Genomic DNA, 72089 nt, shown 5'->3' on the forward strand with positions numbered 1-72089 from the left:
CATCTTGCTTGACTTGAGTGCCGCATTTGACACCGTCTCCCATTCCATCTTGTTGGCCACCTTGAAGGATGTTGGTGTTGGTGGTTCCGCCCTGGCCTGGATTGCTAATTTTCTTTCTGATCGCATGTTCCAAGTTTTTTCGTCCACTTCTGTTTCATCTGTACTCCCCTCCACTCACGGTGTTCCCCAAGGGTCTATTCTCAGCCCCCTTTTCTTTAACCCGTATGTGAGACCTCTTGCTTTTTTAGCGGAACAGGCTGGTCTCACAATTTATTCCTATGCTGATGACACTCAAGTCATCTACTCACTTTCCACCAATAAAAACCTTCCCTCCTCCTCTCTTCAATCTGGGCTAAAACAAATATCCGATTGGATGCTGAAGCACAAATTAAAATTAAACGGAGACAAAACAGAACTGCTCCTGTTTGGCTCAGACACCTCGCTCTGGGGCCCACAACATTGGCCACCGGAGATGGGCCCTGTACCTACTCCCACCATGTCTGCTCGTAATCTTGGGGTTCTCCTCGATAACCAACTATCTTTCAAACAACACGTGGTGAAAGTCTCTGCCACCTGTACCACCATCATCAGGTGGCTGAGGAAAATCACGTGGATGCTACCTGCTGACACCCTGAGGACTGTAGTCCAGGCTCTTGTCACCTCACGCCTGGACTATGGGAACATTCTTCTCCTGGGTGCCTGCAAGGAGGTAACCAGGAAGTACCAGGTGGTACAGAATATGGCAGTTCGCCTTATCTGTCGCCTGCCTGCCAGATCCTCGGTTACACAGCACATGCGTAATTTGCACTGGTTGTGCATCGAGAGCAGAATTAAATTCAAAGCACTTTGCTACATGCACAAGATTATGACTGGAAGAGCCCCTCATTATCTTTCTACTTTGGTTCAGCAATACATTCCCCCCCGCACACTTAGGTCTTCCACTCAGAACAAGTTCAGGACTCGGCGCGTCAACAGAGCCAAAATGGGAGGACGGTCGTTTTCCCTGCTGGCACCCTCCTTATGGAACTCCCTACCTCAATCTTTGCGCTCTGAATTGTGTTTGTTGACATTCCGTAAAGGAATCAAAACTTGGCTTTTTAACACCTAGTCTCCTGGTCTGACATTCCTCTCACTCTTTCACCGTTCAGTTTGCTTTAGCGCCGGGAAACCTCCGGGTAGCTGCGCGCTTAACAAATGTAATTATAATTATAATAATAATAAAGGACATACAACAGAATGGGGAGTAAGAGGAGAAGTTAAGGTGTGACTCAAATGATCCAACTAATGGACAATGTGCATCCTAAGCTATTGGGGCCTCTGTGTTCCTCTGTGATGGCCTGAAAATACCTCTTTGTTATTGATTCTCAGTCTATTGAGCAATACTATCTTCTACCAGTAAGATAAGATGTCTAACACTCACCTACAGATTGTGGCATGCTTCATCATTTTGTTTGGTCCTCTCCTTAGAAGCAAATGTTCCTACCAATAGAATGCTGATTGTTACTGTTGTATGTACTGCCAATGAAGTCCATTTCTCCAATACAACATACACAGACTGCAGCAGGTAAACAGATCTATAAAACTCGAAAAAAAACATTTAGCAAAGTTTGACACAAATTAAATGAAAAATATGGGTAACTTCAAGAAATGACATATTGCAGTATCTTGCATGAAAAATAAACAGACGATCATTCCTCACATTATAATGTCATTCAACTCATAATTCTAAACTCTTCTTGAAAGAGGCCTATAATTTTCTCAATAAAATTCCAAATATTGAAAATTCTGATGTTGAGATACATGTAATCCTTGATGAGCAACAGCATGCATACCACATAAATATAGCAAAGAGAAAGAGAAGAGCTACTTGACTAAATAACCAGGAATTAGACAGCTTCACAAATTGATGTTGGATAAGAACGCATCCATGACAAATTATTTGTTTGAGTTCCATCTGGAAAATACAACCAAAGTTAAGCAGCTTAGATATGGTTATGATGACACACTATATTTTATAGTCAAACTCAATATTACGTGTTTACTAAACAATGTTCAACAAGGTTCCCTTGGCTCACCTCTGTAATGAAACAACACACAATCATAAAAGACTGACTACCTTTTGTTGAAGATACTCATCGACATTTTTTACAGTCGGAGAGGAAAAAAATCAATAAGCCAACTGCAAAAAAGTGAAGATAACTCACAGATTAACTCATGGATATAAAACAGGTTCATCAAAGTATTTATGGCAAAATCAACAAACATTGTCAAAGCCTATAATATAGTTTTAGTTTAGTACAAAAACATTTCAAGAGGCTCCTGCATGCACCTATTGTGGTCACATGGGCCGTTTATCAATGATTTTTAAATAACATTTTACAAAAATATTCAAATATGGCGTCCTCTGCATGCCAATGCGTGCATAAGCACAGGCCAAAGTTTTTGAATTGTTTTGTAATACAGTTTTACAAAAACATTCAAAGATGGCCACCCTTGTATGTCAATGCACATTAATGGGCAGCCAGTTTGGAATGGGTTGAATGCCTATTCAAAGTTAGCCACACATTCATGTACATACTTGCACATGTGGGCATAAAGGTGGCCATTTCAGAATGTGTTTAAAAATGAGTAGCCACAATAAAAGCATGCCTCGGATCGATCCATGCAATCGGTGAAGAGGTGTCCGGGCAGCCGCTGGGCCCTCGGCAAGCATAAAATAACTAAAATAGAGAATAAAAATAAAAAACCTCAAACAATGGCCCACAATTCCTTGACTCTGAACGGGGCTACTTTCTCCTGGTGACAACATTGTATCTTTCATGTTGTCAAAGTATCTCTGCCTTTATAGTCGACAGACAGAAATCTTCCTCTTAGAACCTGTACAATAGTCTCTCACCTGTTGTACCTGGAGTGTGTACAGTCGATGCTCTTGGCACTTTACTAGAGTTTGCACTTTAAGTTAAGGAATTAATGGGTTATTAGTGATTCCTGCCTTCCATCTATCTGTCTGTCATCATTAGCGGTAACCAATGCATCTCATGGAAAGGGGAAACCACTCGGTCACCCCGAACGTATGGATGGGTGCCCCGATCCCCCGGGAAACCGTTGCGGGCGGGGGGCGGTATGCCCATAGCGGCGTGGTCGGAGCACGCCCCCGCCGCCTAAGAGGGGTGTCCTAAACACCCGCCCGGAAGTCCGTGTACCTATGGGTGGGATGGGGGCGCGGCCCGCCTTCCCGCTGCTGGATAAAAGGTGCGGGAATCCCGGAAAGCGTCCTCTTGTTCCTGCGCTCTGAAGGCTGCACCACTCGTCGCTCGTGAGCCCTCAAGGGAACAAGCTGCAGTTTTTTGAACGTGTAATCGTTGTTTTTTCTGTTTCAGTCATCAAGGCGTAGCTGGAATCCAAGTCACTTCTCGAGCACAGGCTGAGCTAACGTTGAACGTGGACATGCCGGGTAAGAAGACTGGAAAGAGCTCCGAGATGGAACGTATGCTGCGCTCCGAGATGGAACGTATGCTGCGCACATTGGTGAACCAAGTGTCGGCGATGGACAGGAAGTTCGGTAAAGTAGACCAGCTGGGTCATGGCTTAGCGGCCCTTAGGAAACAAGTTGAGGCCCAAGCAGGGCCCTCGGGGCGACCTAAGAGGATCGTAGGGCCTGCTTTGCCAAACATTACCCCAGGGGGGATAAGGGGAAAAAGAAGAAGGGGAGAGCGGGTCCTAGCGAGGCCCCAGTCCCGATGGAGGTCCCACCGGTCTCAGTAGCACCAGCGTCTAGCCAGGTACCCACACCGGATGGGGGATTACCAATCCCTGTGGTTATCACACGGCTGGATGGCAACCAAATGCCTCCCGAATTAGCGCTTCAGTTGGCTTCTGTGTTACCCTGGTTGAAGAAGGGAGCGGGGGGATCCGCGGCTGTAGAAGACCAGGCCGAGGAAGCTAGACTGATTATTGAGCAGTTAAGGCAGACAAGGGGTGCTGGGGCGGCGAACGTGCCTTCTATTTCTCCACAGGTGGCGAAGGTGGTCACAGGCGAAAACCAGAATAAGTCGGCGGACACGGCTGGAAGTGCGGCGGAAGCTGGTAAGAGATCACTCCCAATGATGATTTAGGGCGCGGTTCCCTCAAGGCGGGAAAGCTTGGCGCAACATATTCCCATGGTTACTAAGGAGATGGTGTGGGCCAAAAAGTATATTAACATGTTTTCATTGTTAACTGATCATCAAGAGTTAGAATATGCCAAGACTCAGAAGGATTTATGGCATCCCAGTGTATGGCGGGCAAAAAATGGCGGAATTCAGGATAGAGGAGTCGATAATGAACTGGATCAGGGCCTTTTCTATTTTGGTAGCGATTATCGCTGAACGTACACCAGAAGTGTTGAGTGACCTGGCTTGTTACCAGAGCAGGATCACGAGCTTCCATGAGAAGTATGGAGGAGAAGAATGGAAAGGGTATGACATGGCGTTTAGAAAAGCAAAAGAGTTTAATGAAACACTGACTTGGGATTGTTTAGATACGGTATCTTAGCATGCGCAGCTCTTGCCGGGATCAGCGGGTGGTTCAGGGTCGAGCACAAACGGCTCCAGGGCCTTTCCACAGAAACAGTTGCAGCCCTTTCGGCTGAGCTACGGGGGGAGTCTCAGCCTAGATCGGGCGGGAACGGAAGTGTTGGGGTTTCAATAAGGGGACGTGTAGCAGTCCGCAAGGAATGTGTAAGTTCAGGCATGCGTGCTCCAGTTGTGGTAACACCTCACACCCTGAAACTAGCTGCCAATCCAGAGCCAATGGTGCCGGAGGTAAAGGGGGGACCAAGCAGGATTGATACGGTGCCCCGGAAGTCTACACCTTCGCCCATAGATATCCTGGCTTTGACCCCATGGCTGAACAGATTCCCTGATCAAGCATCTGCTGGGATCCTGCGAGATGGCTTCTCACATGGCTTCAGGATCCCGGCGGGTGATTTTCGGGGGGCCCCCTCATGTAAGAACCAACTGTCCGTTCAGTACAACCCGGCGGTTGCTGCCAAAAAGATCGCCAAGGAGGTTAGTTTGGGGCGGGTTGCAGGACCTTTTGGTGACCCACCAAAGGCTGATTTTGTATGTTTCCCATTAGGGGTGGTGCCTAAAAGGGACCCGGGGGAGTACAGGCTCATCCATAATTTGTCGGCACCGAAGGGAGCTTCCATCAATGAGGCGATCGATCCTGACATTTGCAGTGTAAAGTATGCATCTTTCGATGACGCAGTGGTAATGTTGAATCGCTTAGGCCCCGGTGCATTGTTAGCAAAGTCGGATATTGAATCTGCATTCAGGTTGCTTCCGGTGCATCCCCAAGATCAGCGCTTGCTGGGTTTTACGTTTCAGGGGAAATACTACATGGATATGTGCATGCCAATGGGTTGTTCAATTTTGTGTGCCTATTTTGAAATGTTTAGCTCGTTTCTGGAGTGGGTGTTCTCAAAGGCCACAGGGCACCAACATGTGATGCATTATCTTGATGATTTCCTCTTTTCGGCCCAGCGGGCACTCGGGACTGTGCACGGGCATTGCAGGACTTCTGCGCGCTCATGCGGGGTTTCGGGGTACCATTGGCGCCAGGTAAGACAGTGGGGCCGACTACCTCCCTGGAGTTTTGGGGCATAGAACTAGACTCCGTGGAGGGTTGCTTCCGCTTGCCGGCGGAGAAGATCGCCAAATTCAGGGCGGCCTTGTTGCAGTGTCTCCGGAACGATAAAGTGACATTGCACCAATTACAGCAGACAGTGGGTCAGCTTAACTTTGCATTAAGGGTGATACCGATGGCTCGCCCTTTCTCACGATCCATTGCCCAGTCCATGGTAGGCCTCAAAGAAGGGCACCATCGCACGAGACTGTCGGCAGAGGTTCGCCAGGACATTCTCATCTGGCTGGCATTCCTGGCGGACTTCAATGGCCGAGTGGTCTGGAGCAAACCCCCGGCCTCTTCGGCGGAACTGGGCTTATGGACCGACTCGGCGGGCAGCGTGGGGTTTGGCGCGATCCTCGGAAACCAGCGGTCGGCCCAGAGATGGCCAGCATGGTGGGAAACAAGCGGTTTGACGAATAACATTGGCTTTCTAGAGCTCTTCCCCATCTGGGTGGCTCTGTCGGCATGGCTGGAGGAATTCAGAGACGGCTCGGTGGTATTTTGGTCCGATATCATGACTGTGGTTGAGTGCATTAATCAGCAGGCAGCACGCTGCAAATTGATATTGCGATTGTTGAAAGAAACTGTGTTGAAATGCTTGAGATTAAACGTACAATTCAGGGCAAAACATGTGCTGGGTGTACTAAATAATGCAGCTGATGCGCTCTCTCGTTTCAAAATGCAGGCTTTCAGTGATTGTTTACCATCAGCGGAGCTAGTGGCAGCGCCATTTCCCGAAGCACTATGGCAAATCGGCGCCCCGGACTTCAAAACCTTGTGGCAGCCAGTTTAGCGCCCAGGACAAGGAAACCTTATGAAGGGGCGTTCCGCTCGTACTGCGCCTTTTTGGGCCCGGCAGGGGAGCATACATGGGGTCAGGAGGAGTCCTTTGTCCGATTTTTAGTGGCACTTCATGAGGAAGGCTGGTCGGCGGCGACTGCAAGTCGGTATAAGGCCGCCATATCATTTATGGCTCAGCTCCATAGGATCAGGGACCCGACAGACACCTTTCTAGTCAGGAAGGCTCTGCGCGGCTGGTGGCGCTTAGAAGGGTGCAGAAAGGATAACAGGCACCCAATAGGGTTTGACAAATTGACCTCCTTGCTGGCTAAACTAGATGAGACATGCTCCTCACCTAGCGAGGTTATACTATTACGGGCAGCGTTCGCATTGGCGTTCTATGGGGCCCTGCGGGTGAGCGAGCTAGTGGCTGCCAACAAAAGAGATACGGAAGGAGGTCTGCGCAGGGATCACATACAAGTAAGGGGGGATTCTTTGCTGATCTCGATAGCCAGGTCAATGTCGGACCAGGAGGCCCAGGGGAATAGCGTTGTGTTGCAGCGCGCTCCAGGTAGTCCCGATTGTCCAGTAAGGCATGTTGAAGCCTACCTAAAACAAAGGTTGACAACGTGGGGGGAGGGCTTGGCTGCGACATACAGACGGCACCCTGTTGACAAGGTTTCAGTTTCGGAGGGTGCTGGCAATCACGATTGCAGCTGCGGGCTTGAACCCAAGTGATTTTGGGACCCATTCATTCAGGATAGGGGGCTGCTACAGAAGCTACGGCTCAAGGTCTACAGGCAGATAAGGTTAATCAGTCCGCTGGTCTTCGAACTGTTTCAAGAGGTACGTGTGACTGCACATGTTGTAAGTTACTGATGAAGTGCACTCACGCTTGTTGTTTTTTGTTTGGATTACAGTTTCACGAGCCTGTGACGCAGGGCGGAAATTGGGACTGGCCCAGCATCAGCTAACCACCACTTCACGAATAAGGAATGGAAGAAGATGTGTGGTCTGGGTCGTGGGCCACTCATACGTGAGGGTGCCGGGGACATATTCAAGACAGGTGATGCGATCCACACATCTAAGGAATATGGGCTCAGGGTGTCCTTCTACGGGAAGGGCGACCTGTGTATTGACCGACTGCAAAGTTTTGTGGAAGAATTACTAGGGCGGCACAGGTCACCGCCATCTGTAGTCATAGTGCACATTGGGGGCAATGACTTGGTAAGACTGGGCAGACGAGCTTCAGTTGAGCACATACTTTCTGCAGTTAGCTGGTTAGCAAAAAGGTTCCCGGGATGTACAATAGCCCGGTCTCACATGATTCCGAGGAGGGTATGGCGGGGTGGTTTGTCCACAACAGCGTTGAACCATTCGGTAAAGAGGGTCAACAATAAAATGGAGAAATTGTTTCGCTCTGCTCATCTTCAAAGCATATCTCATGGGTGCATCTGGGGTGATCACTGTTATGCGGATGATGGGGTACACCTGTCCAGGGTGAGGAGACATGATAGCTGGGCTAGTGGGGTTGAGGAGACATGACCTTTAGGAGGTGTGGGGGGACCAGATAGTCGGTCAACTATCTGGTCTGTGGCGGTAAGGTCATGATCGGTGAGCAGTGATTTCAAGGTCCCTAGGGGGGGCACCACCCATTATGGATGGGAGCGCCCGGGGGGAGGCGGCCATTGGCCCCTCCCACCACCCATTACAGATGGGTCGCCCAGGGGGAGACAGCCATAGGCCCTCCCAGGGGGAGACGGCTATGTGCCCCTCCCCAGAATTTCCCGGGGGCCGGATAGCCACTCTGGCGGAAGAGAGTGCGGGGAAAGGGAGGGGAGTCCACGCTGTCCTTCTTACAGATACCCCGCACGGGAACTCGGACGACCTTAAGATGGCGTCGAGTGAAAGGGGGTCTCCACGACAAGGGAAGTTACAGTTGGCTATGAGGGTAAAGTCCTCTGCGCATGCGCCACTCACACGTGAGGGCGGGAATTTGGTGATAGGGATCTGACACCGGTTAAGACCTTGCCGTTGGCCCCTAACGTTAGGATGTACAAATTCGTATATAATGCATTTGTCATGATGTTAGACTCGGTTAGGAAATCTTTGTATTAGAGATTTGTTAAGGTTAGCCTGAATACCTGTCTTCATCAAATGTAATGGAAGTTGAATTTGTACATGATACATGAAACGTTTTTAATTTAAATTTTGTGTCATATTTTCATAAATACGGCCGGGGGCGTCGTGAGGCCCCCTGCCTTCCAAAAGATCAAACTGTGTCTGTCTCCTCCCATTGGGATTGGTGGTGGAAGGGGTGGCGGGCATCCCGGCCCATATTATTATCTTTTACATTTTTCTATTATTATTATTATTATATTTCTTATATAGCGCCAGAATCGACCCCCGAAGGGGTATCTCCGCGCTTGCCTTGGGAACCCGTCCTGGTTTTTCCCTGTAAGATAGCCCCTACAGGGCATCCCCAAGGTGAAAGCCAGGAATCCCGCCGCAGGGGGGCCGTTGTGGAGATTAAGCAAGCTTAATGCCCAGAGTTGCAGAGTGTGAACCCATGATTAGGTCAGGCACCGATGCGAGAATTATCGAGTCCGTGGACATTTGAGCTCAACACCCTGCCGCGTCGGGAATTGAACCCTGGTCCCGGGTCTGACCTCTGCTTCAGGGTCTGCCTGCTCTAACCAGTGAGCCACACTTCTCCACAAGCAAGGCTTGCTTGAGGGATGCCGCCCAAACATCACTCGTTCAAACAGGAAAGAAATGCGGTCCCTGCGATGCTAATAAAACATGAAAATGAAACCATTTCCTTAAAACGGGAAGAATAAACACAACTTCTGAAGTATCTTTTTGTGTGCGCTCAAAGCTTCTTACTGCACGGCATGTGAAGGGTGGCTGGGCGGGCAAGATTTACCTACCTCTGATTCTTCTAACCTTGCACCCGACCCTAAGGAGTGTGTGAAACCCCATCTTTTCACTCTTGGTGTGGTGGAGGACGCTATCCCAAAGCCCAGTCAGAAGATACCAACCTCAAGATACTCACCGTCCTTCTTCTTAATAGTAATTACACAGAGAAAAACTAGGGAAGGACTTATAACTAATATATACTGTGAATAAAGGAGCAAACATTGATAAGCATATCAAGCCTCCTAGCTTATATTTCCGCCTATCCCTCCAACACAGTACAATTTATGAATATTTAATGTCCCAAAGGGAGTTGAGGGACTGAGCTGCCATCTTTTCTTAGAAAATCTCCTGGCAAAGCTTCTAAATATCACATTTTTAGAGCGGTTTGAAATTGACAAAGCTCATAGAATTGCCCTCTCTTCGGAAACCTTATCAGGCTAACTCACGAAAAATCATATTTAAGGTTTTGAGACATCATCATCTCCTTCTCATTAGGAAGGCTGCACAAGAGATCCCAACTCTCTTGATAGAGGGAAATCAAGTCTTTATCCATCTGGACTATGCCAAAGAGATAGTCCAAATACAACGCCAATTTGCGGATTTGCGTCCTCGTCTGCTGGAAGCTGGATATAAGTATGGCCTCTTCGGCCCTTCTATTATGCATATTTGGAAGAATGATGTTTCTAAGTCCTTCCCTTCACCTTCAGATGTGATATGATTTTTGGACACCATGATCCTATTCTCAAGGACTCTCAACCTTCTGGCTCTACTGTCTAATGTCTATTCCGCTTTATAGTTGATGTCATTTTGTTTTTATAGCAGGTGCATCCAGGGTGGTTACTCTTGCTTTGTACCTCCATCTCCACTGTTCTATTTGATATGAGGTCTTGGTGGTTGACCTCTTTATATGTTGTATGTCATGTTTTTTTATATAGGCTACTTTCCTTTCCTTTTATAACAGATTTAATGTCACTTCATAATTTGTTAGGGCTCCACCACACAAGTTGGTTGTTATTTCTTTAAAAGTTAAAGGTTTGAGGCATTTTACATTCCATGTCGCCCACAACACCCATTTGCATCTATTGACTTACCATCATGGATTAGATAGTAGGAATGTTGATGCTCAAGTTAAAGTTGATAAATGTATCCTAAACTTTGTTAATATATATGCCCCTACATTAGATGATCCTTCTTTTTGGACATACGTTAATGCTAAAACAATACATTTAGATAACCAGTCCCTTGTTATGGGTGGTGATTTTAATCTCATTTGAAATACTTTGTTGAACCGTTCCTCTACATTTAAAGTTCGGCCTAACAAATCCTTTTCTCTTCTGAAATCAGTTTCTCTACTACTAGGCTAGTTGATTTCTGGAGATTAGTACATCCTACACACCAAGAATTATTTTTTTATTTTAATGCACCCTTTTTTTTTTCTCTTGGATTGGCTACCTATTGGCCTCAAGTAATTTATGAATAATAAATCTGTTATACAGCCTATTGCAATCTCTGATCATGCTTTAATCTTCTTTTCCTCATCTCTCTCAGATGTGTGCTATTCTAGTAAGAGGTGGAGAATGAATTCGGACATAGTGCTTAATCCCAAAAACTTGCCTCGGCCAACAATGAGTATTTTTTACGTAATGATTCTCATGATACCTCTAAACATATCCATTGGGATGCATTTAAAGCATATATTCAAGGAAACAGAATTTCCATTATGGCTCAGGACAATAAAACATTTTATACTTATCTCTCAAAAATTAGTAGAGCACATAGCAAGTCTTGAAAGTCTTTTCATTTCATCGCAAGATCCACAATATGAATGCCAACTTCAGAAGTATATATGTGAATATAATTGTATGCTTAGTAAAAGAGCAGGGTTAATTTTTTCAAAATAAAAATCAAACTTTCAATTTATCTCAAACAAATCTGGCCAACTTTTAGCTAATTATTTACGTATTAGCCTGATAAAATTCAAGTACCTGCCATCAAAACAAATAATGGTACTTTGCTCACTGATGTGGAGGAGATATCAATAAAGTTTTTATTCTTTTATACCTCTTTATATCTTAAGTCTCCCATTTTTCAAAGCAAGGTCATAATTGACTCCCTTACCTCACATTTCTGATACTGATAGACGTGCATCAGAAAACCAAATGGCCATTCAGGAAGTAATCACTTCTATCAAAGCATTAAACTCCAATAAATCACCTGGTCCGGATGGCATCCCGCCTGAATTTTACAAAGGTTTCCAGGACCAATTGTCTCCTATTCTGCTATCCTTATTTACAGAATTACAGCACATTTCTATGATAGGTGGCTCTTTTAATGAAGCCACTATCCTTGTCCTCCCTAAACCAACTAAATACACTACTTCTGTTTCAAATTATCTTCCAATATCTCTAATTAATCAGGATTGTTAAATATATGCCCAACCTTTAGCAACTAGGTCATCACCCCATCTTTCCTGAATACATTTTTTTGAAATTTAAACTTTATTGTTTAGTTAAATAAAACCATAACAATTTGATGAATGTCACACACAAATATAAAATTTACAAGTTTATCGCTAAAAAATATTACAATGTTAAAAAATTCAAAGCATTAATTGTTCATATTGTTTTTTATACGTTTCTCAAATGCCTGCAAGAACTTCACCAGCTTGCAGTGTATTCTTGGAGCAGTAGTATTCAGGCTTCCAATAAGGGCTGATCTACATGTTCATAGTTTCATGGACCGATAACTTTCCTTTAGGTGTGACCGTTCCTTGGATAGCATCTTACAGTGACAAATTATGTGTATTAGGTCCTCTTTAGGGCTACCACACAGTCGACAAGAAACGTCGTCATCTTTCCTGAATAATCTAACCTGACCAGACTGGCTCTATGAATGGTAGATTGTCAGCTCATATTAATCATCTATTATGCGATGTTCTTTTTTTTGCTAAGGACTTTTTGCTAAGCACTTTATTTATCCAGCATTCAATAAAGTAAATTGGTCATTTTTATTTAACGCGATGGAAGTTTTTCGTTCTGGCTCCACATTTCTCAACTGGTTAAAACACTATATTCAGCACCTTCTGCTTCTATTTATATTAATGGTGCTTGCTCTACTCCATTCCCTTTATATAGAGGTACATGCCAAGGTTGCCCACTCTCCGCTTTGTTGTTTCTTATTGACGCTGAACCCCTCTAGTGCTCTCTACGCTTTAGTAATCAATATGCAGGTGTTGTTTTCAAAAATACTATTATAAATGTTTCTCTATATGTCAATGATGTTTTGATATATGGTAATGAGCCTCTGATTTCTTTACCTATTATTCTCAATATTATTCATCAGTAAGCTGCAGTTTCTTGTTACTCTTTGAACATCAATACAACAGAGTTTTCCCCCTAAATGTTCTCTGTAAATCCACAATGTTGACAAATACCAACATATTATGGTTCCCTAAGATACTAAAATATTTGTGCATAACACTTGCTGATTCTATTAAAAGTTCAATTGAAATCAATTGTTCCACAATATTGGCCAACACCAAAGAGAAACTTGATAAATGGTCCACATTTCATTTAAATTGGTGGGGGCCTATTGTGACACGTAAAATGACTATTACTCCACAAATGATTTATTTGTTGTCCGTGCTGCACTTATCTTTTCCTTCTACTTTCTTTGCAAATCTTTACAAATTTACTAAGTTTATTTGGAACAGCTAGCTTGATCTAGCTTGCACACCTTAGTCTTAAAAGGTTACAAATCCCCAAGTGTGAGGGAAGGGTTTGCCTTCCTGATTTTGAGAGATACAATGTATCGTTTCTGGCGGCACAATCTTCATTATTGTTCCACAATATTTCTCCTTCCAACTCACCCAAATGGCTTACCTTAGAAAAAATATACTAGCGCCATATCCACTACCTGCATTCCTTACCATGGCTAATTGTACATTTGGCAAAGGTTCATCCAATATTGCCACCTTGAAGCTTGCCCTTTTATATCTTGATCAAAAATGGTCTATCACTGTTATGTCTGCTAAAAATGTTTATCTTTGGTTTAACCCCAAACTCCAATTTCATAAACATATTTCCTTCTGGCCTTCATGGATTACTGCTGGTATTTATTATATTGCTGCTATATGTCAAGAAAAAATGTTTTATTCATTTGATGAACTTAAAGCCAAATATAATTAGCCTTTTTCTGAATTTCCTAAATATGCATTACTTTGTAACACTATTCTTAATACGTATCCCGAATTGTTACCTGCTGCTCAGTCATCTAGTATGGAGTTTTGTATCAGCATGTTTAGCCACTTGGAAAGGGTCGATTATATCTTCCTTCTTTAAAGGAAGGGACATATCTCTTCCAGCAAATTATTGTTTTATAACTTTAATGGATGAGGCACCTAAATACTTTGCCAGAATTGTGCTTGATGAGGTAACATAATGGTCCTCTAGTAATACTATCATACCATATAATCAGGCCGGATTTGTAAAGTAATAGCATGATTACGAACATCTTAGCAATCACTTTACTTATGGATGCTGTCCATGCTTCCAAAACACCACTATACTTCTGTAAATGTTGATTTTGAAGCAGCTTTTGACTGCGTGGACTGAGGGATGTTATGGCGGAAGTTAGAGAACTGGAATATACTGCAATACCATTTAAATATGTTGATAATGTTGCATAGCGATACATGGGCTCAAATCAAGATAGGAGCAGGCACGCATCTCTCTCGAAAAATACAAACTACTCGAGGCTTAAAACAAGGCTGCGTTCTGGCACCAATTTTATTCAAACTCTCTCTGGTGGATTTGTTGGAACCACTACAATCATGTAATCCTCAGGCTCCTAAACGAGGCGGAAAAACAATTTCAAGTTTTTTATATGCCTATGACGTGGTACTGATTAGCCGCACTCGGGTGAGACTTCAATGACTACTTGACACAATGATTATTTACGCACAGCCAATGACCTATCAATCAACTTGTGCAAAACAAAAACCATGAGTTATAACATCAAGAGCGCCCGAACACAGATTTGTTTTTTGGGCAAAACGTGGCTGGAAAGCATGGATGAAAACAAGTATCTTGGTGTAACTATTGATAACAAAGGGAGCTTTTTAACACAGAAGGCAACAATACAGAATAAAGACTTGGTCCTGGCCATAGCATTTAAAAATGTGAAGAAAAAGCTAGCTGGTCTCTCTTTGAAGTCACTCCTGGAAGTTTAAAAGCAAAGCTTCTTCCAACAATCTCATATGGAAGTGAAGCATTTGGAAAGGGGCGACCACTCGGTTACCCCGAACGTATGGATGGGTGCCCCGATCCCCCGGGAAACCGTTGCAGGCGGGAGGCGGGTCCCGGCCGGTATGCCCATAGCGGCGTGGTCGGAGCACACCACCGCCGCCTAAAAGGTTTGTCCTAAACACCCGCCTGGAAGTCCGTGTACCTATGGGCGGGATGGGGGCACGGCCCCGCCTTCCCGCTGCTGGGTAAAAGGCGCGGGAATCCAGGGAAGCGTCCTCCTGTTCCTGCGCTCTGAAGGCTGCACCACTCGTCGCTCGTGAGCCCTCAAGGGAACAAGCTGCAGTTTTTTGAACGTGTAATCTTGTTTTTTCTGTTTTAGTCGTCAAGGCGTAGCTGGGGTTCGAGTCACAGCTGGATAACAGGCAGAGGTAAAAGCCGTCCGCAGACATGCTTGGCATGAAGAGTGGAAAGAGCTCAGAGATGGAACGAATGCTGCGCACATTGGTGAACCAAGTATCGGCGATGGACAGAAAATTCGGTAAAGTAGACCAGCTGGGTCGTGGGTTAGCGGCCCTCCGGAAACAAGTAGAGGCCCAAGCGGGCCCCTCAGGGCGATCTAAGAGGATCGTGGGGACTGCTTTACGAAACATTACCCCAGGGGGGGATAAGGGGAAAAAGAGGAAGGGGAAAACGGTTCCTAGCGAGGCCCCAGTCCCGATGGAGGTCCCACTGGTCCCAGTAGCTCCAGCATCCAGCCTGGTACCCACACCGGATGGGGGATTGCCAATCCCTGTGGTTATCACATCGCTGGACGACAACCAAATGTCTCCCGAACTAGCGCTTCAGTTGGCGGCTGTGTTACCCTGGTTGAAGAAGGGAGCGGGGGGATCCGCGGCTGTGGAAGACCCGGCCGAAGAAGCTAGGCTGATTATAGAGCAGCTAAGGCAGACAAGGGGTGCTGGGACAGCGAACGTGCCTTCTATTTCTCCACAGGTGGCGAAGGTGGTCGTTGTCGAAAACCAGAATAAGTCGACGGACACGGCTGGAGGTGCGGCGGAAGCCGGTAAGAGATCACTCCCAATGATGGGGGAGGGCGCGGTACCCTCAAGGCGGGAAAACTTGGCTCAACATATTCCCATAGCCACTAAGGAACTGGTGTGGGCTAATAAATATATAAACATTTTTTCATTGTTGACTGATGATCATGAGTTAGAATATGCCAAGACTCAGAAGGATTTATGGCACCCCAGTGTATGGCGGACAAAAATGGCAGAATTCAGGGTCGAGGAGTCCATGATGAATTGGATCAGGGCATTTTCTATTTTTGTAGCGATTATCGCTGAACGAACACCGGAACTGTTGAGTGACCTGGCTTGCTACCAAAGCAGGATCACAAGCTTCCATGAGAAGTATGGAGGAGAAGAATGGAAAGGGTATGACATGGCTTTTAGAAAAGCGAAAGAGTTTAATGAAACACTGACTTGGGATTGTTTGGATACTGTATTGTGGCATGCGCAGCTCTTGCCGGGATCAGCGAGTGGTTCAGGGTCAAGCACAAACGGCTCCAGGGCCTTTACACAAAAACAGCCTCAGCCCTTTTGACCAAACTACGGGGGGGACTCTCAGCCCAGGTCGGGCGGGAACGGAAATAAGCGAGGAGTGTGTTGGGGGGTTTCAATAGGGGGACGTGTAGCAGGCCGCAAGGAACGTGTAGGTTCAGGCATGCGTGCTCTAGTTGTGGTAACAACTCACACCCCGAAACTAGCTGCCGATCCAGAGCCAATAGTGCCGGAGGTGAAGGGGGTACAAAGCAGGATTGATAGGGCGCTGCGGAAGTCAACACCATCGCCCGTAGATATCCTGGCTTTGACCCTGTGGCTCAACAAATACCCTGATCATGCGTCCGCCGGGATCCTGCGAGATGGTTTCTCATATGTCTTCAGGATCCCGGCGTGTGATTTTTGGGGGGCCCCTCATGTAAGAACCAACTGTCAGTTCAGCGCAACCCGGCGGTTGCCGCCAAAAAGATCGCCAAGGAGGTTGGCTTGGGGCGGGTTGCAGGACCTTTTGGTGACCCACCAACGTCCGATTTTGTGTGTTCCCCTTTAGGGGTAGTGCCTAAAAAGGACCCGGGGGAGTACAGGCTCATCCATAATTTGTCGGCACCAAAGGGAGCTTCCGTTAATGAGGCGATTGATCCTGACATTTGCAGTGTAAAGTATGCATCTTTCGATGATGCAGTTGTAATGTTGAATCGCTTAGGCCCTGGTGCATTGTTAGCAAAATCGGATATTGAATCTGCATTTATGTTGCTTCCGGTGCATCCCCAAGATCAGCACTTGCTGGGTTTTACGTTTCAGGGGAGATACTACATGGATATGTGCATGCCAATGGGTTGTTCAATTTCGTGTGCCTATTTTGAAATGTTTAGCTCGTTTCTGGAGTGGGTGTTCTCGAAGGCCACAGGGCACCAACATGTGATGCATTATCTTGATGACTTCTTACTCTCGGCCCAGCGGGCTCTCTGTGCATGGGCATTGCAGGATTTCTGCGTGCTCATGAGGGGTTTCGGGGTACCGTTGGCGCCAGGTAAGACGGTGGGGCCGACTACCTCACTGGAGTTTCTGGGCATCGAACTAGACTCCGTGGAGTGTTGCTTCCGCTTGCCGGAGGAGAAGATCGCCAAATTCAGGGCTTCCCTGTTGCAGTGTCTTCGGAACGAGAAAGTGACACTGCACCAATTACAGCAAACAGTGGGTCAGCTTAACTTTGCATTAAGGGTGATACCGATGGCTCACCCTTTCTCACGATCCATTGCCCAGGCCATGGTGAGCCTCAAGGAAGGGCACCATCGCACAAGACTGTCGGCAGAGGTTCGCCAGGACATGCTCATTTGGCTGGCATTCCTGGCGGACTTCAACGGGCGAGTAGTCTGGAGCAAAGCCCCGGCCTCGTCGGCGGAAATAGGCTTATGGACCGGCTCGGCGGGCAGCGTGGGGTTTGGCGCGATCCTCGGAAACCGTTGGTCGGCCCAAAAATGGCCAGCATGGTGGGAAACAAGCGGTTTGACGAGTAACATTGGCTTTCTAGGGCTCTTCCCCATCTGGGTGGCTCTGTCGGCATGGCCGGAGGAATTCAGAGACCGCTCGTGGTATTTTGGTCCGATAACATGACTGTGGTTGAGTGCATTAATCAGCAGGCAGCACGCTGCAAATGGATATTGCGATTGTTGAAGGAAATTGTGTTGAAATGCTTGAGATTAAACGTACAATTCAGGGCTAAACATGTGCCGGGTGTACTGAATAATGCAGCTGATGCGCTCTCTCATTTCAAAATGCAGGCTTTCAGGGATTGTTTACCTTCAGCGGAGCTAGTGGCAGCACCATTTCCCAAAGCACTATGGCAAATCGGAGACCCGGACTACAAAACCTCGTGGCAGCCAGTTTAGCGCCCAGGACGAGGAAAGCTTATGAAGGGGCGTTCCGCTCGTACTGCGCCTTTTTGGGCCTGGCATGGGAGCATAGATGGGGGCAGGAGGGGTCCTATACCCAAATTTTAGTGGCACTTCATGAGGAAGGCCGGTTGGCGGCAACCGCAAGTCGGTATAAGGCCGCCATATCATTTATGGCTCAGCTCCATGGGATCAGGGACCCGACGGACTCCTTTCTAGTCAGGAAGGCGCTGCGCAGCTGGCGGCGTTTAAAAGGGTGCAAAAAGGATAACAGGCTCCCAATAGGATTTGACAAGTTGACCTCCTTGCTGGCTAAACTGGAGGAGACATGCTTCTCACCTAGCGAGGTTGTACTATTCCGGGCAGCGTTGGCGTTGGCGTTCTATGGGGCCCTGCGGGTGAGCGAACTAGTGGCTGCCAACAAAAGAGATCCTGCGCAGGGATCACATGCAAGTAAGGAGGGACTCTCTGCTGATCACGATAGCCAGGTCAAAGACGGACCAGGAGGCCCAGGGGAATAGCATTGTGTTGCAGCGCGCTCCAGGTAGTCCCTGTTGTCCAGTGAGGCATGTTGAGGCCTACCTAAAACAAAGGTTGACAACATGGGGGGGCCTTGCTGCGACATACGGACGGCGCCCCGTTGACAAAGTTTCAGTTTCAGAGGGTGCTGGCAATCACGATTGCAGCGGCGGGCTTGAACCCGAGTGATTACGAGACCCATTCATTCAGGATAGGGGCCGCTACAGAAGCTACGGCTCAAGGTCTGCAGGCAGACAATGTTAAACAGTTAGGCCGCTGGTCTTCGAATTGTTTCAAGAGGTACGTGCGACTCCACATGTTGTAAGTTACTGAAGAAGTGCACTCACGCTTATTGTCTTTTGTTTGGATTACAGTTTCACGAGCCTGTGACGCAGGGCGGAAATTGGGACCGGCCCAGTGTCAGCTAACCACCACTTCAGGAACAAGGAATGGAAGACGTGTGGACTGGGTCGTGGGCCACTCATACGTGAGGCGTGCCGGGGACATATTCAAGGCAGGTGATACGATCCACACATCTGAGGAATATGGGTTCAGGGTGTCCTTCCATGGGAAGGGCGGCCTGTGTATTGACCGACTGCAAAGTTTTGTGGAAGAATTACTAGGGCGGCACAGGTCACCGCCATCTGTAGTCATAGTGCACATTGGGGGCAATGACTTGGTAAGACTGGGCAGACGAGCTTTAGTTGAGCACATACTTTCTGCAGTTAGTTGGTTAGCAAAGACGCTCCCGGGATGTACAATAGCTTGGTCTTACATGATCCCGAGGAGGGTATGGCGGGGTGGGTTGTCCACAACAGCGTTGAACCATTCGGTAAAGAGGGTCAACAATAAGATGGAGAAACTTTTCGCTCTGCTCATCTTGAAAGCATATCTCATGGGTTCATCTGGGGCGATCACTGTTATTCAGATGTTGGGGTACACCTGTCCAGGGTGGGGAATGACTTGTTGATAGGAGACTTGATAGCTTGGCTAGTGGGATTGAGGAGACATGACCAATAGGAGGTTTGGGGGGGCCAGATAGTCGGTCAACTATCTGGACTGTGGCGGTAAGGTCATGATCGGGGGGTGCCACCCATTATGGATGGGAGCGCCAGGGGGGAGGCGGCCATAGGCCCCTCCAGGGGCAGACTGCTATATGCCCCTCCCCAGAATTTCCCGGGGGCTGGATATCCGCTCCGGCGGAAGAGAGTGCGGGGAAAGGGGGGAGTCCACGCTGTCCTTCTTACGGATACCCCGCACGGGAACTCGGACGACCTTAGGATGGCGTCGAGTGAAAGGGGGCCCCCACAACAAGGGAAGTTACAGTTGGCTACAAGGGTAAAGTCCTCTGCGTATGCGCCACTCACACGTGAGGGCTGGAATTTGGTGATAGGGATCTGACACCAGTTAAGACCTTGCCGTTGGCCCCTAACGTTAGGATGTACAAATTCGTATGCAATGCATTTGTCATGATGTTAGACTCGGTTAGGAAATCTTTGTATTAGAGATTTGTTAAGGTTAGCCTGAATACCTGTCTTCATCGAATGTAATGGAAGTTGAATTTGTACATGATACATGAAACGTTTTTAATTTAAAGTTTTAAATTTTGTTTCATATTTTAATAAATACGGCCGGGGGGGGGGCCTGTGTCTGTCTCCTCCCATTGGGATTGGTGGTGGAAGGGGTGGCGGGGATCCCGGCCCATAAAGAGGGCAGGATGCCACCACCCTAGACACTGCAGTTACTTGTGCTTATAGAATGATATTCTTGCTACAAGTTCTATCACTCCTGCACTGATAAGATTAGAATTTGGGTTGCTAAAGGAGTCATTATCTAGACTCGTGCATGCATAATATGCTGGAACAAGATTAGGTAAATTGAACTAACTCACTGAATCATATGTTATGGGACTAGCTACAGCACCGCAATACATCACCGGTAAGAGTTTACCTGCAAGAGTGTCTCGTCCTTACAGGCCTCAAACAACTGTGGGAAACTCTAACCAATCTACTTACCTTTAAGCGCGTCATCAAGAAGTCACTTAAAATTCAATCTGTCATGGAGGATAAAGCTACACTAGCAAAAAGGACACATGGGTGGATGACATTAAATAACTATACGCCTATTGCCTTTCAAGATTACTTTGCCATTAGTTACAAAGCTTTTATCAAGCAGCAGTTTCTAAAATACCAGTTGGGGTTATTACCAGTTAAAGATCATATGGCACCCTGGCTAAGTGGAAATCTCCCTGCTACCTGCCGACACTGTGAGACAAATAAGGAAAATCTGTTGCACTTAGTCTGTCCCTGCAACACTGTACAGACAGAAAGGAAACAACTATTAACGAGGCATTTAGCCAAAAGGGGAATTCGAACAAGAAGGGAGACTATTGTAGCCTGTTTTGATCGAGGGCATCCTCAGCTAAACTGCCGCTTTCTCACATTTTTGCTAAAGGTGGAGCAAAGGTTACTCAAAATGTAATTTGTTCTGCGCTGCCGACATAAACTGCAACTTAAATGGTTACATCATTCATAAGGAACAACCAAGCAACACTGGGACAAACCTGTTTTATTCTTGAACTAAATCTCCTCAATGAAAATCCCTTTTTCTTATTTCTCAACAATCTTAAATTCAAATGTAAAGATTCTAATCTTAGAATTACCAATTTTTTACACATAATGTACTTGTGTATATCTATCATTTATAACTTTTATTGCAACAGTTTCAAGTAACTTAGCAATTATTTAAATCAACTAAACTAAACACATGGGACATATAGCCTCTAAAGTATACACTCATACTTCCCCTTTTAAGATTCTCACTCAACAATAGTCGTCATACATAAATATACTGCTCTCAACTGTATCATAGAAGAAATCCTCATTTCTACGTACTCGTAAAGACTTTTCTACTTTTAGGCCCAACATGTGATCTAGATTAGATTCATGTATTACAGCATGTATTTCAATATGAAATATATACTATGGTATTTATTCTCTGTTATACTTTCACTGTAGCTCTTTTTGTTTTTTTCTTTTCTTTGTAATGAATCTTATAGATGTAATTTGATGTTCTATATTTACTCTGTACCTGACATGCTATTTATTTCCTTACAGTACGGCGTTATTTGTTTGTACTGTGTTTATTGTATGAAATACTTATATTTAATAAAAAAATGTTGGCCTTAAAAAGAAATGCATGAATAAAACCCTTGGGAGTTGTGTGTTTATAGGGGAATAAGGTAGGAAGTATTATAATTATATAAAATGTATTGATTATTTTTAGTAGTTATTAATATATTTTTATTTGAATGTTGTGTTTTTAGATCCATAGCGGGTTTTGGGTTTACAGGGGAATAGGATGGGAAGTAATTTAATTATATTGAATATTTTTTTATTTATTAATATTTGTTTAATTGAGATGTTATAGTGTTAAATGTGTAAAGTAATTTATTATTAGTTAATTAATAATTGTTAATTAATTTTAAGTAGGTAATTGGTAATTAATTATGGTAATTGTGTAATTAATTTTTGGTGTGTGTTGTGGTGTTTATAGGTGTAAAGGGTGGTAAGTAATCTGTGTTTAATTAATTATTATATAGTTGTTAATTAATGTTAATTATTTGATATTTATTTTGTGTAATTGTCTATTATTTTCTGTGTTGTTTTTACCTTCAAAGGGATAAACAGTAGGTAGTAAATCATTTTTTAATATTTAATTATTAGTTGTTAACAGTATTAGTTTAAAATAAAATATTTAATTGTGTTTTATAATTTTATAGTCTAATTTAGGTGTGTGTTGTGGATATTATAGTGTTAAAGCATGTGTACTCAATTAATGTTTAATATTTTTTTCATTAATAAGATTTTTTTAATTGATTATACATTATGGTAATTATAGAAACACATTTAATTTAAAATGCTGAAGGGCTTTGTTATTGGTTATTTGAATAATATTTTTGTTTGTTAATATTTGCTACTTTTAAATAATTATTGTTTATACATGTATTTATTAATTTATTTTATATGTTATTTATAAAACGATATCTTTTAAATCTTTATTTTTTACTTCGATATTTTTTATTTTATATTTTTGTACTTGTTTAAGTATAGGAAGTCAATATTTTTGCAAAATACATTTTTTCTTCTATTTTTTGACATTTATATTTTTTAAATCAATATTTTGTCAGTGAACTACTGGGTGGAGAACATGCACAGGCTCCCATTCTATGTCTGAGCGCCGAACCACGGTGCTCAGAACCATCACAACGCTGCATTGTAGAGTTGTGATTGGCTATGGGGAGCCTGGGTCTGCTTCCTGGTTCCACAGAAGCCAGGAGGAGGATAGAGGAGAGGAGGCGGCCGGCCGTCTGGCAGGTGTTTTTGTAAACTTTTCAACCCTCCTTCCACACTCCCCGCACCACTGCTGCTTTACAGAACCAGCCACTCCTTTTCAAATGTGCTATAATCTACATCATAATCAATCCTACCCTGAACCCAAATTCAGGGTAGGATAACTGCTGCTACTTTCATTTCAATCAAGCCCCTTTGCGTCACTTACAAAAAGGTACAATATGGGGTTGAGTCACAAGTGCAAATTCAGTTTTGAAACATATGACCGACATTGCCATACTTACTTACACCTGCCAGAAATTCAAAAGGGATTCCTGACAGACATAAGCTAATTTATGGGTAGATACATCTCTGCCATGAGTGTGGCAACGTTATGCACCTGTGGATCTCATTCAAGAAAGGGCATATTGGGGATCCCGGAGTGGTTGACCTTGGACGTTTGGGAACACCTTCAAACAACGTGTCCCAGCATGTAAAGAAAAACAAATATACTCAGATTACTAAATAATTGACAAACACAAATTATGAACTGTTGCACATATGTACCATAGTCTGGATGATCGATCAGAGGAAGCATGGCTAAGCATCTGAGCATTTTTTATAAAAAAAACATCAACACTGTTAGGAATATTACTGGAGAATGCCTGGGGGAAGGATATCAGTGAATTTCCTCCTGAAATATGAGGGGACAGGATTCTGAATAGCCCAGTGATGGAGCTACAGGTCTTTAACTATTTCGCTATTAAAGATAGATATTATTACCTGAGTGTCATCAGCATTTGAGACCAGATCAAGGCCAAAAGATTTTACAAGAGCAGCTAAAGGTGAGATGAAAAGTGACAGACTAAGGAAAGATTCCTGATGGACACCCCAAGATAGAGATGAGGGATTGGAATAGAACGGGGACATGAAAAATGATTGTAAATTGCCTGCAAGAAAGGATCTTATCTACCTGAAGGTATTTTTGCAGACTTCCATCTGAAAAAGTCGCTGAATCAAGATAGTACAAGATACTGAATCAACTGCTTCCGAAAGGTCTAATAACTTGAGGGCAACTGGGTTTCCTTTGCAGAGTACCATATGAAAATCGTATCCAACAGAACAAGAGCAATGGCTACTGTGATGCAGGTGGAAAGCAGACAGAAAAATCAAGCATGTGGTTATTTTCAAGGTTTTCAGAGAGTTGATGTTGATGTGTTTCTATAGGATATCGACAGGAGCCAGAAGAAGGGGAATGGGGTGGAAGTTGTTCCCGTACAAATGGGTCAGCCCTGGAGTTTTTGAAAAGTGGTATCACAAGGATTTGTTTCCAGAAATCCGGAACCACTGAAAAGGTGATAGAAATGCTGCAGAGATCCACAAGAACAGGCTCTAAGTTTTCAGAGACCAAAGCCATGATGTGGGGAGGGCGTGGGTGTGAGGGAGAACCAGACATCATGGAAAGAAGAGAACATCACATTTGGACTATGGAAAGTTCAGCAGAGGAAGTGAGAGATTTCCCTGAGGGCTCAAGCATTTCAAGAGTGGAAAGTAGTGTAATGGGAGGGGTTTGGGATCTAAAAAGAGTGGTGAAATCTAGAGATGTTGCTACAGAAGAAATCGGAGATTGGAGCAGACTTCTTGCAAAAGAATGACATTGACAGGCTGAGGGATGTAGAAGACTTTTAACAATTTGAAAAATCTCCTGAGAGGAGGTACCTGAAGTTGCAATCTTTTGTTTGTAAAAATCTGCATGTGACTTCTGGAGAAGTTGTTGTAAATTCTGAATGGTGACTTTATATGCAGCTTTAGCCTCTGTCCCGTAGGAGCAACGCTTCAGTTTTTTGCACTTCTTTATGGGAACAATAGAGTCCAGACAGATGAATAACTTCAACACTGGAGGATTTATACGGTGCTATAATATACAGGACATTAGAGAGGCACTTATTAAAGGGGTTTCAGAGGGTGTTATATCTGGGGTGTACATCAAGAGTGGAATTCTTAGTCACCATCATTTTGTTTTGATCAGGGTTATGGAAAGGCACAGCAAAGTGATCCGTCCATATTAATTGAAACAGGGGGGTACATGTCTAGAAGTGTGATTTGAGAAATTGTGATTCAGAAGACGGGCTGCTTCATGAGTGGGTAAGAGAGAGAATAAGGCCAGACTGAAAGCATTAGCAGATTTAAAGAAGGTGGCAGCATCTGCATTTCATACACCGCTGAAGTCTATGTTCATGTTCAAGTCTCCTAAGATTACAAAGCGGGAAGATTTTAAGATAAGAGGTGCTACCAAATTGATGAGCTTTGTGGTGAAATTACCTTTTGGACTCAAGGAGAATAAATTAAAGCCCCTGAAAATGAAGTAGTAATTGATGCTTTGGCAATAAGTAGCAGAACCTCACACCTCCAAATATAAGATAAAATGCATGATTTGAAGGGCTAAGATTTACCATTCTAACTCCAGTTTAAGCAACATTGAGGGTAGTGTATACATGTGTGGTGGGCAAATATGCAATTATAAGGCCAAGATCCCAAAACTTTGGAGAATATGTAAGTTGGAGGTGGCAATTATATTTTTATAACTTCAAATCTTTACACATCAAGGAAAGTGCATTTCTGGAGAATTTTTGAAATCATAATAATTTGGGTTAAAATGAATTTTTTGAACTACATTCCACCCAAAAATAATAAAAAATACATAAAAATGGTTTTTGTGGTATGTAAGTTATCTTATTCTAAATCTATCTCTACAAAGATTGTATAAAAAGAAAAATATTTGGATAATGAAATACAATAGGAAAATGCAAAACATGTTTTTCCTCAACCGTTTTGGGGTTCAAATATCATATGCCTATGACTAGGCCTAGGCGAATTTTTAATTCTGCCAGTGGAATCAGAGGAATTTGTTAATTCTGTGTTACTCTTGCAATGTGAAATTACTCATAAATGCTGCCGCTCAACCGACAGAATTAACATGCAGTGGTAGGTTTCTAAACCGGGCCGGATGAAGGAGCATTCCCTCTGTGTTTAAAGCCACTGCAGATTAAAGTTTAATCTGCAGTGTTTTATTAAACCACTGACTGCCCTGCAATGCATACCCCTCTTCGCCCTTACATTCTCTGCAATAATCACTGATGAGGGGTATGCACTGCTATAAGTTCTGAACAGGGCTGGAAGAGGGAGCAATCTCTCTATGTTTAAAAACCACTGCAGATTAAAGTTTAATCTATACTGATTTTTAAACTTTAATCTGCTGTGGTTTTTAATCATAAGGGGACTGCTCCTTCTTTCGGCCCTGTTTAGCAACCACTATTCAGCATTGCATACACCTCAGCACCCTTGAATGAATGAAGTGATGAGGTTTGTTGAAGTCGCACCCAATTGCTATTGTGCTTTTGACAGAGGGCGCTGTGGAGCTGCGGTGCACACGAGCTGTGGAGCACACGAGTTGTGGCGAAGAGGACAACAAGGAGACGCCGACTCCAGCCGCTACCTTTTGCCCACTGCCGGGCATCCCAGGCATCCCAGGCGCGGCTGCATTGTTTTGTGCCCCCCCGGAAGCGGCTGGTGCGCGACGACTCCCGTGACTGGCGAGCAGGCTGCGGCTGGAGCCGCGTGTCAGCGGCGGCTGGCGCTTGGGGTGCGGCAGTAACTGCGGCTGGATCCGCGAGCCCTAGCAGGACGCAGCAGGGCGCGGCAACTACCTCAATTGTCGTTCCGGGTACGGCCGGAGCCGCCAGCACCTGCCAGACGCGGTAATAGCCGCAAGGGGTTTTTGTGTGTTTTTGTGTGTGTGGCCAGGCCAGAGCCAGAGCCGCTGTTCAAGACTGAGCCCGAGCTGAGACCCCCTGACAGCCACGGCGATAGGCTGTGCACACTGCAGAAACGCCAGCGGGAGCAGCCCGAGAGCGGCCCGAGAGAGGCAGGAGAGAGCTGCTCAGGGGGTCGTGGGAGCAATCCCGGAGCCATCTTGGAGGGACTGCGAGAGGGACGGCGAGAACGGAAGCGGGACCCGTTCTGTGGGTTCTGTGGGTGTGGGTTACCCCGTGAGCCGCCCCCCCCCCCATACCTGAAATATCTGGAAAAAAACTGACTAACTGACTAACAAAGAGACTGCTTGCACTCAGCCAGACAGCGGTGGTGGAGTCACTAACTGTGCCTTGGGAACAAGTGAGCAGGCGCCAGCAGGGCCAGTAAGGTAAGAGGCGGAGGCGGAGGGGGAGTTGAAAGCAAGCGCGGCAGCCATTAGAGGCGGCCGCAAAGTAAGAGCCGGGGGTGGACACAGAGAGGCTGGTTGACTAGGTCCTCCCAGCCTGAGTGCCTCCCGTGTGCTCCGCTTGCTACCCTGCACACCTCACTCGCAGTCTGCAGTCATTTCTGCCATTTGCCTCCTGCCATCCTCCACCACCCCACCATTCCTGTTACAAGTGGCAAAACCAAACACTACAACTCATTATAAACTTTTTACAAAGCAAACTGAGTTAATACAAAAGCCAAACAGTAAACAGTGACAAACGCTACAAAGAAGGGGAATATTCAACATCAACGCTTCCAGCTTACCGCGTCACCTCATCACTGACCACAAGTCAAACGGCACCGTCCACCTAGAATCAGCATGAGGTCGGGGAAACCACGGGCGCGGATGCCACAGCTGTGACATTACAGGGGAAGACAAAGAAGGTTAAGGGGAGCCCCACACGTATGACCAGCGAGGTGGTAGAAGAGGAGGAGGTAGTCGAAGGGTCAGCCGTGGGTAGGAGTAGGATTTCCACAAAGTTATCCCCGGAGGACCAAGGCTCTAGGACAACAGCCCCTGCCACTGTTTCCACAGACCTCGTAAACTCCGCAATAACCCCCCTAGGCATGTCGCACCAATCTGACAATCCTGGTCCATTAAGCTTGGATGAGGGAGCCAATAAGATCAACCAGGACAGCACAACCAGCAGCCCCACAACGAAGAATGAGGGAAATCATTCGAGAGACGTAACACCACTTTCGGTACATAGTGAACAAGCCCTGCATTTAAAAGCAAGTAAAAGGGCATTGATCACAGACTTTCTCAAAGTTTGCCAAAGACTTTCCACCGGGAGCGTGAGTCGAAATACATCCCCACCTCACGACTCCGGCCCCAAATGCAACAGTACACAATATAACGCTTATATGGAGGGAGCAAACAAGGAAGTCCCACAGTCCGTATCACCACCAAACCGGCCAAGGTGTTACAGTGAATCCTGCAAAGCCCAAACGGTAAAGTCAAGAAGGAACTCCGGGTGCAAGGGGCCTGGCCCCCTCTGGTCAAATGTTTTAAAGACCCAACAAATAGATAAGGACTCAGAGCAAGCTAAGGGGGAACCACCCTCTCAGCCTCTACAACCGACCCATTCACTACCTGCGCGCGCCCTAGTACACTGGGCCACGGACGCAACTGACGACTCGGTTTTCCTAGAGCAGAGTCTGCAGAGTGCACATTTAATTCAGAACACGTCTCCAACAATAATTGAGGAATCCCTTCTGCAGCCTCAGGCGCTACCCCGTGTTGAAAAACAGTGCCCAAATCCACAGGCAAACTCTCACAGTCCAACGTCTAGTCAGCTTATACCGGGTTTGGAAATAAAGTGCCGCGCTGCCCCAACCGGACGAGATACTGATGACACCGATGCCATTAAATATTGCTTGACACCGAAGCCACAGGAACTAAATCTAATAGCAACTGATTCTGTAACACTCAAACGAAGCACACAAGAGTTATCAACTCAAAACAATCAAGGCCCCGGGAAGGAAGAGAGTAGTGACAAAAACCCAGGGAGCGACCAACTGCGGGAGCATCTAACGCATTCAGACCCCTTTGCATATTCGCCTGTATCACCCATTCCCATTCATTTTCAGGGGGACTCGTCAGAGAACAGTCAAAAGGTTTCCATCTGGCCGCAATTATTAAAGACAATGGAAACCATAGGAGCGGCCATGTCCTATCACGCGGACAAGATGGATACTCAAGTCGATTTGCTCCACCTCCTAGCGTTTCACGTCCAGGGAATTGAAGCAAACCTACAAGACTCAAACACTATGATTACCAAGGTCCAATTAAATAAGGATCACACATTCTATACTTGTCACTGCTCCAATATAATAGACAAGTTGGCCACATTACCCAACCTGATGACCCAGATACTGGGGGCCGTCAAGGACTCGCCAAAAGACTCTCCCACGGAAACAACCTCAACAGCAAGGGAACCAACCGATAATCAGCACTCCATAGAGGGCACCGGCAGGGTGACAAGGCAGACCAAAGCCAGCAGGGGCGAAGAGCGCCCGGAATTTCTAGACCATCTACACTCTCCCCCAGCAAAGGAAAACCGGTCGCCAGCAAGACCAGATGAGCATAACCCGATTAATCGTACAGAGGCGGCCGAGTTAATTCAGGGGCAAATTTCCAACGTCGTGCCAATCGCCAACCAGACCAAACAGGCTCCAATGCTTACAAAGAGAGAACGAAAGCGACTAAGGAAAGCCAGAAATGCGAAAGCACACAACCGATGGGTTCCACAAACTTTCTCGGAAAAATCCACCAACAATCCCGAGATTAAGGAAACCAAACAGCATCCCGAGAGCGTTCCACTTCAAACTAGAACAACGTCAGAGCAAGGGTCTACACCGACGGTCCACCCAACGACCAAGGCGCCCTTGACTTCAGAAGTAGTAAAATGTGAAACAACGACAAAGACGAACGCATTAAAAGTGTTCAGCATCTTTAAACCCGCGAGTCAAAAACCAGACCGTAAAGTACCACTTCAAGAGCCGGGAAAAAATATAAACATTGACCAAAAGACGGATTCAAGCGACAATAACTCACCTAGTCAAGCCCCAGACTTTAAATGTCAAGTTAACTCAGATGATGTCGCAACGATAAAGGGAATTAACCCTCGAGATACAAAGGGTGGAGACTCTCACGTACCATCAGCCCCAGTCCCTAACAGAAAAGATTTTGCTAACAGCGCACTGATGGTAAACTCACATACACTAGTGCCAGGCAGGAAGGGTCCATCGCTTTATTGAAGAGAATAGACGACCTAAAATCCAAAAACGGCCCACGACAAGTAATAAAATCGAGTTTAACCCACAATACAGTTCAAGAGGGTCTTATGATATCCTGAACAGAGGGGCCATTTTAAGACTTCTAGAAGAACTACCAGGTCTGCGACATTTAAAATCGAGCGACCTCGAATCAATTGAGTTTAAACCGAACCCTCTTCAAGCAGGCTCCGACTCAACAATCACAACGTGGACCAACCATTTCGCCACAGATCTAATCCTGTCTCATAGGGAGGCTTTCGCCGCATGGGGCATTGAACTAAAAATAGCGGAGCCAGCGCGATATCCCAGCCCACTGCGGAAACAAAACCCAAAAATATGCCTTCTAAAAAACGCCAAAGGGCCAGATTTAAGAAATAGTACTGAAGTGGAAGTGCAGGGATTAAGGCAAATTACAATCACTTTTGCACACCAAGAGGCAGACATGCCCGAAAGGCCCCAACACACTATTCGGGCACAATCACATAGGAATGTAGTTTGAACAGACAGCAGCCCAATGACGGGTAAAAAGCAAGGCTGCAAGATTTGCTCATGGAACATCAATGGTTTAAATGCGAAGCTGGAGGAAGATGACTTTATTGAGTTTATAACCCAATTTAAAATTCTACTGTTTCAAGAAACATGGCAGACCAAAAACTCCCCTATAGTGGGGTACAAAGAATTCCTCGTTCCAGCTCAAAAGTATGGACGCTCCGGCAGGGCCAAAGGGGGCCTATCCATTTTTACATCAACAGATTTCACCTGGTCACCAACTTGCATCGACTTAGACTCCACATGAATGCAATGCATTAAAGTGGAAATTACCCCTAACCTGGGACTTCTGATCGTGAATATCTATGTGCACCCCCGTGGAAAACATAAAGGGAAAAGGATAAAACAACTAGTCTCTACAATCAAGTCACTGAAATCAATCTACCCAAGTGAAAACATGATAATAACGGGAGATTTTAATCTGAACCTAATTGGTGGACAGGAGGGACCCCTCCCCATTAATATCGAACCACGGCAGGGCAATCAATGCAGACAAAGTGCATTAGGCAGGAAATGTGCTTCAGAACTAGAAGCTCTACATCTGTTCACTTTAAATGGGAGAGGCCATTTGCACAGACCAGCCGCTCTAACGAGGGTCTCCAAGAACTCGGGCTCCACCTTAGATTATACCCTGGCTGACCCTGACTTATTCCACCAAATTAGTGACTTCCAGATTCAGGAACGCGGAGAAAGCGATCATTTCCCACAGACCCTCATCCTGACCACCCAACCTACAAAATCGGAGAAAGGCAGCACCCTTGTCCTTGAACACAAAAATCTTTAACCTAAAACGGCTAAACTGGAACGAAGGGAACCTCTCTACTCTAATGGAGTCATGTCACGTATTGTACCAACCAGCTGAAACATCAAGAGACATAGTTAAAACTTGGGAAAATTTCGTAATGGAGATCAATAAGAAACATCAATTCAACAATAGAGGACCCAAACCCATAAGGAAAAGAGGCGGGGAATGGTACACACCGAAACTGCGCCAATTAAAAAGGCAAATAAATGCATTCCTTAGGGCCGAACGTAAAAAAGCCTCTCAGTTATCACAAACCATGCTGAACAAAATTGAATCTCTAAAAAAAGAACTAAAAAGAGAGATCAATCTGGCCAAGCGATTGCATAGGGAAAAACTAGCATGCTCCATACTCCACGCAAGTAAATTGAATAACTCAAAAGATTTTTGGACAAAAATAAACTTTATGCTAAACGGCAAACATCGCCAGTTTAACTCGGACATGACGGACCAGCTTTGGAGTAGTCACATTGACTTATTATACAATTCCACTGACAATAACAACGAGCGTCCAGAGGAGCTCCCCCGGCTTAGCCCGAGCACAAAGCTGGCTCCAAAAAGCAGTGGGAACTTACCGATATCTAAGAACACAGGAGACATGGAATTGTTCTCTTTAAAGCAGGTCTCGAACACCATAAAATCATTGAGAACAGATGGAGCACCTGGACCAAACGGGCTTCCCAATGCCTTATTCAGTAAAGTTTTACAAAAAGGTGAGCAACCCAATATACCCTTGCGGGCTTGGGCAAGGTTTGTAAGAGAAAAGATGGCCAGCAAGGGGTTTTATTTATCTAAGTTATTTACAGCACTGTTAGGACTAAACAAGATTAAGTCTTGTTTAGTCCTAACAGTGCTGTAAATAACTTAGATAAATAAAACCCCTTGCTGGCCATCTTTTCTCTTACAAACCTTATTCAGTAAAGATCCAACATTTTGGGCCAGCCAACTAACACCCTTATTTGGTCACAGTCTAAAAACCGGGAATATTCCCGAATCATGGAGAGGCAGTATTCTTCATCCAATCCACAAATCCGGGTCCTGCTCAGACCCTAACAATTATAGGCTAATAGCCTTAATAGGGTAAACAGTCATAATATCGATTTCAAAATATAGAATGGACATAATATCGAAGTAAAAATATAGAATGGACAAAATATCGAATGGACACAATATAGTGGTTAAAAATATCGAATTTAGGGTAAGTAATATCGATTTTCAAAATATAGAAGTCAAAATATCGAAGTATACAATATAGGCATTAAATATATCGATTTTTTAATAATATCAATTTTTTAAAAGTGTTTTGTATGTTGATATATATGTGAAAAGTGTATATTAATTTTTGTAATGTATGTTTAATGTATTTGAGTAATTAATTTTATGTTATTTAATTTTTGCGTAATTTAATTCTGTAGCGGGTTGTGGGTTTATAGGGGAATAGGGTGGGAAGTAATTTAATTATATTAAATTAAATATTAATTTTTAGCAATTATTATTAATTTTTAATTAAATTTTGCTTTTTAGTTCTGTAGCGGGTTGTGGGTTTATAGGGGAATAGGGTGGGAAGTAATTTAATTGTAATTAATTAAATATTTTTATTTATTATTTGGTATTCATTTTGAATGTATTGTTATTTTTTAATTGGTAATTAATTTTTATTCATTGCCAATTAATTTGTATTAATTGATTAATTGTTAATTATGTTAATTTTCTAAATTTATTTTCTGTAGCGGGTTGTGGGTTTATAGGGGAATAGGGTGGGAAGTAATTTAATTGTAATTAAGTAAATAATTTTTTTCATTCATTGTTATTGATTTTAAATTTATTGTTAATTAATCTTTAATTGGTAATTATTTTTCTAATAATTGGCAATTAATTTTTATTAATTGGTAATTATTTTGTATTAATTAAATATTTGATAATTATGATAATTGTATTAATGAATTTTCTGTAGTGGGATGTGGGTTTATAGGGGAATAGGGTGGGAAGTAATGTAATTGTAATTAATGACATGTTAAAAATAATGTTTGTGTATTGATAATTAATTTACTGTTAATTTTTAATTGGTATTAATTTGTATTATTAATTAGTTTTTGTTATTGAAAATTAATTAGTTGTTAAATAATTATGAATAGGTTATTAATTTTTAATAACTAATATGTAGTTGTATTTCTAATTAATTATTACATAATATTAAATTGGTTATTAATTTCAATTAATGTTTAATTGGGATATTTAATTTATTGAATGAATGAATGAATGAATAAGATATTTAATAAAGCGCACGATGGCCGAAGCGGCTTCCTGGCGCTGGGGGCCTGATCAGAACTCAACAGAGGGGACCCAGGGAGGCTTAAGAGGGGAATGCCTGAGAGAAGAGAAAGGTTTTAAGAGCTTTGCGGAAGTGAGTGTAGATGGGAATGGAGCGGATGGAAAGGGGAAGGCTGTTCCAGAACTGGGGGGCCAGGACAGAGAATCGAGTGCCCCCTGTTCTGGATTTACGGAAGCGAGGGATATGAAGAAGAGAAAGAGAAGAGGAGCGAAGAGTGCGGGCAGGGACATGAGAAGAAACAAGACAGGTGATGAACAGGGGCGCAGAGCGGGAATGAGCCCAAAAAGCTAGACAAGCCAGTTTGAAAAAGGATCTGAAGCGAACAGGGAGCCGGTGAAGTGATTTGAGAACCGGGGTGATGTGCGAAAATTTAGGGAAGGAAAGGATGAGACGAGCAGCTTGATTTTGGATGGCCTGTAGACGGCGGGATTCGTAAGCAGGGATGCCCACATACAGGCTGTTCCCATAGTCAAGGCGGGAGATGACAAGGGCCATGACTATGGATTTAAGTGCATCGGTGGAAAAGAAGCGTGAAATTTTCCGAATTAGACGGAGAGAAAGGAAACAAGAAGACACCACGGAGCTGATCTGACTGTGCATTGATAGGTCATGACTGACCTTAATCCCAAGAGTGCGGACAGAAAAAGCAGGCACCGGGGGGGGACCAAAAGAGAGGGGCCAGTGTGCCGGGGACCAAGGATTGGAGGGACCGCCAGTGAGAACAAGTTCCGTCTTATCTGGATTGAGCTTCAGATGGTTGGCGCTCATCCAGTCAGAAATGAAAATTAAAGTAGAACAGAACTTGGAAAGGGAATCAGGAGTAGAAGAAAGATCAAAGACGAGCTGGAGGTCATCTGCGTAGTTGTACACAGAGACCCCCAGCTCAAGAAGAGAGGTGATGAGAGGATGAATATAGAGATTGAAAAGAAGAGGGGAAAGAGAAGAGCCTTGGGGAACGCCACAAGTGACTGAGCGGGGTGGAGCAGAAAAGCCGGGGAGATGAACTGCCTGGGACCTGTCCCGAAGGAAGGACGCCAGCCAGGAAAAGGCCGCACCCCGAATGCCCGCTGCGCTGACACGGTCGAGAAGGATGGAATGATCAATATTTTTAAAAATATTTTAAATTATTACTTTCCCTACTGTTAAACTCACTGGAGTGGGAATAGTAATTTTCACCCTCCCGCTATCCAACGCTTTCCCTACTGTTGCACTCTCTGGAGTGGGAATAGTACTTTTTACCCCTACGCTATCCAACGCTTTCCCTACTGTTGCACTCTCTGGAGTGGGAATAGTAATTTTTACCCCTACGCTGTCCAAAGCTTTCCCTACTGTTGCACTATCTGGAGTGGGAATAGTAATTTTCACACTCCCGCTATCCAACGCTTTCCCTACTGCTGCACTCTCTGGAGTGGGAATAGTATTTGTTTACCCCTACGCTATCCAACGCTTTCCTACTGTTGCACTCTCTGGAGTGGGAATAGTAATTTTTACCCCTACGCTATCCAATGCTTTCCCTACTGTTGTACTCTCTGAAGTGGAAATAGTAATTTTTACCCTTCGAATATCCAACGCTTTCCCTACTGTTGCACTCTCTGGAGTGAGAATAGTAATTTTTACCCCTATGCTATCCAACGCTTTCCCTACTGTTGCACGCTCTGGAGTTGGAATAGTAATTTTTACCCTCCCGCTATCCAACGCTTTCCCTACTGTTGCACTCTCTGGAGTGGGTATAGTAATTTTTACCCTTATGCTATCCAACGCTTTCCCTACTGTTGCACTCACTGGAGTGGGAATAGTATTTTTTACCCCTACGCTATCCAACGCTTTCCCTACTGTTGCACTCTCTGGAGTGGGAATATTCATTTTTACCCCTACGCTATCCAACGCTTTCCCTACTGTTGCACTCACTGGAGTGGGAATAGTATTTTTTACCCCTACGCTATCCAACGCTTTCCCTACTGTTGCACTTTCTGGAGTGGGAATAGTATTTTTTTACCCCTACGCTATCCAACGCTTTCCCTACTGTTGCACTCACTGGAGTGGGAATAGTATTTTTTACCCTCCCGCTATCTAACGCTTTCCCTACTGTTGCACTCTCTGGAGTGGGAATAGTAATTTTTACCCTTACGCTATCCAACGCTTTCCCTACTGTTGCACTCTCTTGAGTGGGAATAGTAATTTTTACCCCTACGCTATCCAACGCTTTCCCTACTGTTGCACTCTCTGGAGTGGGAATAGTATTTTTTACCCCTACGCTATCCAACGCTTTCCCTACTGTTGCACTCACTGGAGTGGGAATAGTAATTTTTTACCCCTACGCTATCCAACACTTTCCCTACTGTTGCACTCACTGGAGTGGTAATATTAAATGTTACCCTCCTGCTATCCTACGGTAAAATATTGTACATTTTTTATTAATAACTTAAATTAATTATATCTTAATTTTAAGGTTATTTGAGTATTTTTAAGTATGTTTTAGTTAATTATATTTAATATTTCATTAATTTTGAATTACTTTTAAGACATTTAAAAAAACTCGATATTTTGACTGACTATATTTTTTACAGACTATATTTTGGATTCGATATTTTTGTACTTACCTGTTTGTAGATAGGAATTCGATATTTTGGCATTCTATATTTTGGTGACTATATTTTGGTAAGTCTATATTTTGTCATTCTATATTATGTCAGTGATCCCCTTAATAGACGTGGAGGCCAAGATCTATGCCTCCAATCTGTTGGTAGAACTGGATTCTTGGGTGAGCAGTACAGGGATAATTTCCCGGACACAAACAGGCTTTCGGCGAGGACTGGGCACCTTGACCAACTTATCTGCCTTAACCCTCCTTGTTAACAAAGCAATTCACAATTCCACCCCGCTGTACACTTGCTTCTTGGACCTAAAAGCGGCTTTTGACAAAGTGCCCAGATCCATTTTTTGGGCCAAAATGAAAGCGTGGGGCGTGCCGCCAAAGTTGCTGGGAGCAATCATCGAGCTTTATTCAGACACTTGGGTCCAAGTTAAAAAAGGAGATGGTCGACGCCTGACAAGGAAATTCCACACAACCAATGGCTTAAAACAAGGCTGTGTACTGGCCCCCAGCCTCTTTAATATCTACACTACAGATCTAGAAAGCGACCTACGTACCACTCAGGGCGATCCTCCAAAATTGGCTAATTCACCTATAATATCTCTTCAATATGCTCCTGTCAAAAACCCCCATCGGCTTACAACGCTTGATCTCCAAACTGTCGCAGTACCTCGCGAACGCACAGCTGACTATAAACCTAAAAAAAAAAACACTCTATGCTTCTGCGGCTCTAGAAAGAAAAAACAAAATTTTGTCTGGAAGATAAATTCTACTTCTTTAACCCAGGTAGACAAATATAAATACCTAGGAATCTTATTGGACCATCGACAAAAGTTTAAACAGCACCTGGAACAGGGGAAATCCAAAGCCAAGCAGCTTCAATTTGCTTTTAAAACTGTTCAAAAGCAACTAAACGGACATTCCACCGGCCACATTCTTAAGATCGTAGCCGCTAAATTTCTGCCATCACTAACATACGGCTCAGAATTACTGGCAACCCGGGACTCCACAGCGTTAAACCTCGCCCAATCCAGGCTGTTTAAAAACCTTTTCCTAATTCCGCGCCATATCTCTCAAGCTCAAATTCGCTTGGAGTTTGGTCTCACCAACCAGCTCCCGGCAAGACAAGGAGCACTCGCCAAATACTATTGGCGCATGAGGGACGCAGCAGACGAATCCCTGGCCCACCTTTGCTGGTCAGAAGTTGAAAAACAAGCCGGTCTACCAAACTCAACATATAAGACCTTAAGGCAAGCTCTTGAGGCACTAAAACTGGAAGAATCCTGGCATTTGCCCATGACTTACTCCGCTTTCAAGCTGATAACCAAGAAAGCAGTCAAACAAGCATCATTACTCATGGACAAAGCAGCAGTGGCTGGCAAAAACCATGCCTGGATCGTTTTGCCATCATATACCAACTTAAAACCTCAGGAATACTTGAAAGAATGCTTCAGGGACCATCACAAAAGGAAACTTAGTCTCTTAAGGCTGGGCTGCTTCTCTTCCAAAGAGCTTACTCCTAAATGGCTACGGTCGTGGGCAACTCCCGAGTGCCGTCTCTGTGGCAACGGTGCGGAATCCTTGCTGCACCTTATATGCATATGCCCGGCACTTCAGAATCTTAGAAAAATACTTCTTCGACCACTTCTAAGAGAAGCTCAGGTGAGAACTTGCAGAGCGGCGGTGATAAGATGCCTAAGTGGATCTTGGATAGAACTTTCATGCAAAACAATAACATTTTTGAACTTCGCCGCCATAAAGCTGGAAAACAGGGCGGCAACCAAAGAGGTCTCTGGACAATAGGCCAGGCCTCGGCCGGCTACGGACTCTTCTCTCCCTTCTCTTCCTTTTCTTCCTTTCCAAACGGAGGTCTTTTTGCACCATGAGTTAAAAACAACGCGCCCCCCGTTTGAACTACTGCTATTTTCCCACACCTCTACTTCTCTGACTTTATCATGAGTTAAAAACATTGTGTTCCCCGATAAATTCGCATATTTTATGATACCAGTTTTTAACAACATTTAAAGCTGAATTTGTGTTGTTTTTTTTATGATGTATACGCTGTTTGCATGGTGGTAAGCCCACCCTTTTATGATTTTTAAAATCAAATAAAGTATCATTATCTCAGCACCCTTACATATTCTGCAGTAATCACTGCAGTGTATGTAAGGCTACCCAGGGGTATGTACTGTAGTGCATTTGGTATTTAGCTGAGCTATTTCTAATTGCAAAATACATCCTTGCATCCATTTTTGTGCATTTAGCTGTAAGAAAATACGACAAATGCCCACTTCACCCTGTTGCAGAACTCACCAGAATCTTGCAGAATTTTAATAGAATACAGTGGAATTCCATGGAGTCAAAAGCCTCCAATTTCACCCACCAGTTATTGAGTGCACACCTGAACCAGGTGGGTATCCGGGATCTATAAAAGAGGGGACTCAGCTCTCAGAGTCTGAGGTCTAAGTAAAGAGCAATGTCTTCAGCTTTTTGCTGAATTCAAGGACTGAGGAGGCAGCCCTTATGTGTAGGGGTAGGTCATTCCAGGCCTTGAGGTTGAGGTAACAGAAGGCGTGGCCGTTAGCTCTGGGTCTGGCAATAGAGGAGATGTGAGGGGGCAGGAGGCTGAGTGAACATAGGTTCCTGGTAAGTGTATGGAAAGTGATGTGGTTGTTGAAGTAAGAGGGACCTAGATTGTACATGACTTTGTACATGTGAGCGAGGAGTTTGAAGAGTGCACTTTTGTAGACATGGAGCCAATGGAGCTTTTGAGGTGTGAGGCTGCTGCGTTTTGTATGACCTAAAGGCTTTTGGTCAGTTGGACAGTGAAGCTGACAGAGTGAGTTGCTGTATTGTAGTTTGCTGGTGATAAGGTCCTGGGTGATGGTTCTGCGTGTGTTGATTAGGAGCTATTTGAAGTTTTTTAAAAAGAATCTTTAGGGTGTAGAAACAGCATGAGGCAACTGTGTTGACTTGGCTGGCTATTGTCCACCCAGGTTCTTAGCTGGATTGGCCAGGCAGGGTGTTGGGCCAAGATCTGCTGGTCACCAAGTAGAGTTCCATAGGGTAGTATTCGTGCCAAGAAGTACCACTTCTGTCTTGTCTATGTTGAGTGTAAGAAAGTCAGTCTTCACCCAGCTGGCGACTTCATACATGCATGAGGAGAAGTTGGTCTTGGTGTTGGATGTTTAGACAGTGAGGGAAAGGACGAGCTGGGTGTCATCAGCATAAGAGATGATGTTGAGTCTGTGGGATCAGATGATGTAGGTGAGCAATGCCATGTAGTTATGGAACAGGGTTGGTCTGAGAGGTGATGATTGGGGTATTCCGGAGGTAAGGTTGTCAGTTTCTGAGCCGTAGGGGGCAAGGCTAATCAGTTGGGTGCATCTGGTCATAAAGGAGCAGATCCAGTGGAGAGCATGTCTTTATATGCCTGCTTTGTAAAGGGGTTGAATGAGGATGGGGAGGGAGACGTGTTGGAGGTAGCAGATAGCTCTAGTAGGATGTGAGCTGTGGTGTCTCCTCTTTCCATGATAAGTTGGATTTTGTCTGTGGTGGCAATGAGGGTGGCTTTTGTACTGTGTTTGGGCCTGAATCCAGATTGGGTGGGGGCAAGGATATGATTGTTGTTCAGGTGGGCAGCCAGTCATTTGTTGTTCCATGCATACAGTTCTGTGGTTGTGCTGATGGAGTTGTTGAGTAGCGGGGTAAGGTGCAGATGGGCGTCTAGTCCTTTGATAAAGATAGAGAGTGGGCAGGTATCTGACGGAGCTCTTCAGTGAATGGATCCCATAGTCTCTGTAGTTTCTGGCATGATGATGATGGACCAGGAGGAGGTCATGATGGTGTCCAGAAGGTTTGCCTTGCCAGACAGGAGGGCTTCAATGGTGGTCCAGCTGGAGGTCAAAATTGGTATGGATGTTGCTGATCTTGAAGCTGACTGTGGCTGATGGTGTGGAGCTGGTGGCTGGTGAGGTGAAATCCTTTACAATGGCAAAGGTTTATTTTGTGTATTTGTGCTGTTTTCTATGCATTCTGTAGGTACTAACTACTTAGTAGATCTGATTTGCTGGTGGTAGAATCTGAGGGTTGACTTGTAAGTTCTTTTATTGGTTTTGTCATATGTCTGTCTCCGTATGTGTTCTCATGTCTTGCAGTGGAGTGTTCTGAGTCTGGTTGGCGGAGTTGGAACTCTGTGATCTATGTTTCTTTTAGGATCCTGTTCCAATTTCTTCTGTGGATTTTAGAAGGTGCCGCTCCATACCAGTGGGAGATGAGCAGGCCAAAATGGATGAGTGCCTGGTTGATACAGGCGAGGGAGTTAGCTTGTCCACCATGATGTCACTGAATTTGATGGCAATGGGGTCAAGAATTTGTCCAGCGGCATGGGTGAAAACGTTCACTTGAGTGTGTCCAACAAGGGTCAGGTCCCCAAGGAGGTTGTTGTCATGGTCAGTGAGGCCCTCCAAATGGTAATTGTGGTCGCCGAGGAGGATGAAGGAGCTGGATTGAGCACCATGGGGTTGATGAAGTCTGAGATGGAGTTGATGAGGTCAGATTGTGGGCTGGGCGGTCAGTAGATGAAAGCACCTTCCAGCATGGAGTTGTTGGAGATGTGCAGTTTAAAAGATGCCCCAGAGAGCCACTGGTGCATGCAAAAGTAGCAGAGCAATGGTTGTTTTCTTTGAAGATGATAGCTAGTTCTCCTCCGAGTCAGTATGTTCTCCCCTGTATTATGTTCTTGTAATTGGAAGGGATCACCGTGAGGATGTTGAGGGCCAACGTCAGGCTGAAACAGGCTTCTGTCAGGAAGAGGAGGTCTGGTGAGAGGACATGCAGGCGGTCCCACACTTCAATAGCTTGTCTGACAAGTGAGGATGAGAAAGGTCATGGTGAGCTGAAAGCTGTTTGGAGGGGTGATGTGGTTGTGTGTGTCGGGTGGTGTGTGTGAGGTGGAGGCAGGCAGGAGGTGTAGGTGGGGTAGCAAGCAGGAGAAGTAGCAGAAGGTACAGGAAAATGCACCTGTGATGGCTGAGCAAGCCTGGCTGTAGTGCTGGGCAGAGCGTCTGAAAGTCAGGGCTTGAAGCACTGCAGCAGGGTAGCATCAGAGAGTATTGTGGGTGAAGTACTAGGGGCCCTGGTGGTGGGCACAGGTGAGTTGCAGGCAAGAACAGATGGGCTTGCCTTTGGTGCACTTACAGCATGCCCGCTGCACATCTGAACATTTCATATCCAGTCTCTTGTGGGATTATTGGGTTGCCCCATTGTATTGTGCTCCAAACTGTGGCAACCATTAAGTAGGGGGACAGTGGGTGGGGGGGGGGGCAAGCAGTGGAAACAGTGGGAAAAGGTGAGGGCATGGCAGAGGGGAAAAGGGCAGAAAGACCATAGAAGAGGGAACAGGGAGCAAAAGCAGGAAAAAGGGAGGAGGCAAAAAGTGAAGGTAAAAGTGGCATTAAGCAGAGAGAGAAAAGAGGAGGAACAGCAGAGAAAGTGATCAGGAGTGATTTGAAAAAGGGGGAAGGAAGCAAAAGAAAGCTGTTATAAAAATATAACAGAGCTGAAAAAAGAGGAGTACCAGACAAAGGTGAATAGACGTAGAGAGGGGAGAGAAGCAGAAGGTCAAGGCTTGGAGCCTCAGGACAGTTTCTGAGGTGGTTCTGCAAGGGCCAGACCTGCTTGGAACACAGCAAAGAAAGAATGCTGGAGTAAGCAAAAAAACAGGCAAATAGGTAGAAAGAAGACTAGCCGAGCACGAGTGGCAGTGCAAGGATCAAGACGACAATGACAAAAAGGCAAAAGAGCTAAGATAAAAAGGAAAGAGAGTTGAAATTAAAGGAGTATCAGAGTGAGGTGAGAAACAGAGCAGGATCTTCAAGGGCAAGACTTGGTCGAAGGTTCGGGCACAGAGGGACCGGCAGAGGTACATATTTAAACAAAACTGAAAAACTTGGATATTTCATAAATTACTAAAAATAACCCAAAAACAATTGATTAATATAATACATAAAACATATTATAAAGAACTGCACTGTTATAATTTGAAAAAATAAATCACTAAAATGGAACCAACAACAAAATGTGAACTAACCCAATATTTACACAATATCCACCCATACCCCAAACAAACTGCATATCCCGTAATAAAAAAATAAGATAGAAATATACACCCTAAAATGCACAAACACTTTAATGGAATTGGGGGTGGAGTCAACTGCCATGCCCTAAGGACACAAGCAATGGAGCTCCCTGCCACCTGCGTCCTCCCCAGCCCTGTGCAGGGGCTGATGCTTCCCTACTGCCAAGGTGGAGGGGGGGGGACTCTCCACTGCATGAAGACATTCTGCCACGGGTAACTATGAGATCAGTGAACTACTTGCTTTGATGTCACCCTATGGGTCACATCAAAGCAAGTGTGATGTGACCCATCACACTCATGTGACCCATAGGGTCACACTCCCTATGGTAGTCACACATGAGATTCGACCTCAAGTCCTTTCCTGCTTACATAGGGCGATTATGGGCCCGAGGGCTGATACCGCCTAGTGCTTGGGAGTCTGAATGGTAGGGATTTAGCCCTCTTAAATATTCACGCACCAAATGTGGATTATTCCTCCATTTCTCACTGGCTTTGCGCACCTGCTCTCTCTCATGGTCCCTTATCGGAGAGTGATGGGGGTGATTTTGTTGAGGATTTAGGCTTTAATAGCTCGTATCTGCTCCTACGTGGTACTCCCGTGGGTAGGCTGACGGCAGCGGCCCATTTGAGATCAGACCAATGGGACTAGAATAGATTGGTAGCGGTTTCGCCATCCAGAATTGCTTATAAACTTCTACCGCTCTGGATTACATGACCTTGTGGTTGGTCTGGACTAGTTCTATCCATGTAAAACACTCTAGGGTTTAGTGGACCAGATCGGGAGGCTGCTCCTTCTTCTTCTGCGCAGCCACAGCCTGGAACGACCTTCCGCTCCACCTAAGACAGACAACATAGCTCCCCATCTTCGCAAGAAACCTAAAAACATGGCTCTTCGACAGACCTCCTCCTTGATGGACCGGAAACTGGACCCCCCCTCACACCCCAGCGCCTTGAAACACTTAACACTTACAGGTGAGTAGTCACGCTTAACAAACACTTGATTGATTGATTGATTAATTGAGTGGTTACAGGGCTGGCTGTAGTACTGGTTGCGCTCAGTGAGACAATCATTTTTGGCACACCCACACCCCATGACCGCCTTCTCAAATTCTATCACTACCACAGGGCAACATTGCCCCTCATCTCTCCAATAATAAGTTATTACTAAACACAGCGCCCCCCTGGGGTCAGCGCCCCATTCACAGGTTAGCGCCTAGTGCAGCCGCACCAGTCGCAATGCCCTAAAGCCGGCCCTGAGTGGTTATGTTGGAATACTTAGCATGAACATACTTGGATCACGCTCCTGTGCTGGTGTTGTGACCGGGTTTTGGTTCTATTTCTGAGTGATGGTGACTTTAAGCTTGCTACTATCCTAGATCCCTATTCTAAGCTTGTTTAGGTCCTTTTTAGGCTTCCTTTTCAGACCTAGAAGCATAAACTAGAGGATAGCCGCTTTATATGATGATAGATCCCTTATTTCTGACTATAATCCATCTATTGCCTATTGGCTTTGACATAATTATGTGTCCTTTCATCATTCTACCTATAGTAGAGGGGGGATCCTGTAGTTCTGACTTTATATTACCTATTGGTAGGGTTTGTGTATAGAGCTAAGTGTCTATGTCATCCTTTTCGGGCCTACAAGGCCCAGAACCAGAGAGACTCCATTTTGCTTTCTGCCTCTGCTGACTGAGGAGCTTTCAGGGTAAAGGTGATGTTTTAGTTATGAGATGTTGTTCGCTCTTTGCAAACTAGAGAGAACCGGCTGGAGCTGAATCTTATCAAGAAGTGTCCCTGGGGCTCAAGTCTCTAGACGAAACAAGCAGCTGATCACTGTGAGAGCGTCTGGAGCAGGGAGCCTGGTACATGGATTTGGTGGGAGGAGGCTACTGGCTGGAACTTTCCACTAGAGGAGAGCATTGAATATTAGCAAAGTGCAGAAGAGGCGGAGAGTTCAGTTGGTTTTTGGAACAGTTCAGTTCAGTCGGTTTTTGGAATGGTAGAGTTCAGATGGTTGCTGGAGCTGGAGAGAGCAGTCAGATGAATCTTGGAATGAAGTTGGAACTGTCAGCTGGAGCTGCCAGTTTATCAGAATGTATTGAAGCAGTTGCCAGTCAGATGGAAAAGTTGGAGCTGCCAGTTGGAGCTATTGACTTTTCAACAAAACAAGGGAACCCAATAGGTACCTAGGGACCATGGGCAATCGATTATTAAGGAGAACAACGGTCCTTAGGATTAAAAGTTTAAACAATTCAATGGAATATAGACTCCAATCAGTACTATATCAGAAAGTTTTTCAGTACCCAGCCGGGCCTGAATCTTTTTAATCAAAATGTAAACATAAATAAGAAAGACCACCAGAAGGGTCTGATTCAGAAACTGATAGGGTACAAGCCTGTACCTATCCAGAGCACACTCGAACAAGGTTCGGGGGTGAGAAAGGTAGGAAAGGAAAAAGGCTAAAGAATATAAGGCAAAGAGAACGTGGGAACCAACTGTCCCTTGCATCATTAACATAATTGTAAAGCAAGTTCAGACAGACAATTACTGTAACAATATTGACACAATAGAAAAGATTACAGAATTGTAAAAAATGTCGACGACGTTTCGATCCCTGGAACCTAGTAAACTGGGATCATCATCAGGACTTTATAATAGATTGCCTGTTTGTACTTTTTGAAAAAGCCTGTTCACAGTGGGGAAAAATTAGAAATTGGCAAGAAAAGAAAAAGATTCTTGTTTAAATACAGCACTTGTGTCAGGTAATACACACAGGGTTTCACATGTAAATCTTCCGTAGCATACCAGAGTGCTCGACGATAGATTATACATCCAATCTCATTAAGATCACATTTATGGTGTTTCAATTTCATCTTCACTCCATGCTTTCCAAGAGAGTGCACGCGGGTTTAAGAAAAACGAAATGATCGAATACACTAGGTGACTGTCGACAATATCGTGACTGTGGCTAGAGTGTCGATGTCGAGTCGGGAGCAGGTGTTACTGCTTTGTGTGCATGCAGATCGTGAAAATCAAAAGGGGTTGAGAAGATCAAGGCGGCAGGACTATCTAAGTGCCTATTGTGATTTGAGCAGTGTTATAGTGAGCAGCGACAAACCTTTTAGAGCAATATGCAATGTGCTCCAGTGAGTCGAGAAAAGGTTGGGATCGGTGGTTTGAGGACTGGTTCCTAAAATGGAGAAGGTCAGTTACAAGTGAACCGGGTTACATGCAAGGCAAGCAGTGTATAACCGGGACGCATAGTTACCTCGAAATTCCTATTTGGTGGACATGTTACTGTCAACCGCTTGTGATAATTCTTCACAATAGAGGATGTGCATTAAAATTCAGTCCACACGTTGGTGGGCACTCGAATTAGTTCAAGGTCTGGAAAAAACGGGAGTCTGATTAAAATAGAACAATAACTACCTGTGGAGGAAGGCGGAGGGAAGCCTTTTGGCCCTTACCTTTGGTAAACAGACGCTGCTGCCTTGCTCGCAATTCGAGCAGAGATCAGTCGGCGTGCTCAATGGCACTGTTCCGACTATGCGAGAATCCGGAAGTGATTACAGCCCGTCATGGTGCATTTAAGTGAACAGGGAAGAGGGTAAGGGGAGTGAGGATAAGTGTTACTATAGCGGCCATCTTAGAGAGGTGTCTATTACGCGAACCGTCAGGCGAAACCGGTGGTTCAGTGCTTGAATTCATACATTTTTGCAATTGTTTTAAAATTCATCGGAAAAATATACAATCAATCAACAATGCGCTCAATTGGGAATTGTTTTGACCAATCTTGTAAACCGCGTTTAAGCATTATTTGAAACAATCTTTGAAACAATCCTCGGTTGCCAATGTTGAGAATTATTTTGAATAGTCTTTTGAGTCTGTTTTTGAACATTCTTTAGAACAACCTTAAGAGGAGTTAAAGCAGTTTTTGAACATTCTTTATAAAAACCTTAAGAGGAGTTAAAGCAGTCCAGCCCAGTCTTCCGTACGATTCAGGCCATTCTGTATTGTGTCCAAAAGTATTATGCATTTCAGTTCCTCTTTATTGAGAAGTTGGGTCATGCTTCCTCCTCTAGGCGGAAGCTTTAATGCCTTCAGGACGGTCCAGCGTAACTCATCTTCCTTGTGCTTGGCATTGATGAAATGTTCCACAAGTGGGGCATTGGGAGTTTGACAGCGAATACGGCTCTTGTGCTGGCAGATCCTTGTTTTCACCTTCTGCGATGTTTGACCTACATACATTTTGTTACACGGACATTGAACCATATATATAACATTACAAGTGTTACAGTTTGAGAGGGAAGAACTAGTAAAAGTAATGTTGTTAAATACTCTTGTCTTTCCTTCAATGGTCATATCACACACACTACAGTTACCGCATTTCACATGTCCAACAATGGGGGACAGACCCCATATGGCTTCAAGCGTGGAAGATTGAGTGGGACTTGGCAGTGCTGCTCGGACTAAATGGTCCTTCAAATTTTTGCTTTTTTTAAAAGCAAATAAGGGACGTTCAATTTCCAGTGCACCTGCATTAATGATAGGCCAGTGGCGGAGTACCATTTTCCTCATTTTATTAGACACTGGAGAAAAAGTCGTCACACAAGCAAGTCTTTCTTGTGGTGTCTTTGGGGTAGGTGTAAGCAAGGTTTCCCTGGGTCTGTACCATGCTCTCTTGAGTGCATTTTTGACAATTCTCCTGGGGTAGCCCCTATTTTTAAGTTTGTCTGCTAGAATGGCACTTTCTTTGAAGTAGTCCTGCCTACAGGAGCAGTTTCTCCTGATTCGCAAGAACTGGGAGAATGGGAGTGAATCACGCAGAGCTCTCGGATGATTACTAGAGTAATCTAACAATGGGTTCTGCTCTGTAGTTTTTCTGAACAAACGAGTCAGAAGGACTCCTTCCTGGTGAAAGATGGTAAGATCCAGGAAGTCAATAGAGGATTTATTGGATGTCAGGGTAAAATGAAGGCCACAACAATTATTATCCATCCAGTGTAGGAAGTGGCGTAGATCATTGACTTCACATCTCCAAATCATGAAGATATCATCAATGTATCTATGCTACATACTGATTCCTGAGTAGAAGGGGTTGGATGGAGATAATACCACCTCATTTTCAATCTCATTCATAAACAATATAGCCAAATTTGGAGCAAAAATTGCGCCCATACTCGTGCCCTTTATCTGCTGATAGAAGAGGCCAATAAATGTAAAAAAGTTCTTTGTCAAGCAGATTTCAAGAAGTTGTAAAATAAAAGAGGTCGGTATTGCATGTGGGCGTGGGCGTGTGTCCAAGGTTTTCTGAATAACCCTAAGAGCTGCCACCTGAGGAATATTCGTATAAAGGGACTCCACGTCCATAGTACAGAGAGTGTCTGTTACTGGATCAAAAGGGAAATTTTCAATCAATGAAATCATAGACATGGAGTCTCTCACGTAGCAAGGGGTGAAGGGGACGAATTCCTTTATGAAAAAATCAATAAAGGCTCCCAATGGCTCGAGGATTGATCCACAAGCTGAAACAATAGGGCGGCCAGGTGGTGAAGTTAAACTCTTATGGATTTTTGGGAGAGTGTATATCACTGGTGTCCTGGGGCTTTTGATGTTTAAGTAATTGAATTCTTTCTTGGATAAAAAACCTTCTACTACCGCATCTGTGGTGATTTTCTTTATCAGTTCCTGAATTTCTTTGGTTGGATTGGACGCTAACCTTTGGTAATGTTCCCTATTGTCTAGCTGTCTCTGCATTTCCATGGTGTAGGAATCAAGATCTTGGAGAATGATCCCACCGCCCTTATCAGCACTTTTAATGATCAAAGAGTTGTTCATTTTTAGTGTGGTAATGGCCTGTTTCTCTTTCAATGTAATATTGTAAGGAGTGAAACTGCGTTTGTTTTGCAGGATGGAAAGGTCTTTTAATACCAACTTTTCAAAAGCAATTACCTCTGGGGGAATCATTCAAGATGAGGGCAAAAAGGTAGAAGGTGGGCGAAAGGGAGTTAAAGTTTTACTCTCTTGGCTGGGATGTAGTTGAAAAAATGCCTTAAGCCGAACTCGTCTAAAAAACCTCATTAGTTCCGTTTGCAATTCCAAATAATTGGGTGGGATTGTGGGCACAAAAGTGAGTCCTTTTTTGAGAAGGGAGACTTCATCGACCCCTAAAGAGTGGTTAGAGATGTTAAAAATTGGGATGGTTTCTATGTATGCGGAAGGAGAGTCTACCACTGATAGTAATTGTTCCTCGTCCGCCGCTCCCCTGGTGGGTTGACCCATCTCTGGGTTTTCTTGAACTTTCCTCTCTGGGGTGTACCTTGTTGGCCTCTCTGTAAAAAAGCGTTTGTACCTGTGTTCTGATGTGCACCACCCCGTCTAGATGTGCTACTACCTTCACCTGCGTCTGAATTATCGGACGATTCAGCTGAGGTATCTGAGAAGCCTACTAAATTCCGGCGTCTATTATATCTGCCTCAGGGTCTATACTGTTGGGAGTTGGAGTATACCCGATTTGTATAGAAATCCTTTTGCAAGTAAGGGTATGTTACCTCTATATTGTATGATTTTATATCTTTTTTGATTTTATTAGATTTTTTATTTTGTTCTATTCTCTGATACTCCGCGATGGTTTTATCCACCTGTTCAAGAAGTTTCTTGCTATCTTCAGTTATGCCAGAATCTTGAATTTGTTTTAGGATATCTGAGATCTCAACCTCGAGGGATTTTAATGTCTCAACAGCAGTATCGATACCTAGTGCCAGCCAATGGCGTGAACAAGTTGTTCCTATATAGCTGAAACTAGATGTGTATTTGGGATTATCTGTAAATATCCCTGGTATGTTGCAGACTTGTAACCCTAAGGGAATTACCTCGGCTTTTAAGTAGTCCGTTAGCATCAATATCATCAGCTGCAAACGGACCTGTTTCTTTTTGGGTTTTTCTAGTTGTTCGGGAATTGTGGTATTCTCCTGACTAGGGACTTCTGAGTTGTCTGATAGGAGAGATGGACCAGAGCAAAGTTGTTTTAAATATTCGTCTGTGTAGAGTGGAGCATGGGCTGACATAGTGCGGTACTTTGGGAAAGGGAAAGGGATTAAGAGAAATCAAGAATAACAAGATTTTGAAAGGGGGATCAGAATAATTGAGAATTGTAAAGGGGATTGGGGTACTAGGGGACCCAGACCCAATAGGGGTTTGGACAATAAAGAGCCCTTGCAAACCAGCGTTTGCGCTCAAGTCTTTTCAACAAAACAAGGGAACCCAATAGGTACCTAGGGACCATGGGCAATCGATTATTAAGGAGAACAACGGTCCTTAGGATTAAAAGTTTAAACAATTCAATGGAATATAGACTCCAATCAGTACTATATCAGAAAGTTTTTCAGTACCCAGCCGGGCCTGAATCTTTTTAATCAAAATGTAAACATAAATAAGAAAGACCACCAGAAGGGTCTGATTCAGAAACTGATAGGGTACAAACCTGTACCTATCCAGAGCACACTCGAACAAGGTTCGGGGGTGAGAAAGGTAGGAAAGGAAAAAGGCTAAAGAATATCAGGCAAATAGAACGTGGGAGCCAACTGTCCCTTGCATCATTAACATAATTGTAAAGCAAGTTCAGACAGACAATTACTGTAACAATATTGACACAATAGAAAAGATTACAGAATTGTAAAAAATGTCGACAACGTTTCGATCCCTGGCTCCTAGTGAACTGGGATCATCATCAGGACTTTATAATAGATTGCCTGTTTGTACTTTTTGAAAAAGCCTGTTCATAGTGGGGAAAAATGAGAAATTGGGAAGAAAAGAAAAAGATTCTTGTTTAAATACAGCACTTGTGTCAGGTAATACACACAGGGTTTCACATGTAAATCTTCCGTAGCATACCAGAGTGCTTGACGATAGATTATACATCCAATCTCATTAAGATCACATTTATGGTGTTTCAATTTCATCTTCACTCCATGCTTTCCAAGAGAGTGCAGGCGGGTTTAAGAAAAACGAAACGATCGAATACACTAGGTGACTGTCGACAATATCGTGACTGTGGCTAGAGTGTCGATGTCGAGTCGGGAGCAGGTGTTACTGCTTTGTGTGCATGCAGATCGTGAAAATCAAAAGGGGTTGAGAAGATCAAGGCGGCAGGACTATCTAAGTGCCTATTGTGATTTGAGCAGTGTTATAGTGAGCAGCATACAAACCTTTTAGAGCAATATGCAATGTGCTCCAGTGAGTCGAGAAAAGGTTGGGATCGGTGGTTTGAGGACTGGTTCCTAAAATGGAGAAGGTCAGTTACGAGTGAACCGGGTTACATGCAAGGCAAGCAGTGTATAACCGGGACGCATAGCTACCTCGAAATTCCTATTTGGTGGACATGTTACTGTCAACCGCTTGTGATAATTCTTCACAATAGAGGATGTGCATTAAAATTCAGTCCACACGTTGGTGGGCACTCGAACTAGTTCAAGGTCTGGAAAAAACGGGAGTCTGATTAAAATAGAACAATAACTACCTGTAGAGGAAGGCGGAGGGAAGCCTTTTGGCCCTTACCTTTGGTAAACAGACGCTGCTGCCCTGCTCGCAATTCGAGCAGAGATCAGTCGGCGTGCTCAATGGCACTGTTCCGACTATGCGAGAATCCGGAAGTGATTACAGCCCGTCATGGTGCATTTAAGTGAACAGGGAAGAGGGAAAGGGGAGTGAGGATAAGTGTTACTATAGCGGCCATCTTAGAGAGGTGTCTATTACGCGAACCATCAGGCGAAACCGGTGGTTCAGTGCTTGAATTCATACATTTTTGCAATTGTTTTAAAATTCATCGGAAAAATATACAATCAATCAACAATGCGCTCAATTGGGAATTGTTTTGACCAATCTTGTAAACCGCGTTTAAGCATTATTTGAAACAATCTTTGAAACAATCCTCGGTTGTCAATGTTGAGAATTATTTTGAATATTCTTTTGAGTCTGTTTTTGAACATTCTTTAGAACAACCTTAAGAGGAGTTAAAGCAGTTTTTGAACATTCTTTAGAACAACCTTAAGAGGAGTTAAAGCAGTCCAGCCCAGTCTTCAGTACGATTCAGGCCATTCTGTATTGTGTCCAAAAGTATTATGCATTTCAGTTCCTCTTTATTGAGAAGTTGGGTCATGCTTCCTCCTCTAGGCGGAAGCTTTAATGCCTTCAGGACGGTCCAGCGTAACTCATCTTCCTTGTGCTTGGCATTGATGAAATGTTCCACAAGTGGGGCATTGGAAGTTTGGCAGCGAATACGGCTCTTGTGCTGGCAGATCCTTGTTTTCACCTTCTGCGATGGCTTGTACCCTATCACCCTATGAACCCTATCAGTTTCTGAATCAGACCCTTCTGGTGGTCTTTCTTATTTATGTTTACATTTTGATTAAAAAGATTCAGGCCCGGCTGGGTACTGAAAAACTTTCTGATATAGTACTGATTGGAGTCTATATTCCATTGAATTGTTTAAACTTTTAATCCTAAGGACCGTTGTTCTCCTTAATAGTTGGAGCTATTGAAGCAGTTGGAGCCAGTGGAGTGAAGGCATGGTGATAAAGGGAGAGAGAGCCCTGATTCCACCAGAGAGAGAGAGAAACATTGCTTTCTTATAGGGTGAAGTATTCCAAACTAGTTTGCCTTACACTTAATCATTAATCTTGTTCTTTATTTCCTAAGCTATATTCCCTACTGTATTGTTACACTGATTAATCCTTTTTCTTTCAGCGGTGTGCAGTCTGTTATAATCCATTTCCCTTTTTAGCTATCTACAGTTCCTGTCCGCTATATGTAGATGTGTTAGTAATAAAGCTTTATTCCTTGGATGTGTCTATTTCCCTTTACTTTTCAGGCTATGTCTAGATTGCTAGTTATTGTGATGTTATAATTTACTATTGTCTAATAAAGGAACCCCAGTTCTTAGTGAACAGCTGTGCAAGTGTTATTATTCATGATAAGTTAACCTTTCTTCTAGTCAGATGCTGTTATGTGGAGGATGCGTCTCCCGTCCGGGTAAATGGTAACTGAGCAAGAAAGCAGAGGAGCACTTGAATTAGGAAATAACCTTTGCATATTGTAATTTGGCCATTCTTAGAATATAACAATAGTATATGAGATATTCCCAGTAGATATTGGATAGAGAAACTTCCCAACATAGAAAGAGAGAAAGAGCTGAAGGTATTCATAGGACAGTGATCGTCGTTGTGTAGCGGCGTTAATGAGAGCATTGATTGTGATCAATGTGTATACCCACAAGATTGTGGCTTGAGAGAGCACCGGAGGGACACAGTGTGTAATGAGATCGCCGCTAGGGAAAGTGGCGTTAGTGAGAGCATTGACCGTGGTCAATGTGTATACCCACAGGATTGTGGCTTGTGTATGTGTGAAATAGTGAGAGCACTGGGGGGATACAGTGCTTATACCCACAGGATTGTGGCTTGTGCGAGCACTGATTGTGATCAGTGTGTAATGGTAAGTTATCGGAACTGCCCCCTTCACTATGAGTAGGTGGGTAGCATAGTCTGGGTCTGAGTCGCCGCGAGACTATAAGGTATGAGTGTGGTGTAGAGCATGGAAGTCCTTAGTAATCAGTGAGTATTCCTAGTAATCCTATAGATTTAGTGGTGTTTTTGATGATATGAGCTTGTATATTGCTAATTCCCCATCCTCAGGTAGGTACCCAGGTGCCTTGGTAAGTAGGTCATGAGGAGGGAGGTGGTTACGTTTCGGCTGGATTGGTGGTGTCTTGGTGAGCTGATTCTATCTGGTCCGAAAATCCAGGCATTACAGCTGGGCACGTTCCAATGGTTTTGAAAAATTTGAAAAAAATACCTCACTAAAACCGAACCAACAACAAAATGTAAACTAACCCAATGTTAACACACAATCCACCCATTCCCCAAACAAACCGCATATCCCGGAATTAAAAAATAAGATATAAATATACACATTAAAATACACAAACACTTTAATGGAATTGGGGGTGGAGTCAACTACCATACCTTAAGGACACAAGCGACGGAGCTCCCTGCCACCTGCATCCTCCCCAGCCCTGCGCAGGGGCTGATGCCTCCCAGCTCCCAAGTGGGGGGGGACTCTTACCTGCATTGAAGACCCCGGAGGTTTGCTTGTAGTGCCCCAGAAGTCAAGATTTCAGCCATGGAGCCGCTGCACCTTCTCAACTACAGCGCAGACTTATTCTCCAAGTTGGTGGCCCGCTTAGTTTGTGGCACCCACTCTATCAATACCTGCGGCCATGACGGTGAACCTCTGCATAGGAAGCTCCTCTCATGCAGAGACACTCTGGGGGACCTGTAGACCTGGTGGCCCTCCGCGGCCCCATTCTTTACTTTGCATAACCGCTACACGGTCATGGATTAGTCGCCCGCCTAGTCTACCAGGACATTTTTGAAGCTGTCCGAAGCCATGGTGTGGTGTTTTCTGTGGCCCCCTGTATTGTCTCTGCTGGGGTAAGCATGTAAACTAGTTGGCCCGTGTCCAATTGTCCCAGGAATGCTTGAGCACTTGCACTTGGTACTGGCCCTGTCCCTACTGATTTTGGTGATATCTTGCGGGAGGGTAGCTCTCCCCTCATTTGTGGAATCCCCTGGAGGCCAGAGAAGTTGGAAGCCACCCATGGCCCCCATCCTGCAACTTCTAGTAGCCATCACCCGGGCTCGGGTTTGGGACCTGCCAAGTTTCTTGAGGCCATTCTCTGGGGTGCCCCTGGCCATGGCATAGTGTAGAGTTTTTTTCCTCTCTGATATTGGAATTGATCCCTGGCTCCTTCACGTCAGCAGTAGTGAGTTCTACAAGCCTGGAGCTCCCTTCAGTTTGTTTCGCCAAAGGGTCCAGGCACTGAGATGTCCAATGTCCCGCTGCCCTATAGGCCTGTGTGCCCCACCGTTTTCCTACCGCCCCCCCCTCCTTTATCCCATCAGCACAGCACCTGAATATCACTGTGGCCTCAGTGGTGTTGTTTTGCGGGACTGGAGCCTCTTCCTCCCTGACATACTGTGGGGGGACTAAGAGTTGTTTGAGCCCCCCACGTCATTATTCATCCTGTGCCGCTACATCAGGTGTCAATTGGGGGACTTCGCTCACTTGAGGTGTCAATATGGGGTGCACACAGAAAGGCACTAAAGACGAAGCACCTGCAGGCGCCTCCCAGCAGGGGATCAAACATGGTGCCGGCGGTGGAGACACGTTGTACACGGACAACAACTTTGGCAATCTCCTGGCTTCCATTGACGCTTCGGTGGAGCAGTTGGAGGGCAAAATCAGTTTCCTCTCCATTGAGCTGGGCCTTACACATGAGTATTCATGGAATGTGTCGGGGAGGGTCACTGCCCTAAAGACTACACTTCAGTATCTGTCATCAGCAGTTCAATCAGCGAATCAGCACAGGCAGGCCCTTGAGGCGCAGACTCAACGCCTGGCTACCTGCCTCAATGATCAAGAGGGATGAGCTAGGGGCAACAACGTCCACGTTGTGGGACTTCCCAAACATGCAGAGGTAGGCTCACTGTTGGCCTTTCTTGGGTCCTGGTTCCAGGTGGTTATGGCCCCTGAGGGTCTCTACAACTTCTATGCCCTGGAACATGCACACAAGGCACCAGCTTGGGTGCCTCATCCAGGTGTGCTGCTGCAGTCTGTCCAATTTAGGGGCCTGCATCATCTTCTTCAGGAGACCCAAGCCCACGGCCATTTGTGGTCGACAATTCCAAGGTGTTTTTGTATCCTAACTTTACTCTGCAGTTCCAAACACAAGGAGCTTCCTTTATGGCAGAGAGAAGGAAACTGAGGGCATATTGTCAAGGGGGTTTATCTCCGCTTTTTTGGCTTTAAAAGCCAAGAAAGCGGAGATAAAATTATCTCCCGATTAACTAGCTGTCGCTAACACCAGTTAGCGACAGCTAGTAGGAGATAGCGACCATCTTGGGCCCCGCTTTGCATGTCAGTGAAATTTATCACTAATGACATGCAAAGTGGGCGTGCCAAGATGTTAGCGACTGAAAACAGTCGCTAACATCGCTATCTCCTATTACCAACTTTTGGAGATATTCGCGCTAAGGCGCGATTATCTCCAAAAGCTAACACCTGCCCCTGAGCAGTTCTTAGCCATGTCATCCAATGGTAGGTGGATAACATGGCTAAGAGCATTAGCTCGGTAATGCATGAATATCGCTAACTTTTCAGCGATATTCATGCATTTCGACCGATTTTTATAGCTTAGGAGATAAACCTTGATAATAGCAAGGTTCCTAAGCAATAAAAATAGCAAATATTGCCGCTAAGCCAACATAGCGATAATTATCGCTAGTTGTTGGTAATATGCCCTATGTGAGTTTGGCTTTTTGTGCACCTTGCTCTTCTCGCTTGCCTGCGGGTCCAGTCTAAGGGTAAAGTACACTATTTTATAGATCTGTCTGCAGGGTGGGAATGGATTGAACTCTATGATAAGGGTCCAGTGCATCCGGAGTCTTTTCGGAATACCCATTCCTCGTGCCCCAAGTCCGAACATTTCCAGAGATGAGGGACTGCATGCCTCTCTAAGACACAGGTGGAATAGCTGCCACTATGAGTTCCAGCTGGGACTCTCTATGTGCCATGGCCCCCGAGTGCCACTCCTACACCTCACACTCTGAGGACTCTACAACTCGTGGTCCCGAAGACATTCTGCCTGGGGTAACTATGGGATCAGTGAACTACTTGGTATGATGTGACCCTATGAACTTGTACTGATTATTTTGCATTGTTTACATACATCACATATGGGTCGTGTTGGTTTGTGGGCTGTTCCTCACTGTTTGATTTCTTTGATCCTGCTTGAAGGGTTCAAGGAGTCTGGGCAGAGGGGGTTTGCCCGAAGTGTCCCTTCATTCTGTTGTCTTTTTGAGATTTGGGTTTCCATCTCTAGCTGGTGCATTCTTCTCCACACACAACTTATGGATTTAGTCATCCTCTCGTCCTTTAGTTGGTTCCTCTATGCAACCTCATATTCCACCTTCTCACGGCGAGCTCTTATCTAAATTGGACCTCAAGTCCCATTCCGCTGGGCGATTATGTGCCCAAGGCCGATACCTCCTAGTGCAAGGGAGTCTGAATGGCAGGGATTTAGCCCTCTTAAATATTCACGCACCTTATGTGTATTATTCCTCCTTTCTTACTGGCCTTGCGAACTTGCTCTCTCTCATGGTACCTTATTGGAGAGTGATGGGGTTGATTTTAAATGTGTTGAGGATTTAGGCTTGGATAGCTCACATCCGCTCCTAAGTGGTACCTCCGTGGGTAGGCTGGTGGCAGCGGCCCATTCGTGATCTGACCAATGGGACTAGAATAGATTGGTAGTAGTTTCGCCATCCAGAATCGCGTATAAACTTCTACCGCTCTGGATTACATGACCTTACAATTCGTCTTGACAGGTTCAATACATATATAACATGCTAGGGTTGAGTGGTTATGTTGGAATGCTTAGCATGAACATATTTGGATCACTCTCCTGTGCTAGGCACATTTTAATGGTTTTCCCCTAGAACTACCGTGCCTACGTGGAGCCTTGCTCCGGCCCTTCTAGATGATCCAGCCTTTCAGGGGTTGTTGGGTGAACAGATTTCTCAATTCTGGAATGATAACACAGAAAGGTGGCGATACAGGTTACTGTATCTCTAGTAGGGTGGGAGTTCAAGACCAGCTCCTCTCGGATGTTCAGCGGCAGGAGATGGTGTTGAATAGTATATAGGGTGAGCTGGAGGGCACCCCAGATGGTAGGAGACGACTGTTAGAGGAATGGGAGGAGGGCTATTTGCACTAATGGAGCATCTCCACCACTTTGATTACTCATGTAGAGACAGATAAATCAGGCAGGATGCTTGCATGGCTGCTGCGGGAGCTGGGGGAGAACAGGCTAAGCGTGGGTGAATTTTGCGAAAATTTGCGGATTTGCGAACTCGCAATTTGCAATATTCGCGAATTCATGCGAATTTGGGAATTTGGTGTTTTTGCCAGTTCGCAAGGGTTTTGTACAAGTTTGGGAATGCAAACTTACTTGTGTAGTCGCAATGGTCGCGACCATGTTGTTTCTACGTGTCCAGCCTGTTAGCGGCCCTGTGGTTCATCGCGGCCACCATCCGGTTCATCACTGCCACCCTCTGGTTCTCCACTACCACCCTCTGGATCATCACTGTCCCCCTCTGGTTTATCACAGCACCCTCTGGTTCATCACTGCCACCCTCTGGTTGATCACTGCCATCCTCTGGTTCATCCCTGCCACCCTCTGGTTGATCACTGCCACCCTCTGGTTTGCCACTGCCACCCTCTGGATCCTCACTGTCCCTCTCTGGTTTATCACAGCACCCTCTCGTTCACCACTACCACCCTCTTGTTCACCACTGTAGCAAAGCACACCTTCCCAGCCTCAACTGAGATGAATTAATTTGGGGCTGGTTAATGTGTCACTGAATTTGTGCTTCAAGTCTGGCACCTGCTTCCTTAGCTGTAAGACCTTCCTGTTGCAGTTATTTTTTTTACAGGAGCATTGTGCCATACTTGACCTTGAGGGTCAGAGCAGGGTCAGAGAATAGTTGAAAATAGGCAACTGAACTCTGGAGGGGCCCCTCAGGAAGCACTTCAGGGAATGGTTACAAATTAATTTGAACTTTTGTACCTGCTAAGTGCTTTCAGTTTTCCAAAATGTGTTTTTCTTCCATTTCGCGAGATTTGCGGGACGCGAAATCGAACTTGCAATCCGCAAATTCGTTCGAATTTGCTGATTTCTCTTTTTTTTTGCATGTTTGGGCGGTTTTTCTTTTTTTTTGCGTGTTCGGGTGTTTTTTTTGCTTATTTGTGGGTCGCTTGCAGCGCACCGACCCCGAGGTTGCCCATGAGGTAATGTACGGGCGCGGACATCTTGTTTGTGCGACGTGTTTCCGTTTCCGGGCGCTCGTAAGTTTGCGTCTTATGCGGCGTGCGATTACGTATTTGTGGGCATTTTTGCGTGCTCGCGGGGGAAATATCGCGCAAACTTACCCACGCGGTCCTCTATGGGCGCGGCCATCTTGTTTTTCACTCACTGCTATGGTTTGGGGCATGCTACCTTTCTATCCACCTTACATCTTTGCAATCCTATGTTTTTCTGAACTTTTTTGTTTTTTTTGCTTATTATCTCTCTCTTCAATTTCCTACATCTATATTTTGTGGTTTTTTAAAACTTTTTGTTACTTTATTACCCACTTTATTTCTTTTGCTCTCTCTCTTATTATTTTTCACACCTATTCTTCTTTCCTTCTTCTTGTGCCCAGGATCATGGCTAAGGGAGGCGACAAGGGCAAGGGAAAGGGCCCAGCCCCACGTACCTGGCTCCCTTGCGGGCGTTGGAGGGGGGAGGAAGTGCAGGGAGATCTTTTCTGCGGTGGAGGTGGCCGCCTTGCTGATTTTTATCCAGGTCCACCTCCCTAAGACCGTGGCAGCAGGTGAGCGGATTGCTTCCGGTTAGGGCCTCCAGGAGCGTCGCCAGCTGTGGGAGAAGGTGTGCCGGCGCATGTATAAGGAGTCTGGGGTCCGGCGCACCTACCAGCAAGTGACGCACCGGTGGACTGACTTCTTGGACCGGGAGCATGACATGCTCGACCTGCTTGGTGTGGAGATCCCTGGGCTTGGTAAGTAGCTATTTAATAACTTATTTTTTTCCTTCTGCTCTGTTATATTGCTTATCTATTTTTTTCCTGAAGAGTACGAATGCTGCTGATTAGATTACATTGCAGGTTAATTAATGTTTAAATAGCTTCTGTCATTGCAGGTGCTCGCCTGGTTATTGGCGTTGCTACTATGCTTACTTGTTTGCAACCTTTTAGTCATTTGAGAGCATTACTACGTAAAGCTAGAGACAGTAGACTCAAGTCTAGTCCTTCTTTGTACTCCTGCTGCTGCCACTTTGAAGAGAGAGTGGTGGATTGATACGTTGAGTATACTATTTATTACTTGTTCTAGGACATTTGTTATTGGTCTGCAATCATGATGACGGACTGTGTCTGTCACGCGATGTCTCGTGCTGCTGAGTGATGGCATTCGTAGTAGAACCTTTTTGTTGTTTATGTAGTTAGTGAATTACATAACTTTCCTATTAGACGGTCTGCGAATCCTGCAATACTGTACTACTATCCTCTTAGTTGACCAGATCAGATGGAATTGATGTTAATTTGTTTCCCCGACATAATTTTAAATTGAGTACAAAGAAATCAAATATTTCCCAAAAAACAATCATCCATGTTGTGTTTCTTTATTTCATGATCAGCAGCAACTCCCAGGGGCAAGGCGACAACGGCGACAGAGACTCCGGTGGCAGAAGTTGGACAGGAGAAGTCCCTTCCCGGCTCTTCTGCTGGCCCCAGTAAGTTGTCTTATTGTTATCTTAATACTTATACTTCCCTAACTTTTACAGCTCCTATTTATTATAAACTGGTTCCTAATAATTATATGTTTTACAAAATAGTCTTGGATCGTCTTCTAATGTAGACTACTTTCTACATTCTTATCCTGCCTCTACCATCACTCTCTGTGCTACTACTATTTACAACTATGAGTCGGTCTGTGTAGGTAGCTAAGCTTGGCCATTCGGCAAACGGTGTGAAACAAAACTCTGATACAGCAATAGCTCTAGGCACTGAGTGTAGTCCTCTGGGTTGCCATTTCTGTCTATTCCAGTCTTCTTAATGTAAGTGCTTTGACAATTTGCAACAACAAAATTTAATTGTTTACACCAAGTAAAAAGTAGCAGAGTCCTTTTTGATTTGAGAGGAGCACATCCCATACCGCTAGTGTTTCAGGGACTATTCTGCACACAAAGAAGTATGGACAAGATGATAGGTGCAGTTCGTCTTTCGACATACCTCAGTCCGAACAGAAGTTGAACCCCCAATCCCCTGACCGAATATCTAGAATGTCTGACCAATGATTTTTATGACACAGAAGAACAGAAGAAGACTACCTCCGAGTCCCGGCCTATCTGAGTCACTGAAACATGACTGCCAAGTGCAGTAGTTCAAACCTTTCCGCTCACTCACTTGTAAACAAAAACCACACAGTGTTTGTTAGTTTTAAAGTTTTATTTTCAATTAAGAAATGAAAACACTATTTCTTTATTTTTAATAGCGTAGTATTCTGAAGGATGAAGATGACGTTAAAGTTGCAACAACATTCCCATGAATGAAATTAGTATGACTCAAAATTAATCATAGTTAACAGACACATTAAATTATTAGAATAACTGTGCGGGAGCCCCCACCTTCTTTAAAGTACTCAAAGTACTGCTGGTGATGACTTACTAGTAGTTGGAGAATTGTCTGGCAGAAGGGCAATGGAATCTTCTTTCTGTAATGAGAAAAATGGTGCCCGTTAAGCAAGCATTCATCAGTTGTCATAAGAACAAGTGTAGCATTTAATGGAATAAGCATATAAAAGGTTAACACCCTCCCCAAAACCGTTAAAAAATGTGTTATGTAACATTTTCTTCCGTTACGAGACAAAATAGGGGGTTGTGTATGGCATCTGAAAATATGACATGTTTTTCCTAGATGTCGCAACATCTGACGCGGCACAGATGACAACCAGTGCCAGGGCCAGCAGTGCGGAGGGGTCCACTCAGGATGCGGCGGCGCCAACAGGAGGAGCTGGGGGGGAAGACTCAGCGGCGGCGGACGGTGTTAAGTTATTATACTCCTTACTTATTGAAATTTTTTTGAGTAGCCTCGCAAAGGAGTGTATGATGTACTGTATAGTAGTACACAGTACACTAGTATAAGTACACTGTACTGTCAAGAACATTTACTAATTTAGAACTACTTTTTGGGCTATCACGGAGAAGACAGTCAACCTTGACTTTTAATAGCATTAGCTGCGGTACTTCTCTGGTAACCCATGGCCCCCTCTATTTCACTTCAACTCAGCTGGCAAATTTTTATTGTGATTTGTGAAGCCAAGTCATATCAGATGAAGTTTAGGGATGTGAAGAACGAAAAGTTAAAGAAGGGTGAAACTAAGGACGAGCGAGTCTTAATATTTGTGACTGTAAAGAATGGTTTTGTTGAATGCAATTCAACATAAGAAGACAGCGCTTTCCAAAATATAATGAAAAGGGTGTTAGTTGGTTTTTGACAAAAATAAAGTTTGGTACATTTGAGACATCAAGAAGAATCATAGACGTACTTTCGAAGCCTGGATGTTAACTTCTTTATCCTCCTCGTCGATAGCAGAGTTGTATGATGTAGTAGAGCAGACGCTGAGTGGAAGAAGTATGGCTAGTGGCAGTGCCACCCCTATAGAAAAGTAAGACATTCAGATCCCCACTTGCATGTATTGCTTAAAGTACTGCGAGTGTACATCATCAGGGCCTGTGTCTGTATTTCTTGAGTGAAAGCAGAGTGAGCTGCCATTATGGCGGCGAGCACAAGTTCACGTACCAGTGATTTCTTTTGCAACCCAAGAGAAAAACAGTAAAAAAAGGCCTTTTTTTAGTACTCTCTGACTATGTATGTAGTAGTGAGTCCACCATAGTGCTGCTAGTGGAATTCCTGAAACTCCCAGTAATGTCACAGGCTTACAAAGACGGCGGAAAGATACATGCTAAAATGTTATACTGTTACAACAGGTATCTGTGCACACATCGCCTTTTACAGAGTAAATGCTGTAGGTAATCAAACAACACAACCAATAGACAAACAATGTGGAAGTAGTCTTGATAGAAGTTTTTCTTCAATTCAGATTGTATCCACCACGCCCAGTCAACACGTTTTTCGTCAGGGCTAGTAGCCCGCGACTTCATCAGGGCTCCCGCGGGCAGCGGTTCCAAAGCTATTGCCACAATGGCTAGGTGCTCTCAGCCGCTTCCAATTCCGACCCGGCTATCGGGTACTGTGGAGGTTCTCGCCCAGGCGAAAACAAGTAGAAGACCCCCAAACAGCCAAAAAGCAAAAGTACAAAAATGGGGACCACCCACAAACACCAGGAAGCCCCCCAAGCAGGCCCCCGAAAACATGATAGTGAGCAAAAAGACAAAAACGCTTTCAGGTCTGATTTTGTCAAAACCACTTTTATCCAGTATTAGACCTTCCCAGCAATGGCCCCAGAGCCGTCAACTCACCCGCAAAAAGTAGAGCACCCCCACAAGTGCAGAGTCTTTCTTCATTGGGCGTAATCCAGCCCTCTGCTTTGAGGGAAATAGGAGTCTGGAGGAGGAGGATAGAGGAGCATGTTCTTGTGAACTTGTGAACCTGAGGAATGCAGACTGCGGCACCTTCAAATCAATAAGCAAATAAGTGAAGACAGTTCTGCTGATGGGCTTGTTTTTGTGATTAGGTGATTAAAGTTTTTATTTATGTTGACTTTGCAAAACAAAGAAAGACATACACACAGGAATAAAAGTGAATAAGGACGAAAAAGAAAGTTATTGATTCATTGGCTCATTTTCAGGGCTCGTGTCAGGGAAGAAGAGTTCGTCCTCATACTCTGTGAATTCAGGTGGGAGTAGGTCACCTAACAGAGAAGAAATTCCCTCATCTAAGTTGGTGTCCTCCTCGTCTTCTTCCGGCGTGTATTCTCGTACTTTGTAATCTGGTGGTATGAGGTGCTGATTCATCTTGATCATTGTTAACCTCTCCACATTTTTGGGCGAGAGGCGGGTCCTTTTGCAAGTTACAATGCCAGCAGCAGCACTGAAAACACATTCAGAAGACACGCTTGTGAGTTGGCAAGACATGTAGTTTATAGCCAGGTTGGAGATCTCTGGCCACAATTCTTTTTCCCATGCCAATACGCCAATGGGTCATAATGAACATAGACCTCTGTTGAGTCATTCAGATAGTCCTGCACCATCAACTCAAGGTTCTCCACGGTTCCTCCACTTTGCTTACTTTTTGCTGGGACCTTTTGAGAAGCAAACCCAAGCTGAGTTAGCCAATCCTATTCTTCACACAATGTTACTGTTGTGTCTGGTGCAGATGATCCGGTTGCCGGTGTCTTTAACGGCTGAGAGGTCACTTCTGCCACAGCCACAGGTGCAGAAGTGGACTCTTTTGAGTCCGGATGGCCTGCTGATGCTGATGTACTGCCTTTTCCTTCAATTTCCTGCCGTTCTCTTTCAAACCGAGTGGCTGACACAGCTAGCCAATGTTTGTACTTTGTAACATCTGCGTCATCAAAAGGAAAGAATACTCTGCCTGCCACTGCCTTTTGTACCGTGGATCCTGAATAGTAGCAGAAATGTAATGCTGTTCTGTGTAAATCTTTTCAAGACGTTCATCGCAAAGTAGGCGCTGTAATAATTTCTCCGCCAACTCAAATGCTTCTTGCTTTCCATCTTTTTGAAATGTAGAAGACACCGCCTTCAGTTAGTGCTCTAGCATGCGCAACAATGGGATAGCTTTTCCCAAATTACAGTCCTCCCGGCTGACTGCCCGCATGAAGACCTCAAAAGGACGAAGCATGTCTGTCAGGCTTTTAACTAGCTTCCATAGCTCCACATGTAACCTCAGGTCCTGCATAGCTGTACCCAGTGTAAAGAAATACTGATCGACTACCGTAAACTGCTCATACAGACGCTCAAGAATGTAGAAGGTTGAGTTCCAACGTGCTGCCACCTCCTGGATGAGTGCTTTCACTGGCAGTCGACGTTCATGTAGCAGGCCCCTCAGATGCTTCCGGGCCTTAAAAGAATGGCTGAAATGTGTGCACCTTCTTCGGCAGGTGGTCAGTAACTCGCACACTGGACTTTCTTCACTCAAGAATTTTTTAACAACCAGGTTTATACAGTGCGCCAAACACGACACTCTGAAATAGTTACCCTCATCCATGGCCTTAACTACATTGGCGCCATTATCCATGGAAACATAACCAATCTTGCATTTTTTTGGGGACAGCCATTGAAAGACCTTTGTGTTAAACTCCTGCAAAAATGTTTTCTCCTGTATGACTTGACTCCATGCCAAAAATGGCTAGTGTTGCATGTTTCCAAGCACCTTTAAAAACGTTTTCCGGGTCAACACCTGCCCTTAGCTTTGCTGTAACTCCTGAAAAAGAGACCCAGTGTGCAGTGATGCACATGTAATCAGTGCCTGCGCCACTGGTCCACATGTCTGTTGTCAGATGTATAGTGTGAACAGCACTCTTCGGCAAAGCTGCCCCAATCACCTCCAGCACATCTGCATGTAGTGCTGAAACCACAACTCTGGCAAAATAGAACCGGCTAGGAACCTTCCATTTAGGGCTGAGCGTTACCACTAATTCAAGAAAACAAACCCCTTCCACAAAAGAAAAAGGGAGAAGGTCCAGAGCTAGCATTGTAACCAGCTTAGTGTTATACAGACGCGTCATTAGTTGGTTGCGTTCAAATGGCGCTTCTGAAAACAACATGCTTCTAATGGTGGGCTGGACCATGATTTTAAGGGATGATGATGATGACTTCTTCGACCCAGTTACGCTCGGTGATGATGAACTTTTTCGCATTGGTGTCTCACTCTCTCCCACACTCTTAGTGTGGCTCACAGGGGGTGTGCTGCTGACAGGGGTACTGGATGTAAGTGAAGAAATGTTTGACGCTTCTTCCTCATCGTCATCATCAGATGAAACATCAACGGATACAGTTTGTTGACTTCCAATTCGGGCTTCCTTGATCTCCTTTAGGTGCGCATGCCATTGGACAGTGTGCTGTCTCTCAAGATGACCTCTCTGGCCTTCGGTACCATAGTTGGTACCAAGCTTACAACGACTAACTGCAAGCTTACAAATGCTACAAATGGCTATGTTTTCCCTTGTTGTGCAAACACTAAATAAGTCCCAAACTGCGGACTTCAAATGTCTGAGGAGGCAATACTAGTCATTCTGCTAATGCCAGATGAAGTGGAGGATGTGTTGCCGAACTTTACTACGTTGTGCACTTGCACCACCACTAATTGAGGTCGAGGTGGATGGAGGTCCCTTCTGGCGAGAAAAAAATATAGAAGCGGTAGGTGGTGGTGTACTAGTTAACTCCAATGATGGTGGTCCCATTGCCTCCTCGTCGACAACATCATGCTCAGCAGCTTTTCGGGCTAGGGTCAAAATGTCTGTTTGATGCATGCCCGCTGAGGCTGGAGTGGTGTGTATGATGACTGCGTCGTCGTCGTGAGAGTCTTCATCAGCAGGAGTAGTATACGCCACATCTTCAGCGTCATCATCACACCCCATAACTATGAGTCTTTCGGGGACCTTCCTTTTACGCTTAGCTACCTTTGTCAGATCATGGTGTGCCTCACTCTCAGAGGCAGTAGTGGTTCCCAAGTTGGATCCATATCATCAGAAGGAAGGGGGCTTGAAGAAGATGTAGACACCATCCTTGATCTTTTCCTTGCTAGGGATGTGGAAGACAATGAATGATCAGGAGGAGTGGCTTCCTCAAATGATACCTCGCCTTGAATGTCGATTTCATGATGTGCCCCTACTTCAGGAGGAACAACTATTGTGGGCACTTGTGCCCCTCCATGCACCTCTGCTTGTGCATCTCCTTGCGCTGGCTCTCCTTCCACATGTACTTGGGCTTGTACTTGCACATGTGGTTGTTGATGCGGCTGTGGTTGTTGAACACTCGTCAGATGAGTTACAACAACCTGTGTTGATTGAGGGACATTGCTGCTACTTTCTTGCAATGAGCCGACATCACTGGTCGATGGTGATTGAACAACGAGACTAAGTGCCTCTGCAGCACTCAAGGGCTTGGACTTAATTTGGCGTGGTGGTGGCACTGAGCCCAATGGAGCGGGGGTGCTGCTCCCAGCTTGGTCCCCAGCAGATCCCGCTACTGCTGCAGGCCTACTTTTTTTTTATTCGCACAAAATGTGGCGGGCGGCACACCAGTCTCCTTGGTAACTTGCTTCTTCTGCTCCTTACTGGCAACTTTCTTGCTAGAGGAGCTACGGGGAACTTTTTTTGGGGACATCTTCTTCAGATGTCAGAACAGCAGGCTGCAGTTGCACGAGTTGCAGAGTTGTCTTGTCTATCTCCACACGTGATGTCGCGTGACGTTATGCTGCACACACACCGCTGCAGGACTTCTTCCTGGCACTGGTGGTTCTCTTGTGCACCTAAAAGCAATGGAAGACAGAGGAACATCAGTTATACACCCCAAAAAGTCGAAAAACACATAAAAATCACCACAATCCCATGTCATCCATGCCCTCAATGATGTTTAAATTCAAGACACCCCACAGAAAGTCTAGGCCCATGCACCACTGAGTACCCCTGAGCATCATGGATGAAAGCTAGGCAAAATGGGTGCAGGCCTGAGAACACTGCCTGCCTTCAAAATGGCCCCTTGCCCCCCAGCACATGGCCAGGGCCTGCCTGTACCAGCACTCAAAATGGCCCCCACCCACATGGCCAATCCTAACAACACCCCCAAAAAGTCAAAAACACATAAAAATCACCACAATCCCATGCCATCCATGCTCTCAATGATGTGTAAATTCAAGACACCCCACAGAAAGACTAGGCCCATGCACCACTCACTACCCCTGGGCAAAAGGCCCCAACAGCAGCCAAAAAAATCGAAAAACACACAAAAATCAGCACAATCCCATGCCATCCATGCCCTCAATGATGTTTAAATTCAAGACACCCCACAGAAAGACTAGGCCCATGCACTACTCACTACCCCTGGGCAAAAGGCCCCAACAGCAGCCAAAAAAAAAAAAACACACAATAATCAGCACAATCCCATGCCATCCATGCCCTCAATGATGTTTAAATTCAAGACACCCCACAGAAAGACTAGGCCCATGCACCACTCACTACCCCTGGGCATAAAGGATGAAAGCTAGGCAAAATGGGTGCAGGCCTGAGAACACTGCCTGCCTTCAAAATGGCCCCTTGCCCCCCAGCAGAAGGCCAGGGCCTGCCTGTACCAGCACTCAAAATGGACCCCACCCACATGGCCAGTCCCAACAACACCCCCAAAAAGTTGAAAAACACATACAAATCACCACAATCCCATGCCATCCATGCCCTCAATAATGTTTAAATTCAAGACACCCCACAGAAAGTCCAGGCCCATGCACCACTCACTACCCCTGGGCAAAAGGCCCCAACAGCAGCCAAAAAAATTGAAAAACACACAAAAATCAGCACAATCCCATGCCATCCATGCCCTCAATTATGTTTAAATTCAAAACAGCCCACAGAAAGACTAGGCCCATGCACCACTCACTACCATTGGGCAAAAAGCCCCAACAGCGGGCAAAAGGCCCCAACAGCAGCCAAAAAAATCGAAAAACACACAAAAATCAGCACAATCCCATGCCATCCATGCCCTCAATGATGTTTAAATTCAAGACACCCGACAGAAAGACTAGGCCCGTGCACCACTCACTACCCCTGGGCAAAAGGCACCAACAGCAGCCAAAAAAATCGAAAAACACACAAAAATCAGCACAATCCCATGCCATCCATGACCTCAATTATGTTTAAATTCAAGACACCCCACAGAAAGACTAGGCCCATGCACCACTCACTACCCCTGGGCAAAAGGCCCCAACAGCAGCCAAATAAATCTAAAAACACACAAAAATCAGCACAATCCCATGCCATCCATGCCCTCAATGATGTTTAAATTCAAGACACCCCACAGAAAGACTAGGCCCATGCACCACTCACTACCCCTGGGCAAAAGGCACCAACAGCAGCCAAAAAATCGAAAAACACACAAAAATCAGCACAATCCCATGCCATCCATGCCCTCAATGATGTTTAAATTCAAGACACCCCACAGAAAGACTAGGCCCATGCACCACTCACTACCCCTGGGCATAAAGGATGAAAGCTAGGCAAAATGGGTACAGGCCTGAGAACACGGTCTGCCTTCAAAATGGCCCCTTGCCCCCCAGCACATGGCCAGGGCCTGCCTGTACCAGCACTCAAAATGGCCCCCACCCACACGGCCAGTCCCAACAACACCCCCAAAAAGTCGAAAAACACATAAAAATCACCACAATCCCATGCCATCCATGCCCTCAATGATGTTTAAATTCAAGACACCCCACAGAAAGACTAGGCCCATGCACCACTCATTACCCCTGGGCAAAAGGCCCCAACAGCAGCCAAATAAATCGAAAAACACACAAAAATCAGCACAATCCCATGCCATCCATGCCCTCAATGATGTTTAACTTCAAGACACCCCACAGAAAGACTAGGCCCATGCACCACTCACTACCCCTGGGCTAAAGGCCCCAACAGCAGCCACAAAAATCGAAAAACACACAAAAATCAGCACAATCCCATGCCATCCATGCCCTCAATGATGTTTAAATTCAAGACACCCCACAGAAAGACTAGGCCCATGCACCACTCACTACCCTTGGGCATAAAGGATGAAAGCTAGGCAAAATGAGTGCAGGCCTGAGAACACTCCCAGCCTTCAAAATGGCCCCTTGCCGCCCAGCACATGGCCAGGGCCTGCCTGTACCAGCACTCAAAATGTCCCTCACCCACATGGCCAGTCCCAACAACACCCCCAAAAAGTCGAAAAACACATAAAAATCACCACAATCCCATGCCATCCATGCCCTCAATGAGGTTTACATTCAAGACACCCCACAGAAAGTCTAGGCCCATGCACCACTCACTACCCCTGGGCAAAAGGCCCCAACAGCAGCCAAAAAAATCGAAAAACACACAACAATCAGCACAATCCCATGCCATCCATGCCCTCAATGATGTTTAAATTCAAAACACCCCACAGAAAGACTAGGCCCATGCACGACTCACTACCCCTGGGCATAAAGGATGAAAGCTAGGCAAAATGGGTGCAGACCTGAGAACACTGCCTGCTTTCAAAATGGCCCCTTGCCCCCCAGCACATGGCCAGGGCCTGCCTGTACCAGCACTCAAAATGGCCCCCACCCACATGGCCAGTCCCAACAACACTCCCAAAAAGTCAAAAAACACATAAGAATCACCACGAACCCATGCCAACCATGCCCTCAATGATTTTTAAATTCAAGGCACCCCACAGAAAGACTAGGCCCATGCACCACTCACTACCCCTGGGAAAAAGGCCCCAACAGCAGCCAAAAAAATGAAAAAACACACAAAAATCAGCACAATCCCATGCCATCCATGCCCTCCATGATGTTTACATTAAAGAGACCCCACAGAAAGACTCAGTCCATGCACCACTCACTACCCCTGGGCAAACGGCCCCAACAACAGCCCAAAAATCGAAAATTCCAAAATTGTAGTTGCAGCAACTGTAATGCCCCAAACAAACTTACTTGTGCAATTTCTAATCCAAAAGTGATCCAAAGGAAGTCAAAGAGTCCTCAAATCCAAATATCCAGCAGCATCCACAAAAAGTAATCCTTCCAGGTCAAGATCCAAATGAAAGTGACCAGCACATGAAGAAAGCACTGGGAGGAGCCTGTTGGACAGGAACAGGAAGTTGGAGACTGTGGGGCACTTCCTTCCTCCCACCCCCCCCCCACAAAATTGACTCCTTGCAAAAAAAAGTGCAGGCAAATGTCAACCTGAGGAGTTATTCTGAAAAAAATCATCATTTTCAGAAGGTTTATGCTGCTTGCTGGTGGATTTCTTGTACAGAATTACAAATTTTGCAATTTCGCGAGTGCAAGATTGTTGCTGCCCGCCGCATCTACGTGTTCGCAATTGCGAACTCCTGCGATACGTGATCACGGCGTACTCGCGTTGACAAACTCTCGCTGTGCACGGTGGCAAGCCGCGATGACGTAATCGCGGTCGCCATACTCCCGCGGGATCCCGCATTAAGATCCAAAATGGCGCAGCACACGCGAAATATCGAGAAAAACAACTCTGCAAACGCTGAATGAGGGTAAGTGAATGCCGCACGCCGCAATATTGTATCACCAAGCAAAAAAATCCGCTGCGTGCGAAGTTGTGGATTTTCGGCAAATTCGCGAGAGTTCGCGGATTGCAAATTTACTGAAAATCCGCAAATTCCGCGAGCGGAACGGATTTTACGCCCATGATTAGAACAGGCTACTCTTCAGTTGCGAGCGCCATTAAGAAAGGATGTCTTCACCCAGGAAGAGATCAATGGGGTCTTCCTGCAGTATTATTGTGATTTATACTCCTGCTGGACTATATTGCAAATTCTTCTCAGGGCACGCTTGATTCAACAGTGGCGGATCAACTGGGTGTGAGCAAGAGGTACAGGGAGCAATTAAGGATATGGAGATGGGTGAGTTACCAGGCCTTAACAGGTTTCCGATAGAATTCTATGCAGCTTTTACATCAGAACTTGTTCCTAGACTGGTGCTGCTTTTTAATGACTGCAGCATGGTCAACTTCCACCATCACTGAGAGAGACTGCCGTTGTGTCACTGTCTAACAAAGATAAGGACCTGCTTCTTCTTGACTCTTAACACCCCTGTCTAGGCTCAATGTAGATTATAAGATCTTGAATAATATACCAGTTAATTGACTACTTCCTCATATGTGCTCCCTCATCCACTCAGACTAAATAGGATTCATCCCAATGCCTAACATTCATCAATTATTTCTAGCCTTGGACTGTCGGGAGTCTCTACTGCCAGAGGCATTGGTTATGGCGGTGGATATTAGAAAGGCGTTATGTTCTCTTTGCTGGGAGTTTCTTTATGCTACTATGCTTACCATGGGCCTGGGTCTCCCTCTGCATTAGGTGGACTAAGCTTTTTTACACAGACTCCCTGGCTCAGATTCTTACTGGAGTATTGATCTCCGAGAGGGGTTTTCTTCAGGTTGACCACTGTCACACCTTTTATTTGCATTGGCCAAGGAGCAATTTGCTTGCACGGTTCACAGAGGAATACATTATTAGGGTCTACACGTTGCCTCTGACTGTAGTTATCTTTATATGCAGATGATATGTTTCTGTACCTTAGGAGGCAAGACTATGGCATCTTGTGAGTGGTATCGGCCTTTTCGGACTTTAGGACCCATTCGGGACTCGAGGTAAATTGAACTAAATCCTGTTTTTATCCCTTGAGGGGAGATGCCACAACACATGGCCCTATTCACTAGTCTCCAATACTGTGTTGGGAGCTGTGTGGTGTCGCACTCTAGTATTTCGAGTGCAGACGCCCGGGGCATGCCGGGAAATAGGCGGGTGGCCATCTTAGAGGCCGAACGCAAATCCCGAGAGCGGTTGTGTTTCCCGGCGCTCGGGAGAATAAAATTCTTAAAACCACTCAACCACGGCTGTAGTAGTCATTACCTACGCCATGGTTACTATAAATTGGCGACGATGCTTGGTGTGTCACCGCTGCCGGTCCAGGCAAGCGGCGCACGTCGAGAACCCACGAGGCACCAGCATCGAATGCCCGAGCGCGGCAGCGGTGACGACCGCACCACAAGAGAGTGCACTCAGAGGCCGATACAAGGCGTGTCGGTGCTGAGCCCCCCCCCACTGTCTGGCCAGTGTCCACGGCCACCAAAGGGACAGACAAACAGTGCCCACACCAGGAGTAGCACAGAAGGCACACAGAGGCCAGAGTAGAGAAGAGGCGAGCTGAGCACGCTCCAACCTGTGAGCTGGAAGCCCATCAGCAGGGAGCATGCACGCTTAAGGGCTATCCAGGCTGTTGGAACGGAGGAGGAAGCAGTGCATCACACACAACGGTGAG

The 72089-nt window shown here is 45.0% G+C and overlaps 1 protein-coding gene across 1 annotated transcript; it reads left to right on the forward strand.

Annotated features, from left to right (window-relative positions):
- Nucleotides 1–27970: 27970 nt before the first annotated feature.
- LOC147716926 (uncharacterized) lies at nucleotides 27971–36968 on the forward strand. Its single transcript, XM_086920459.1, has 3 exons — nucleotides 27971–32039; nucleotides 32263–32424; nucleotides 36385–36968. Exon 1 carries the CDS (start codon nucleotides 28080–28082, stop codon nucleotides 29973–29975), a length of 1896 nt encoding a protein of 631 aa, XP_086776585.1. The 5' UTR covers nucleotides 27971–28079; the 3' UTR covers nucleotides 29976–32039; nucleotides 32263–32424; nucleotides 36385–36968.
- The last annotated feature ends 35121 nt before the right edge of the window (nucleotides 36969–72089 follow it).

This window comes from Lissotriton vulgaris, chromosome 5 (genome assembly GCF_964263255.1).
Source record: "Lissotriton vulgaris chromosome 5, aLisVul1.2, whole genome shotgun sequence".
NCBI lineage: Eukaryota > Metazoa > Chordata > Amphibia > Caudata > Salamandridae > Lissotriton > Lissotriton vulgaris.

Excerpts from the sequence above, each read along its gene's own strand:
- LOC147716926 (XM_086920459.1), top strand. The coding sequence starts at position 28,080 with ATGGAGGGAGCAAACAAGGAAGTCCCACAGTCCGTATCACCACCAAAC.